At 41.8% G+C, this 70,540-nt stretch overlaps 8 protein-coding genes across 8 annotated transcripts; 6 read left to right on the top strand and 2 right to left on the bottom strand.

The window, feature by feature from the left end:
- Positions 1–2,428: 2,428 nt before the first annotated feature.
- LOC134181038 (uncharacterized) lies at positions 2,429–15,063 on the bottom strand. The gene is made up of 26 exons (XM_062648237.1): positions 14,277–15,063; positions 13,904–14,210; positions 13,122–13,675; positions 12,584–13,063; positions 12,163–12,429; positions 11,908–12,106; positions 11,510–11,844; positions 11,172–11,326; positions 10,996–11,113; positions 8,819–8,911; positions 8,659–8,748; positions 8,513–8,594; positions 5,633–5,787; positions 5,161–5,565; positions 4,905–5,090; positions 4,697–4,837; positions 4,498–4,635; positions 4,306–4,425; positions 4,110–4,247; positions 3,921–4,040; positions 3,725–3,847; positions 3,601–3,668; positions 3,432–3,538; positions 2,938–3,270; positions 2,853–2,880; positions 2,429–2,792 (listed from the first exon to the last, which is right to left on the bottom strand). The coding sequence occupies exons 1-26, from the start codon at positions 15,040–15,042 to the stop codon at positions 2,787–2,789; spliced, it is 5,514 nt and encodes a 1,837-aa protein (XP_062504221.1). The 5' UTR covers positions 15,043–15,063; the 3' UTR covers positions 2,429–2,786.
- Positions 8,837–10,894, bottom strand: LOC134181039 (uncharacterized). The gene has a single exon (XM_062648238.1). It carries the CDS (start codon positions 10,845–10,847, stop codon positions 9,033–9,035), a length of 1,815 nt encoding a protein of 604 aa, XP_062504222.1. The 5' UTR covers positions 10,848–10,894; the 3' UTR covers positions 8,837–9,032.
- Positions 15,064–16,848: 1,785 nt separating the features above from the next.
- LOC134181516 (tigger transposable element-derived protein 6-like) lies at positions 16,849–17,484 on the top strand. Its single transcript, XM_062648792.1, has one exon. The coding sequence runs from the start codon at positions 16,849–16,851 to the stop codon at positions 17,482–17,484; it is 636 nt and encodes a 211-aa protein (XP_062504776.1).
- A 131-nt stretch (positions 17,485–17,615) lies between these two features.
- Positions 17,616–18,425, top strand: LOC134181515 (tigger transposable element-derived protein 4-like). The gene has a single exon (XM_062648791.1). The coding sequence runs from the start codon at positions 17,616–17,618 to the stop codon at positions 18,423–18,425; it is 810 nt and encodes a 269-aa protein (XP_062504775.1).
- A 9,740-nt stretch (positions 18,426–28,165) lies between these two features.
- Positions 28,166–30,995, top strand: LOC134181588 (zinc finger MYM-type protein 1-like). The gene is made up of 2 exons (XM_062648858.1): positions 28,166–28,463; positions 28,523–30,995. Exons 1-2 carry the CDS (start codon positions 28,363–28,365, stop codon positions 30,879–30,881), a joined length of 2,460 nt encoding a protein of 819 aa, XP_062504842.1. The 5' UTR covers positions 28,166–28,362; the 3' UTR covers positions 30,882–30,995.
- A 3,614-nt stretch (positions 30,996–34,609) lies between these two features.
- On the top strand, positions 34,610–42,090 carry LOC134181024 (myeloid leukemia factor 2-like). Its single transcript, XM_062648222.1, has 7 exons — positions 34,610–34,741; positions 34,804–34,915; positions 34,981–35,082; positions 35,170–35,301; positions 38,800–38,872; positions 38,937–39,023; positions 41,659–42,090. Exons 1-7 carry the CDS (start codon positions 34,689–34,691, stop codon positions 41,952–41,954), a joined length of 855 nt encoding a protein of 284 aa, XP_062504206.1. The 5' UTR covers positions 34,610–34,688; the 3' UTR covers positions 41,955–42,090.
- Positions 42,091–46,981: 4,891 nt separating this feature from the next.
- Positions 46,982–50,858, top strand: LOC134181513 (uncharacterized). Its single transcript, XM_062648789.1, has 5 exons — positions 46,982–47,029; positions 48,166–48,273; positions 50,471–50,588; positions 50,644–50,723; positions 50,796–50,858. Exons 1-5 carry the CDS (start codon positions 46,982–46,984, stop codon positions 50,856–50,858), a joined length of 417 nt encoding a protein of 138 aa, XP_062504773.1.
- A 191-nt stretch (positions 50,859–51,049) lies between these two features.
- On the top strand, positions 51,050–69,072 carry LOC134181022 (serine/threonine-protein kinase Nek2-like). The gene is made up of 10 exons (XM_062648219.1): positions 51,050–51,186; positions 51,277–51,494; positions 55,896–56,133; positions 58,833–58,915; positions 61,670–61,796; positions 61,926–62,008; positions 62,072–62,151; positions 68,429–68,483; positions 68,543–68,595; positions 68,654–69,072. Exons 1-10 carry the CDS (start codon positions 51,091–51,093, stop codon positions 68,908–68,910), a joined length of 1,290 nt encoding a protein of 429 aa, XP_062504203.1. The 5' UTR covers positions 51,050–51,090; the 3' UTR covers positions 68,911–69,072.
- Positions 69,073–70,540: the final 1,468 nt, after the last annotated feature.

Raw genomic sequence — 70,540 nt, 5'->3', positions numbered from 1 at the left:
CTGTGGTCAAAGTCTACTGTAGAGTTGGTAGTATGTAAGACATTCGGCAGCGCATAAAACGCCATGAATGTAACACAGCGTAAGTGTTTATCGTTTTGCACTGTTGTATGCATTTTTGGGATAAATTTGTCCCGTGTGCATCTAGACGATCGCGACGGCCTCGTCATCCTAGGAATTCCAGATCCGTATGTCGCACCACGTTACCAACGCAGTACTCATCACAACATCCACCTCTTGATCATGAACAGGCAGTTGGTGATGAAGGTTTTGGAAACCTGCAGCTGTCGCCAATTGCAAGCTCGGAACTACGTATTTGTCGTGCAGGTGACAAATGTAGTCTATTATCACAATATTTAAATTCAATTTGTGGTAACAGGTGAAATAGATTTCCAAGCTGCAGGGCTAGCGACAGCTGCAGGTAGCGTACCCACTTCCAAGCAACAGGTGCATGCCTTTGAACAATCATGACAATGGGCTGCCCCGTGGCGCTGGGACTTCTAGCTAAACGACAGGTATTCTAAAAATAGCTATATATAGATACTCTGACTCACAATTAGACATCTTTTTGATACAGATTCTTTTTTTGATTGAAATAATTCAAATTATCGATGGGAAGACAATTCTACTTGAAAGCAGAAGAAGACAACTGCCATCAAGGGCACTAAATGTGGTAGCATTATCTACATGTGTACGTTCATGACATTATCATTGATCTCTTCATTCAGCAGGAAAAAATTACATGGAATCAAGAAAACTTCCAAATAATTTATCTTGTGATTTTGTAATTTGTATTATATCATTTTGTATTTAACTTAATTATTTTTATACTAGAGGAAATTTGCATATCGGTGTGGCAATTTGCACTCTCGCGTTGCTGCATGCATATATACGGAAACTCAGTCGTAAACGCTACGTAACTGCTACGTATATGACCGTAATTGAAAAGTAATTAGGCCGCAATTAGACGTAAATTTTACGTAAATGCCCAGTATATGAACCGTTTTCACAACGTAAATTGACGTAAGTTAGAGTAAATCGAGTCGTAAACCCTACGTAAAACAATCGTAAATAACTCGTAATTGCAACGTAAATGACCCGTAATTGCAACGTAAATGACCCGTAATTGCAACGTAAATGACCCGTAATTGCAACGTAAACAACTCGTAATTGCAACGTAAATGACCGTAAATAAATGTAAAGTGGCCATTTACGAACAAATACGTCTATGTACGAATGAATACGCCTATTTACGAGCACCATCGGCGTAATTTACGGTTTCAATACGATGATCGTAAATTCGATTTACGTGCTATTTACGTCGATTTACGAGCGTGCGGGCCAGTAGTGTACCCTTGGAGCGCCAATGTGGACAAAATTGATCTTTCGTTGCACCATCAAAGTCAACCATCGGTATTCGATGTCAATGTTCGATGTCGATCATCGATCTTTGATGTCGATCATCGATCTTTGATATCGATAGCCGATGTTTGATTTCGATAGCCGAAGTTCGATGTCGATCATCGATCTTTAATATCGATAGCTGATGTTTGATTTCGATAGCCGAAGTTCGATGTCGATCATCGATGTTCGATGTCGATGTCACCAATTTCACCTATCGATGTTTATAGTGATCAATGTCATTGATCGATGTCACCTACCGATATCACTTATCGATGTCGGCTACTACCTATCTATGACACTTACCACCCGTCCATGTCGGTTACTGTATGACGGTTACTTCCCATTTAGTCTAATTATTGATCGGAAGGTATATGTCAACGAAAGTGACGACGGTCTACATATTTATTCTAGGCGACTGAATAACTGCGGTGCAGTGATACTGAGCGTCTTTCGCATTAGTGTCATTACAATACCCTGCAATTCAGTATCGTAATGTCTTTGCTAGCAATAGTATAAATCACCCCTGACAACTACTTTTAGCAAGCTAGCTAATCTAGCTAGGGAATGTAGAGTCTCTAGGCCAGCTGGAAGGCCTAGGTTGATTTGACAACAGACGTTGCCTTTGACATCCGAGTTCATCATTGTTGGTTGAATGCGTGTAGATGCTGCTGTTTGCGATGCCGACGACGACGACGGCGGCGACGATGTTGTGACAATTGCTAGGGTGGGGCGTCGAAAACATGGTGCGGACTAAAAAAGAAAATAAGACCTATAGGTCTGATCTATCAGAGTGATCTAGTTGGCTGTTGGCAAGTACTATAAGCGGCAAAACGGAAGAAGGTAGGAAGTGCAATCGCCCCTAAAATATCGGGATTGGGGTATGGTTCTTCCAATCCTGGACGATGATGGAAGAAAATACTTTGGATGGAAGAAAATACTTTGGAAGTATTGTTCCGTGCAAGTAGAATTTACTAGAAATACTATTAAATGGTGTTGCAGTTGACTCGCTTGATACACATTGTCGTGATCATCTGTCTGCTTGCTACTCTGGCTACTTCTGTCACAGATTAATCAATGACAAACCAAACACATTCAGATAGAATCAAAATGGCGGCGGTCTATTACAAATTCCCCAATCCAAAGGAGTTTCCGCCGCTCCAGAGTCTAGTATAATAATAAATGTTAAAGTCTGACTAACTCTGTGTTGTATTTTGCATACCAGGTAAGACCAAGAACCACAGGTGACACTAAGATCAGCGCAACTCACAAATGAGTCAGTTTCCACATGTATAGTAAGCAGAATTATAAAAAAACACTAGGGATAGTATTCTGCATAAAATTACATATTGAATGAGGCCACGCGCATGTCAGCTTGTCCTCTGATCCTATAACTAACAACAAGACACAATCACTAGAAAATGAAATGTGACACTTGAGTTGCTTGATCTCACAACATATGCCTTTCTTGTTTTCTTGATGCTGTAACAAATACTACAGTTAATGTTTGCATGGAATGAGTAGTACAATTGAAAATACTTGCGGTAGATCCCATAACTGACCAAGAGAAGTATGGGCACTCCAACACCAACAATGCTTCCAACCACAGCAGCAACGGTGTTCAAGGAGCCACTGGATTTGGTACTCTCTGTAGGTGTTTCTGTTGATGGTGGAAAGAAGACAGCAGCTAATCTGACTACTACAAATCCAGCCATTTGTAGTGCATTGCTGTTGGTTAGAACAAAAACAACTTGATCGGGTGGAATTACGAAGATTGCATGTGTAGAAACGTCGACTGAGAAAACATGGAAAGTGACAGCAAGTGAATTGTTGTGAGAGACTGCTGATACAAACTGCAGATAGAGATTTGCCCTACACATTCAGCATCATCAACAAGAAAGATAAAAGTATGCATGCACAGAGTATTGTGGATACTACTTCATACAATACACATTGATTTAATACTATAAACGTGTGTTAGTACTTATATCTTAATAACATAAGTAACATATGTATTAGCATTTTTACTTTACTTTATGTTTTCAGTGACATTGCCACATCTGTTGTTTGCGGAAAGTTGACAATAACTTGACACTTCTTGAGTAACAATCTGGTAAAATACTGACTGTCGCTTCTCAAACTAGAAATCAATAGTACAAAATACACAGACAACAGAGTTACAAAGATAAGATAATTAAGAACCTCTTCACTAGAGATGTTTGAAAGTGTTGCTTGTGTTGCACTAACGATGAAATCTCTTGTCAGAAGGTCTGTATTAAATGCTGTTACAGCCAATCAAAGGACAAATTGATACATGATAAACAACCTATGCAGGTCTTGCCATTTCTTGCCAGTAGCTCATCATTTGTGCAGTCACACACGAATGAGCCAATTGTGTTGGAACAATAGTCTGAGCAGTCAGAACTGTTTTCCTTGCACTCATCAACGTCTGAAAACAAAATTGGAACAATTAAGACGACAGGCTACATTGAACATGACTTGCATGTACAAATCAGTTTTACCATCACAAGTCCTTTGATCATCACTGAGTCGATACCCACTTCTGCAACTGCATTTGTAAGAGCCAACCATGTTTGTGCACTGTTGATTGCAACGGTTACTTAGTTCACACTCATCGACATCTATAACACAGCGTTTAATTATAAATATGTCTTTCAGTTAAATTATGCTTGAATGAGAGTGAGTCATACCAACACAAGAACTTTTGTCATCTGAAAGTCGGTAACCAGCATTACAGGAGCAGTAGTAGGATCCTGGAACATTGATGCACAATTGTTCACAGTTGTTTGAGTGAATGTCGAAGGCAGTAGTGTCGCACTCATTGATGTCTGATATCAAATATGAAATAACCAAAATGACAGGCAAATACAAAGCATACTAGTTTACCATCACACATTACTTGGTCATCATCGAGTCGATAACCATTTCTACAGCTGCAGTTGTATGAGCCAACTATGTTTGTGCACTGCTGACTACAAAGGTCACTTACACCACACTCATCGACATCTGTAAAGCAGCATTGTTGGCATTTATTTATTTATCTTTAATAAAATTATGTTCGAACATTATCAGTCATACCAACACAAGAACCTTGATCATTTGAAAGCCTGTAACCGGCACTACAGTTGCAGTAGTAGGATCCTGGGATATTGAAGCACAACTGTTCACACTTGTTCAAGCGAATGGCCAAGGCAGTTGTATTGCACTCATCAATGTCTAAAGGCAGAATTTATCAAATAACCTAATCTTGCAACAACACTGGTGCGAGACAACTTGCCTTGACACGTTGTAAGGTCATCAGTCAAAATATAACCAGCTGAACAGGCACACTGATACGATTCACACGTATTAATGCAGATCTGATCACATGGATATATAGTGGTAGCATTATTCAAGAGGCCATCACACTCATTTATGACTGAACAACAATTGATAGCTGTATAACAATCAGTAATAATAGACACAACTTCATGTTACTGCTTTACTTAGGTATTGACAGTCATCTCCACAATAGCCAAAGTTGCAAGCACAAACTCCTGGTGTAGAACAGTTGCCATTAAAAGAGCAATTACCACTTCTGTTGCCAGAGCTACAGTCGAAATCAGTGCACAGCCATCCACCCCATCCATCATCACATTGACAAGTGTCAGGACCAACACATTTTCCATTACCTGTATGTTGCAAGTCACACAAGAGTCAAGTGAGGTGTGGTTTACATTGGTTAGAACTAATGATGTGTACCTGAGCAAAAGTGCAGTTGCTCGCATGATGGTATTGAACAATCTGATCCAGTCCAGCCAAGAATACAAGAGCAGATATCTGGTGCTTCACAAGTGCCTCGACCTGAGCATCCCTGACTGCATTCAAATGTCTCACATTCATCACCGAAGTATCCAGTGAAACAGAGACACGTGTCTGCATTTATACACACACCATTGTTATTGCAATTTCGTTTGGATGGACATGAAGTAGAGACGTTGCAAGCTACTCCAGTATAACCAACATAGCAGCTACATTTGTTTACTTCGATGCAATCTCCATGACCATAACAGTCACCAACACCATCACAACTGAACAGATCGCATGAACTTCCACGCCAGCCTGCACTGCAATGACATGTTCCATCAGAACGACAAGTGCCATGACCTGCAGGATACACAGATTGAACTGGTAATTAGATACGTTAGTGACAAGATAAAAGCAACGCTACTACCAGAACAGTATGCCAAGTTCTCGCATGTTCTCTTGTTGCAAGTGCTTCCTCCCCATCCGTAATAGCAAAGACATTTATTGTCTTCAATACAAGTGCCTTGATACGAACAGTTGTGACTACATATTGCTGGTGTTCTGCAATCATCACCCAGATAGCTAATAATAGCAGTACAGCTCATCAGTAAACATGTGCTTACAAAATTAAAAGTACACTAGAACCTTGCTAATCCAAACCTCGCTAATCCGAATTACCATTAGTGCCCTGCCTCATGTACAAAAATCAAAATCAGGGGTGTGTTTAGGACTGAGCTGAAGAGGGACACCAAGTGCTGAAAACCAATTTGTGGGCATGGTCATACTTGTAGCACCAAGCTCACAAAGCAGGAAGAAGAATACAAATCTAAAACTTCATACTGACACAAACCCAGATATAGCCTCACAGTACTGAACTGACAACAAGCAGACCTCTCAACTCTCACGATTTCATTGTGACACTCACAATTTACGAACATGTCTCACAATCTCGATTTGAGACCGATTGTCATGATTGCCAGACCGATTGTCATGATTGCCAGTCGTTTCTCCAAACAATATTACCGTGACTGTGAGACACTCTGACAGTCACTTTGCGCAGACCGGTTAGCCCCGTCTTTCCAGACATAGCGGATTCTTTGAAAGAGACTCTAGATACGGTTTTGCTTGCTTGTATCTGGTGTATCCAGGGTATCTACCTGCAGTAAAAGTAACGTTTGGAAGTTCGAAGCAAAGCCTTGGCACACAGAAATGTAATTAAAGCGAGGCCAACAAATAATCAGTTTCCAGCTGTTTCGCACTAAAATCTGCTAATGAGTGACGTAGAAGAAGAATCCATACCCTTGGCAGAACAAGGTATCCAACTACCAAGAAAGCTAGGAATCAGAGCAGAGTTTTCATATTAACCGAAAAAAGACTAAACATTGAGTATGGTAGGGGTGTGGTGTGATTGTTTGGATACGCCTACTTTGGATATGTTTAATGGGAGTGGTCATTTACAAACAGTCTCACAATTTGGTGGGGGAAAAGTTGAGAGGTCTGAACAAGTGTGCAATCAAAATTACTCCACTGTTTGCTCTGTGCAGCAAACATCACAGAGTACAATTCTACACTGTTGCATGCTATGGCTAAAAGGGACGTGTGTCCCTCATGCCCATGTCTAACCCCACCTCTGATAATAACAATTTTGAGACAGCCTGATCCAACTTGTTGCCGCACTAAAGCATTTATCTAGTCTTCAGCAAATGTGCCTATCTGAATATTTAAATCATGACTGTCACACTATTTAGAAGTATGTAGTCGTGGCAGCTGTGTCGTTTCCCACAAACATGACATATGAAGACATACATAAATGCATCAGTGGTCTGGCTGTCCGAGGTGAGGCCTGGACCTCTGCGGCTACGAGTGTTCATAATCTGAACAACTTCACTAATCCATACTACAGTTGCACTGATAATCAGATTGGATATCGGTTATTGGCCGATATAGGCATATTGGTTTTATATCGGAATAGGGAAATCTTGCGTAAGTGCGTTGTCTCAGATTTTTCCGAAGGCAGACACGGTACCTTACGAGAGAAGATGCATAGACAACACTAACGGCTTACTGTACCATATGAATATATTGATTCTTAGTAATAGACTCGTACCCAGTCCTCCTCACACGCGATCCACGTGTTTTGGCACGTGCTTTTTGTTCCACTTGCCAGGAGAAGGACTGGTAACATATTATGTCATGTGAACACTTATTTCATTAGTTTAATTAGAAACTGATCCTGTAAATTGTTGCCACTTGCACTGATAATATGGTTTGAGTAATTAGTCTCACAAGAGTACTATGCTAAACGTCGCCAGCCAACACAAAAAAAACACAAAGCTTTACGCTCTTTCTAGGGGCTGTTCAGAAATTAGAGTTACAAAGTAGATCGCTTTCGTTGCAACGAGCGAAATCCTCGCTTCATGAACATTGTAGCTTCACTATCTAGCAGTAGCGAATGCACCTTGTACGTGCTCCTGTCGCCTATTGGCTACCATTCACTTCTTACTGAGCAGCTACAGACATCTCTGTCAATTCTGGCTGGAGAAGACGTCGTTGGCATGATGTCCACAGCAGAGACACTAATGAGCTTGCACCTTGCGTGACAACAACAATTGCTAATAATCATCTAATTGTCAAGGTAATTGCTACTCAATTCATTCTACTAGGATCCTATGCGTGTCATTGTAACAAAATGTTTTCGTCTCGGTTGTAGTTTAGACCAATCAACACACCGAAAGCCTACCACGTGAAGAACTAGTCCACGTGACATAAAGTGTTACCAGTCCTTCTCCTGGCGAGTGGAACAAAAAGCACGTGCCAAAATACGTGGAGTGCGCGGTACGAGTCTACCTTAGTAATAGAATCTAGTAACGTAACGTCTACTCGCTGCCACTCCCCAGTCAAATCTAAACCAGTCAAACACAATACCGCCTCTTACCCTAACCTGGTTCAGTCAAACACAATACCAGTCTACTGACCAAGCACAGTTACATATGTCACATGTCTCTACGTCACATGTGCGCTGAAAAATTGTGCATGAGTCCATTAGGGCCAAGCAAGTTGCGTGCATGTCAGCAAAGAAACAGAAGTTCCTATTTGAGAGCAATTCGAGGTAGCCAAGGACACAAGATTCACGAGCTGCAAAGCTTGTAAAACATGAATATAAACAATTCTTTCTAGACTGTAATTATATCAGATATCGGCATCAGCATTTTTTACTTGGATATCGGTTATCGATAAGCCAGATACCCTTACCGGTGCAACACTAATCCATACAGGGCTTGGCATGAGACTGTTCGGATTATCTTACCCTGTGTTACATTGACAGATATTGGGAGCCTTGCATAGTCCATGTGTTGCATTGGTACAGTTATTGACCATCTCGCATGTAGCTACAATCAAACTTGATTTGTACACTAGAGAATGAATGTTTCATCTATACAACCTAAAACTCACCTTTTGAGCAATTTGTTCCAAAGTAGCCAAAATTACATCTACAGAAACCATTAACGCACTGACTGTTTGTGGAACAGTTGTCACAGCCACCTAAGCAATCAACAATCAACAGGTAAAGGTCAATTTAATCTGGTCTGCATGCTGTTCTAATGTGTAATACCCAGACTGCAGTCTTCGCCCATCCAGCTGTCAATACAAATGCATGATCTATTGCTGCATCGTCCTCGATTAGAGCAATCATTAGGACATTTTCCTGAAAGAGAGCAAACAGACTTAGTTATATATATATATATATATATATATTTTTTTTTTTTTTTTTATTTTTTTTTTTTTTTACTTTTACATTTAAACAGAACTAACTACCAAATTCTACACTACGCTACGGTGGGTATATCCCAACTATCAATGTCCTGTACTTCAAGTTGAATTCTTCTGAACAACATCCTTGCATTGTATTTCCACAACTGTACCGAAAGTTGTTGCGTCAAATTCTGGAAAGCTTGATGGAATCGAATTCCGCTGACAGCTGAAGTTTTAGATGCAATAGCTTTTAACGTTTTAATGCTGAACGGAGACCAGAAACCCAATGTTTCCAATACCAAGGGGTAAAAAAGACCACCTGTTGCCAGAACGTTTGCTTCGTGACGTGTGTCCTTCTGTTCTTCACCTGCTTCAGCTGCTGCCCCAGCCCTTACTGCTGCTTTTGTCACGTACAATGGCTGCAATGAGTTTCTGACTGTTATGTCGAAATAAGCTGGTTTGCCCTCTAAAAAGTCAGGATGAAAAACATCACCTGGACGACTTTCGTCACTACCACTGCATCTCACTTCCTTTACCACGTCTTTATTCTCAACTAATAACGCCTGGAAAATGACTTCTGCCAATGCGTTGTGTCTTCTGGTGCGTTCTGGACCTGTACCACAGCTGATGAGGTGATCTCCAAAAGGATCGATGTGTTGACGACAAGTGCACAGGATCGAAGTTGGAGGAGAGGGAAACATCTTAATCCCTAACCAGAGCCGTATAGAAATGACAAACTCATGAGAAAGCATGGAAAGGCCGAGATTAGGGTTTGGTATTGCCCTCAACCACGCTCCCGCATGGGGTGTACTGATGGAATTTAAACGAGCTCTGTCTCTCAAGCTGGCATTGTTCAATAAACAATTGAATAAATCAGCATCGAGTTTTGATTGAATTTGTCGTTGAGTCGAGTTGTTGAAATCTAGAAGCAAATGACTGTGTTCGTTTTTCAGAAAGGAACAACTCTGAAGATAACTTTCAGATTCTTCCAATAGCAGTGAAGTCGGAACGTGTACGTTTGTTGAGGCCAGAGAATTACAAGCTTTCCTAAGGAAATCTTGGACTAACAATTTTGTGGAATTACAACTCCCCACGTATGCAGCTGGTGCAGACTTGACTGCTTCTCTCAAACCGAGACCCCCAAGTCGTACAGGTAGTGTAGCCTGCAACCATGCTGTGTCTGTAATGGAGGATCGACAGATGATTTCCAAAGATCGACGTAAGCCGACATCGAAACGGCGTAATTGGTCTGTCAACAAAGCAGGAGTCACAGTACGTAACAAATGATTGATTTTACAGATACTCTGACAGCTCCGTAGCAAATGCAATTCAACTTGTGGATCCTCAAGGTTACTCAGAAGCGTTTGAGACTCCAAGACTTTATCAACACGTTTGGATATAGATGATCTGAAAAAGTCTACAGAGCCATGGACTGGTGATCCTAGCAACTCAACCCCTTCTGACAAACGTCTGACTTGACTGGGAAACAAGGGAAAAGCTTGGTCTCCAGACGGCCAGTATAGTTCACATTTATTTAAGTTGACATGTAAGCCATAACTGGGACCCTTTTCCGAAACACTTTGTAATAAAGAAGATACAGACTCTCTCGAGCCGAAAAATGTCCCATCATCCAAATACCAAATTTGAAGGTGTAGGTTCGAAATAGCGCCAATAGAATCCAATAATTCCAGAATCACAAGTGAGAACAGAAGAGGGCTCAAGGGATCTCCCTGTTGGACACCAGCTGTAGATAAGATTTGATGCCTACCGTAACGCATCTCACTAGGTACGTGGTAGGACCACTGAGCCCATGCAAATAATTCTGGAAATTCTCTCCGCAAACGTGAAAGAAAGGCTGGTCTGGAGCACTCATTAAAAGCATTAGTCATGTCAATTTTCAAGCAACAGAAGTCTTCTTTATCCCAGTTAGCATCAAGAAACGATTGTGTGGTGTGAATAGCTGATTCCATATATATATATATATATATATATATATATATATATATATATAACTTGTATGCCAATATTCTAACTCACCTTGTTGAAATGCCTTCTGGTGTATAATTGTTTTGTCTCCAGTTAATGCTCTATCCAAAATGCAATCATTAAGAAGCTTTCCTTGCAATACAATGGTAGCACACTCTCTTTCTGCTTCCTGCAGCAATATGTTTGCAACTGCATTTAGAATAGAAAGATGAAAGTCTGGCCCCTACCTTCCTTTCTGTGCCATTTAGCTGTTCTGTCCCATATATGGTCCTGTGATATGGATTTGTGTACGAAAAATCAAGTGGATCATCAGGATGAAAGTTAGAATACGTCCATGACCATACATTGTCATCTGTTTTGGTAACCCTCAGGTCAACACGCCCTGAAATAGATGACAGTGGATACAGGAGTGATGTGTGTGTGTGTGTGTGTGTGTGTGTGTGTGTGTGTGTGTGTGTGTGTGTGTGTGTGTGTGTGTGTGTGTGTGTGTGTGTGTGTGTGTGTGTGTATGCGTGCTTCCTGGCATCATTATGTGATGACAGTTTTTGATGTGATGGTAACTCACATGATTCTGCAAAGGTTGTTGTGTTGGTCAGCTGTTTTCCATCAGGTGTGACCAAATCGTTCTCCATATTATTATCCATGTACCCACACAGACCTTCTGTTTGACGTAGGAAGGAAGCAACCAGTCTTGTTTCCGTGTCAATATATTGTCTTTCCAGCATGCTGCTGTATCGAACATCTACCGTGTATGTGACACCAGAGTTGAACTGAAAGAGATACTGCACCACAGAACCTAGACCTCTAGTTGGTTGTACATAAAGTTTCACATAGTCTGGATCAATAGCATAAATGGTAGGATAATCGTCCCAGGTATCATTCAAAAGTGTTCCATTTATCCTGTTAACAATTTAACACACAATGTACTTTAGTTGCTCTTTTGAGCTACCAACAGTCTGATACCGTAGTTTAGGCAAATTGTTTTGTCCAGCAGAGTTGTTGAGTGTGTAGATGGTTGTTGTCATGTTTCCTGTCTTGATAGCAACTGCACCAGTGAAGGATGTTGTTTTGTAGCCAAAGAATCTTATCTGCACACCAAAGTCATTCTCTTTGCTTCTGCAGTCCCAAAACTCCCCAATTCCAAAATAATCAAATTCTCGTCCTGTAAATATAAGAATAAATTATACATGTAAATGATGTAATAAGAGATCACTCTACCATCAACTGTAGATAGATGTGGGTCACCTGCCCTTGTCACAGGTATTCTGGCATCACAGCAACGTCCTGTCCAGCCTTCACTGCAAATACAGGATGAATTACTGTCTCCTAGTGCTTGTCTACAAACACCATTTCCTGAACAGTCTTGATCATCAGCATTGTGACATGAACAGTCAGGTTGGTCACAGCATTGTCCTTGCCATTCAGGAAAACAGAGACAGACTGAGTCACGTCCCACACTTTCAATAACTCCGTTGCCAGAACATGCTAAGCAATCACAATATATCAAAATTCTAATAACTACATTACTTAATTGTTTTGATAATAAGTTCTATTTGCTACGTTGCATTTCTAAGTTTTCCAGTTGTACCCGAATAGCATACATAAAATTCGCTGTAACTGATGCATGTGTGCTCAATACCTGTTTTGCAGTCACATCCAGGAACTCTTCCACACCTCTGATTGCACTGGCTCTTTGTTGGATCTAACCAGTTGCGCCACAATTTGTCTGCCTTTGTGTTTCTAGTTTGTGCTAGACATTCAGCTCCAGCAAAATCACACTGGCAACAGTAATGTTTACATGCACCATTTTGACTAGTGAGAGACAGATCTCGGCAGAATCCTTTAGCCGACTTCCAGTTGTTACATCCTGCATTGAATGCAAGTGATTGTACTTTGTGACAATCACAACTGGATGGAGCAGCAGCATAACATTGATTGTGTGCTTTACAGCACTCGTCAGTTTCATCGACTGTTTGTCTTTCTGTTACCAAGCTTGCATTCTTGAATGAATCACAGAAACAGCCGTAGTCATTCCAATCTGACAAATCTTGGAAGGTAGCACAATAGACGTGAAACTTGAAGTCTATTTTTGTGTTTGCAATGCCACCATCTGCTGGAGCTGCAGAAAAACAAACAACTCCATAAAAATTATATGAGTACTCAATATTTCATCTTACAGATCACAAGTTTTCCAAAGACATCCTTTCCACCTCCTGTTATCATATTTGATTGATTTGTTGGGCTGACAATAAGTCTGTCAAATGGCGGTTGACCATTAGGACATTGTATCTCAGAGTGGACTCGACAGTTGAGGTTGTTGGTTATAGCACATGCTAAATCTGGCCGTTCTTTATAGCAGCTAGAGAAGCGTCTACATGCTCGTTTACGGCGATCACAGGACATTTGGCTTCCTGGAGTTGTAAGGCTGTTACCACGATTTGCCACAGAGGAGTCAATACAACTCTCATCACAGTCAATTACATGAATTCGGTCAGAGAAAGGGTTGAATGAAATGATGGTATTTCCGTCAACTAAGGTATCTTTCACCGTTACGCAACTGTAGAAGAACCATTCAGGGCATGAAGTGTCTTTGTCTGATGGTCCAAACCCTGTCCCTGTCATGCACTTCTGTTGTGAGTCACACCAGCCACAGTCGGGTACTTGAGAGCAAGCAGAACACGTAGTAAATTGTGGACAAGTACTGACAGCACAGGCAAAACTTGTCCAACCCCTGTGCAATATCATTCCAGTACTATTTCTATTAATGGTGTTCTTTTACATGAATGATTGCATGTGGTGGTGTGGTGATGGTGGTGGTGGTGGTGGTGGTGGTGGTGTGTGTGTGTGTGTGTGTGTGTGTGTGTGTGTGTGTGTGTGTGTGTGTGTGTGTGTGTGTGTGTGTGTGTGTGTGTGTGTGTGTGTGTGTGTGTGTGTGTGTGCAAATGTTATGTAAACCAACCTGTCGCACTCACACTTGTTAGGTCCAATGCAAATTCCTTTGCCAGAGCATTCATTGAGAAGATGACATTGCGGATCGCTGCACGTTATACCACCCCATCCTATTGTACATTCACATAAACCACCTCTTATACATATTCCATTGCCTTTGCTTGAACAAAGGCACTCCTGAGTAGATTGAAGGCACGAGACTCGATCAGCTTGTAAGAAGTAACCTTGTTGGCAAGAACACTGGAATGATCCAAATGTGTTAGTGCACAAGAATTGGCAAGGACCTCGACCATTGTTTGGAGCACATTCGTCTATATCTTTACAATCACAACAGAGGACACATTTAGTTATGAGAAATCAATTAGATCATAATGTGATCAAACCTGTAATTTGATCAGGCACCTTTACTACACACTGTGCCATTAATTGCAGTCCTCCAGGATATCCGTATGAATCGTCATCTTGAAAACCATAAATATTCAGTCCAAAGTTGCTCTTATCCACATGATGGACTATATGTGATCCTATAGATATTGGTACATTAGTTCCTGCAAGTGTCTGACCAGTAATGTTTCTCCACAAAACAGAAGAAGGTAACGGTTGATTATCAAGTCTCAGCCCATCCTTTTTATCGTATCTCACAATAATCGCTAAGTAGTTACTGAACGTTACTGGCCGAGCTGGTGGTGTACTGATGATATATCTTGATCTGTATTGCTCGATTGGAGGGATCATCAACATGAATGGGTCAGAATTCGTGCGGTCAACAGATGAGCCCTGTGAGTACTGCATTAGTAGTATTGGCCGAGTGGATTCAATTGACAGAAATGCCTTAGAAGAAGCCTGGAATTCGTTGAATTGTCCTGCTAACAAATTAGATGCCTGTAACCGCCCATTGATTGTAACATTAGTGCCATGTTGTGATGCTATTGCACGATATCTGTCTCCTCCTGTTCGCATTGCTAACGGTACAGTGGCAAAATGCTTACCAAGCGTTGTAATCGGAGGCACCTGCTCGACTAGATGATCACAATCACCTTTACCTACAGGTACGTCTGCACATTCATGTCCTCCAAACACTGCAACCATCTTGTTTGAAAAAACACGACTTCCTGTCAGGTCATCACCTCGAAGTTGCAATGTTTCCATCCAATTAATTGTGTACGTGGCATTAGCGCCGGCAGTATAGGATGTATTGCCATCACCGGCAGATGAAGTCAACATAACTGTGACTTGTGTATTGTTGTGAATGCCTACTATACCAATCAGGCTTTTACGTGATAATGATGCTTTAGTGTATGAGGGCACAACGTATTGCAGACCTTGTATATATGTAGGAAGAGCTAAGAAAGCATCGGTTGTCTGTTCTGCTTGGTTGAGGCCATACACAGTCATATCATCTGTTGATTGAACTGATACTCCTCGGTCACTGATGCCAAGAGGCATAATCAATGATGTAGGAAGTTGTACAGAGACAAGCGTGTTGGCCAACAGATATCCTGACTGTGAGAAATTGTGTCTTGGTGCCACAACAACATAATTGAGAGACTTCGGCGACGTTAGGAAAAGGTAAAGAGCTGCTTTTTGTGACTGCTCGTTTGCCATAAATCCAACGACAAATTCTTTCCCAGAATTGCTGTTTTGATCACCTGTAAATAACTAAGTTACTTAATAATCCATATATAAGCCTATCTTAGAATGTTGTTTTGGTCAGTTTTGCCATGTAAGAACTAACAACAGTGGGACAAAAACAAATTTCATTATTACTCATATTTTAAAAATTTAATAAAAATAAAAATTATATAATAATTATCATATGTATTATTATTATTAGCTACAAGCATACAAGAAGCCACAATGAGTAGTAAACTGCTTTGCGAGAAGCTTACTTTAAATGGGCTGAATTGACTTCTGGTCTCTCTGTCGGTATCTACGTATGTTTGTAAGCGTGTGTCACACTCAGGGATTTGCTGTTATTAGGTCAAACTGTCATCAAACCGAGAAGCGCAGAGTAAAGTTGGATGGGTCTGTTACTTTTCACAGAAGAAACGCAAAACAAACAAATTCATCGATCTTCAATAAGCCAAGCAAAGGTCCCATGGGATCACGCATGCACCGTTGCATGCTAACAACAAATATGCATCATCCGCGATCTTCAAGAGAGCAATATGTTTTATAGGCGTAAGTTAGTAGGACTGATAATGATTGATCGACGTCGTCTTGCAAAAATATTTGTACAAAATGTTCATTCTGCTTTGTTCTGGATCCGGTGGCTATACATGTCGCTTCACAGTTATTCCTCATGCAGGTAGGAGACGTACAAGAACAAAACAAAAGATGATAGCAACGACTCAACAAAAGAATAATAATCGCGTCCACCTCAATAGTTAACTTCAAGTGATGCAAGAGTGCACATACATACAGAATTCAGAAATAATGTGGTTAGCAAGCCTGCTCCGTGCAAGAGTTATGCAGCTGTCACGCATGTGCATGTGCTGAATTTAAAGTAGTGTGGGACATGATGATATTTAGTTAATAATTTTAATCACATAAATGCATCCCTGTGTTTGCAAACAATTGTATATTCTAGCAACAAGCTAATGATTAATTAATGATAATGGCAATAAATAAACAAAAATTTAATAAATTTACATTACTATTCACAATAAATACATTAATACATTTTACATTTGTTACAAACTTATTTCATATACAGTCAACCTTACATTTAGCGGCATTGGGTTTAGCGACACATCGGTATTAACGACCGAAACGTTTTACCCTATCAAGAAGGTAGTACAAAATATGTCTTCCTACCTCGGGTTTAGCGACAGCGGATATAGTGACAAATTGCATTTACCGACCTGTCTAAACTGTCCAGTGTAGTACTAATTTCCTCGTTTGTACCGACCAATGTAAATTTTGTAACGCATGCGCCGATCACGTGTCTTGAGCATGGCTTCCAGAAAGCGAAAACGGCTGTCATTCTCAGAAAAATACGCGATTTTGGCCGAACTCGACTCCGGCGTGTCACGGAATGCGTTGGAAAAGAAGTACGACGTCCCTCACGGTACTTTAGCTGGCATCATCAAAGACAGGCGTCGAATAGAAGAAGCAGTTGCCAGCGGAACGATCCTAGGTGCTAAGAGTTCAAAGTTATCGAGATATTCTCAGATCGACGCTGCACTGCTTGAGTGGTTTCGTCGAATTAGGGCCAATTGTCCAGAAACTCCGATAACTTGTCTGGAGATTCTAACAAAGGCAACCACAATAGGAAAAGAGCTGAAAAGAAGAGAAGTTGCTGCTTACGAGTTCTTTGACGAAAATTGCCTCGATCTCAATTGGGTGGATCGCTGGAAGAAGAGGAATGCAATAGCATCAAAGAAAATGCACGGCGAAAGTCAATCAGCTGACAAAAATGCTGCAGCTGATTGGGTGCAAAATCAGCTGGAATTGATTCGACAAGAATTCTCTGATGACAACATCTTTAATGCAGATGAAACTGCGCTATTTTGGAAACTCATGCCTGATAGAACCCTCGCATTCAAAGGTGAAAAGTGCCGAGGAGGAAACATTCTAAGGAACGCCTAACAATTCTTGTCGCCGCCAGTGCTACGGGAGAAAAATTGTCTCTATTTGCTATTGGCAAAAGCAAGAAACCACATTGCTTTCGCAGTGTGGCAAACATTCCCGTAGCTTACGATGCTAACAGAACTGCTTGGATGACGAAGCAGTTATTTGAGCCGTGGCTGAGAAAGTTAAACGCAAAAATGCTTGGCCAGAAAAGAAAAATTGCGTTGATTCTTGACAATTTTTCAGGCCACCCTCAGGTTGGCTTGTCAAACGTGAAAGTATTCTTTCTTCCTCCAAACACAACGTCTATAGTCCAGCCAATGGATGCAAGCATTATAAAGAACTTGAAGTTTCACTATAGGCGATTGTTGATGAAGAAGCGATTGCTCTGCTACGAAATGGAAACGCCATTTGCAATTAACGTTCTTCACGCTTTAGAGTGGCTAAAAATAGCACGAGAATTGGTTGATGCTCAAGTCATTCGCAATTGCTATTGCCACGCAGGATTTCGCCGCGTGGGTGAAGGAGTGGAAGAGCCGCGTCTTCCGCATTCCTTTCTGCTTTGGAGCAACGCAGAGGATGCTGGTCTCACACAAGGAATTGACTGGACCGAATTCGTTGACGTAGACCAATGTGTTGCTGTGGGGCCTAGCAGTGAGGGAGACTCCGTTAATGATATTTTAGACACAGTCTTTCCAGAAACAAGAGAACCACTCAATGAAAGCACTAGCTCTGACGAAGAAGATGTCGAAGAAATTGATAATTCTCCTCCACCATCGTCGTTCAAAGAGGCTATGACAAGCATTGGATCAGCATTGGACTATCTTCGGACAATTCAAGGGTCAGAGGCAGAGTGCCTGAAATTGGCAAATATTCGTGAGTATATGGTGGACCAATACTTCAAAAACCAAAAGCAACAGCGCATTGAACAGTACTTTAAACCCATAAATGAAAACTAGATTGCTCGCGAGTTGATATATTAAACTAAAATAAATGTCAAACCTGTTAGTAAGCCTCTACAAGGCATTTACTGTGCGTAAACGTGTACATTGGGTTCAACGACACATCGCAAATAACGACCTAAATATTATGCCCTTTCAGATGTCGCTAAATGTGAGGTTGACTGTATCATTAAATAACAATAATTAAACCATCCAATTCACTCACACACACACACACACACACACACACACACACACACACACACACACACACACAGACACACACAGACACACACACGGTGGAGTGAGTGGTCGACACGACCAAACTCATTTATGGATTTGCTTGTGTCTCCAAAGACCAATGCGTGGCGTGCAGGAGCATCCACAAACATCGCATGTGAAGTTCCCACTCTTAGAGATCGTCTTTCATTCCTGCCTTTTTGTTGGAGTGTTTTCAAACATTGGTCTTCAAAATGATCTAGAGATTTTTTGCAATAAGATCTCCACAGAGATCTGTCTGACGCATAGCTTTCCCAGTTGGATATATCAATATTACAAGATTTCAAATTGGATTTCAATGTGCCTTTAAAGCGCAATTTCTGACCACCTGCTGTTCTAGAACCTTCCTTCAGCTGACCATAAAACACTGCCCTTGGGATTCTATCATCCTTCATTCGTACAAGATGGCCACACCATCACAGTTGAGCTTGCAGTCGTAGAGCCTCAATTCCAGGCATGTTGCATTTCTTCAGAACCTAGGTATTGGGTATCATGTCTTGCCATTCTATATTTCCAATTTTGCAAAAACATCACATGTGAAATTGGTCAAGCTGTTTAATGTGTCTTCTATATAATGTCCAAGACTCACAACCATAAAGTAAAGTGGTGATCACAACAGCTTTGTAAACTTTGACCTTAGTGGCTGTGGTTATGGCATGTTCATTCCAAAGGTGTCTAGTCAGATTGCCAAAGGCAGCACCAGCTCTACTCAGTCGCACTGAAATATCATCATCGACAACAATGTTTTGAGAGAGTACTTTCTAAATAAGAAAACTTGTCAACCGGTGTCAAAGGAGTGTCATACACTTTTACAACAGGAGGTGTGTAAGAAGACCCAGATTTTGGTTGGTACAAGACTTCGGATTTATTGAGACTTAAGTGAGCCCAAAACGTTGTGCAGTGTTTGAAAAACAATCCACAATGAATTGAATATCCTACATGGTGTGCACGACAAGGGCACAATCAACTGCAAAGAGCAGGTCACGTATCAGAATGTCACTGACTTTAATTTTTTCATTGAAGCGACAAAGATTAAAAATGTTTCCATTAGAGTGCGTTTGAAGGTAAACACCTTTATCGCAATTCCTGAAGGCAACATGTAACATGACAGAGAAAAAGATGTTAAATAACAAAGGTGCAAGAACGCATCCTTGTTTAACGCCATTTGTGACTGCAAAGGACTTGGAAGAAGCTCCACTGTCAATGATGCTAGCTGACATATTGTTGTGAAATGATCTTATGATGTTGACTAGATTGCACAGACAGTCTATTCTACCGAGTACTCTCCATAAGAGATTTCTGTTGACAGAATCAAATACTTTTGTCAGATCTACAAAAACTATGTAGAGGTCTCTATGATGTTCACGACATTTTTCTTGAAGTTGTCTAGCAGGAAACATCACGTCGGTAGTTCCCGGACCTGAACGAAAACCACACTGAGCCTCTGGCAATACATTGTCAGAGACATGTTTGCTTAATCTATTCAAAATAATTCGAGCCATGATCTTCCCGGCAGTAGATAGAAGCGAAATGCCACGAAGATTGTCACAAATTGAGCGGGCTCACTTACGTTTGTATAAATGAATTATGGTAGCATCTTTGAAGTCTTTGGGAACCACTTCATGTTGCCAAATAAGACTGTAGAGTTGAGTTAGTTTTTCTACCAAAATTCTACCACCATGTTTAAATATTTCAGCTGGAAGGCCATCCAACCCACATGCCTTTCCAGATGACACTTGCTGAATTGAATCAGAAACCTCATGTACATGGGGAGACGCCGCTAAATGATCTTCACGTGCCAGCTGTGGAATATCATCTAACACCGTATCATCAACGACAGGACGATTTAGTACTAGATTAGAGTGATCAGCCCAATGCTGAAGAATGTCCTCGTGTTTAGTAAGCAGAGTTGAGCCATTATGAGAGAAAATAGGTGTTGTACTCCTAGACTGTGGACCAAGAACTGATTTTAAACCAGAATAAAATCGCTTCATGTCATGTTTGTCGGCTGTTGCTTGTAGATCTGCTTTCTTCATCCACCAGTTTTCTTTCAGTGAACATAGTTTAGCTTGCACACTCTGACGCAAGCTGGTATAAGCTATTTTCACACACACACACTCGTAGCTCTGAAGTGAGTAGAACACAGCTTCATTTACTAGTACAATATTATATAATGATATATTGTATAATATAGAGTTCTGGTTTTCTGACTATGATGGCCTGGGTTCCATCCCAGGTGGCAACAGCAATATAATGAAACAAGCCTGTTGGTTCTTCTCACTGTCTATTTGGCTATGTCTGTGAGAGTAGACTTGTTTCCATCGATGGGGAGTTCCTGTGATCTGGCGTGGAGACCGTTGGCAATGAGAATCAGTGCCTTCCTGGTAGTCATTGATATCTACTGGGTGTGTTGTTCAAAGCTGGCAAAATCCTCGTAGCGCACACAATCAATATCGATAAGCCAGTTATACGGAAACATGTACCTCTCAGAGACTTACCTGCCAGGTTTGTGGGCGCCCACTTGAGGGTAAAGACCCCACTTACCCTACTTAGAGGATGATGACGACATATTGTATAATATTATACAATATAATATAGTATTGTATAATATTATATAATATATAAAAATATATAATAATATAAGTATAATAATTTTTATGTATGGGAGTATTTCCAGTGTACACAATATCGATCGATGTCATTGCCACATGCAAAATGACCAAGACATTCCTAAACATATGCATTACATTATACGTAGTATGCATGTCTACGTTTTATGTACACATTAGTAGGACACTCGATACTTACAACAATTTTCGTCAGAGCGGTCGCTGCAATCCACGTTTCCGTCACATCTCTTCTCTGATGACACACACTGGCCATCGGTACAGATAAACTCGTCAGCTGTACACACCTTTCTGAATTGGGCTGACACTGCAAACATTGTATCTCATTCTATTAGTACTGCTGTAGGCAGAGCCAGAAATTTACCTTGATAGTGACACGTAACGAGTTGAAGAAGTAGAAGTATTATCTGTATAGAGTAGACATAAAGCCAATGCAGCTGTCTATGACAAGTGTATTAACAAAAAGAACTAAATTGTGGCAACAAGAGACGTTTGGAGTCACAACTGTTGATATTAATATTACTCAATAATTGATATTAAATGAAACAATTACTGATTACAGAATTGCAGAATATAACTTAATTAATATATCCAAATACTGTTATTATAATCTTAACACTACTCTGCTACAAACTGCATGGATCTCAAAACATGTTTGACTTTCTGTTCTTCTACTCTGATCTTCTAGCATCTACAGTACTACCATTTGTAGTACGTTCCTGACGTACTAAGTATGTTCCGAAACTTGGTCAGAATTTTTGGATACCCTAGTGTAAATACCATTGTCGTATCTAGTATATGTGTTATTTCGGACTAAGTAGTTTTGTCTTTATGGACATAAGTAATTATAAGTCGTATTATCATAACTAGTTCTTCTGCATCAAAGTTGCTCCCTCAGACCTGCCAACCTAGCAGTGTCAAAATGCGGGAGAATGCGGGAGTTTAAATTTTTGGACACAGCTACAATAGCCTTAATATCACTAAATTTATATCGTAATAAGTGTTAAATAATATATATAAATAATATCTAATTATCAAAATTTAAATATTTGCACGCCCGGTTGGAGTAGAAGCCATTAATTAATTAATTATAGTGCAACAAATGTATAACCAATTGATTAATGTGCCTAATTAGCGACACACAGTATCAACACCAATTACTAAACATAATAGTTAATTAATTACACACAGAACTTGTACTGTAAGTACTACTGCCTGCTTTAGAAATCTAAACAAAGTACATGCACATTCTCGTGGCTAGTTGGGATGTTCTGGATTCTATTTTCTTGTGGCCTTTCTCGATCGCTTTTCCAGCAATACATATGATAATCAGGTAGCCAGCCCCTCCCCCTTTCCCACTTCTGACCGACTCCTCCTATGTTGATCGGTATTTTGACCAAGTACGTCATGAAAGAGCCGGATGAAGAGGGGCTAGCACATAGAAATTGATATTGGAATATCAAGTATGTGCGTACACATGCATGGACTAAAACTTTAGGATACAGTTACACAGAACAGGCACGCCCATCATTTTGGTCACACCCACCAATGGTCAGAATGCGAGAGATTTGATGCCAAATGAGGGTAGACGGGAGAAGGGGAGTATCCCACTCAATGCGGGAGAGTTGGCAGCTCAGGTCCTTTGTTGACTGTCTATGTGTACATGCAGGCGCGGATCTAGGGAGTGGTCGGCCGGGCGCTGGTCTCCCCTTGCCAGCCAGCCAGGCCGTCCGTGATAGGGTATAAACACTACTACGTACTCAAGTTCCAAAAGCCTACCAGAGTCACTGTTAGTCACATCTGCATGCGAGGTTGTCTAAAGAATCATTCTCATGCATGCAAAGCAATTAATGATCGCGATGCCAAAAGATAGAGTTTTAATTAATGTTACAGACATTTTACCTAGATCTCCATTCCAGCGTCGCTGATGAATTGGGCGTGTCTGTAGCTGAAAGACTTTGAACCACCCCTACTGCAAAATTCTGGGGTGTATCAATTAATTAATCACCAAAAGAATAGAGTTCGGGTAATTCTAAACTGTTTTCTCAAGTTTCACAGCCGTACATAACGTACAAGAAAGAAGAACAAAATTACCGTATGGGCCTCCGAGGCTAGCAACTGTTTTCTATGTTGTTAGCTAAATTAGTGACTAAAGCAAAATAGGATATAGTACACAACGTGCAAACATTTCGATTCGTTGATTTCGAAAAAGTTTAGTCTTTCTTTACTATGTTTTCTAGCTAAGCGCGCAAATAGACGACCACGCCGCCACTACCATCCCTAACCGAATCCCTGCATACAAGGTACTACCATACCCTGTGATAATTATAGAACCGGATGAGGTGTAAATTTAGCTATAGTCATGTAAAATGTGTAAAACTTTGAAATGAAGAGTCTCGGAATATTCAATGTCATCCTAGCTTGGAACTTCTAGTCAAAAACTTTCTGGATCCGCCTCTGTCTAGCTAGAACGCCCTTAAGGGTACTAGCTGATAGACATCTCTAACCCTTTAGATAGTTGCGGTGTCTCTAACTTAATTTAATAACTATAGCATACTTTATTAATGCTCTACAAATTAAGATTTTACTTAACTTAATAAAGTGGAGCAAGAATTACGTACCCCAGAACTTAGCACAAAGCAGCTCTAACTGTGCCATGTACGTCACACATTAATTAATTTTCAAGAGAGCAACAAAGTCTTCCACAGTCGACCTGATGGTACTTAGCTAGGGGTTTTATTGAGTAAACTTAAGTGTCACGTACCGGCGTAGCTATAGTGTGGTCCTCAAGCTTGGCAGGGCTGATCAATCCCATTAAAAAGCCACGCCCTTTCACGTCCACATGCAGCAACAGACGTCCGCCATTGCTTTCGTCCAACGAAAGGTGTCTAAATAGCTAACCATGAAAGCATAGATAAAGTTTAAATTTACTCATGCTAACAACCTAGGAAAACATAGCGCTGCTGCTTGACACACTTACAAAAACTGGGGAGGCTAGCGTTTTAGCCTCCCCCAGCCTCCCTCGACGCCGGTGCACGTGTATCTTGTGATCAGCTGTCTTAATTTGGACCAACTCTTGATCAAATAACTTGTGTTGAAATTCGTCACATGTACATTTTGTCAAAATTCTTCAGCAAGATTTGATTCAGCATTATTTCTCAACAAAAAGTCGAGCTTTGAAAGAGTAGCAAACTCTGATAACCTATATTTTATTAGCAATTGCCATATGCATATTTTGTCTGGGCTGGACCACAATAGCCGGGGGCCACAAGTTGCTCCATTACCATGGAAATTAACTGACGGCAACTCTACTGCTGTATAGAGCCCGATCTAGACCGAGACGCGACTGTATACTATTCGAACGTAGCCTACAACAGTTTGTATTTAGCAATTGAAGTTGCAAAAACGCCTCAAAGGCAAATAGAATTAGGAAGGCGACGCCTGGCGCGGATACAGAATTTTTCGAAAGAGGGGTCCAGTTGTTTCATTAGCCACGCCCCATAGCAACTAGATCTGTATTTGACCTACAGAACCAGCAAACTCACTTCAATATGTACCACCGTAATAGAGTTAACTTTCTATCAAATATTCATTAGGTAATTATAGGCATATATGTTAGAATTAACCATCCATTAAAACATTAACTTACGTTCACTTTAATTTAATAACACAACAAACAAGATTTCAGCTGTGGTAAGCTTGTCGTTGAACAGGAGGAGTCCTGACTCCTCCCATCTATCCGCCAACGCATGGTCTGAGGTGTCTCACTTCTATGCAACCGCCGTTTGGGCGCTCGCTGCATGATTGACGACACCGTAAGGACAAGACTACTTTATAGCTATTGGTACACACAGTACATGCATCTCTAGTAAGATAATTGTCTTGCATGTTTGAGAAACTTGCAAAAGATCGATCGTGATCGAACTGTTGAAAACTTCACAAAAATGTGCACATGCATGCAGCCAAGACGGCTATCTTACTGATTTCGGCATCCAGATGCGCTTGCAGTTTTGCGCAGTCGTCAGAGAAGTGAGTTTCTCTAGCAGAGTCTTTATCGTAAACGCATGTGCAATTCTCCCACGCAACGAATAGCGTGCTATGTTCGTCTAGCCATTCTAGAGGTACCATTTCAGTAGACCGTCTGTATAGACATAAATTGTCAATGTAATCTACATAACGTTTAATTAACAGCACAAGTGCCACAACTGATATAAATTAAGTATAGTAAACGTACAACTGACGTACTGATCAACATTGTTGTTCTCTAGGGCATTGTCAAAAACATACGCTCACGTATACGAGCGTGCTTTCCTCCTGTATCGGCAGTGTACAAGCTATCTAACAAACTAGAAACAACGACATAATGTATTTTATACCGACATACTACAAATTAATTAAACTTCTTAGAATGAACAAACAACTGACTAGAGATGTTAGATAAATACGTCCACGGTTCTGAGATTATTCAATATTTATTCTTAAAGCCATAGAAAGACAGTGTCGCGTCTTGAAGTCGCGCAATAAAATGTTGTCCAATTTTAGTGGCACTGATTTCTTCTAGATAAACAATTTCGTTCAGAGCTAGACACCGTTAGGTGATATTGCGTTTTGAGATCGATTATCTCAAAGTAGAATATATCCTGTTACAGATTCCGTTCTTTGCCCGGGCTGATTGCATTATTGATTGTTAATTAACAAACCATGCAGAGACACTAAAAAGTGAAACACCCGGATATATGCAAAAAATGTGTTAATTGCCTTTTTCGAATTCCCGGCACTAAACGACACGTACCGCCCAATGTCAGAAACGGGCAGTCTAAATTAGGTGGAGATCTGATGTGCCGTCCCAGAGAAATTCGGGCGCGAGGGAAGTAGGTTCGATCGGCCGAGAAGTCACAGATCACGGAGTCTAGCGCACGTTCCCAATGACGCACTTCTGCTCTAGACGCCCGTGCACTGTTCTAGACATCGTACGGTTTCTAAGACATCGAGAAAACTTTATCCCGTTTTCAGTGCCGTTTTCAAGATTTCTAGCGATTCTCTTGTGACGTACGTCGTCGAATTGTGACGTACGACGCGTACGATCGACAAAAGGTCGAAACGTCTAGGTAACTGCATGTGTATGAACAAGTCGTATTGTCACTTCGAAGACGTTCCTGCCGTTGCGACAAGTTTAAATTCTGCCTTATTCGGTGGAGATCCGATACGCCGTTACGGAGATATAATATTATTAGCGCGCGAGCGGAGGCAGGTTCTATCGGCAGGAAATCGCGTCGTCGCAGGAGAAGTCTGGAAGACGACGACAGCTTCCCTTTTGACCTCTATGGTACGCAAGTACACACACACACACACACACACACACACACACACACACACACACACACACACACACACACACACACACACACACACACCTTGAAACCTTGATTCCACTATACCCACTATGGATTTTGGCAACGCAGCGTACTAGAGCGCTTCTCCAAGCAGCACGATTACCAGCAACACGAAGACTGTACGTAATGACCTGAGGTCTCTTGTGACAACATGTATCCAAATTTGTTTAGCTAGGCCCATGCATGTGTTGGCCTTGTTGCATTACTAAGTCTGCTGCGAAGTAGTTGTTTTTTTGGGACGATTGTCACTCATGCGCAGCAGATGGCCCAACCATTGCAATCGTTGTCTTTGTATTGTCATAGCAATAGGGTCTTCACACGCTCGTTCTAGATTGTCTGAATTCTTGATTTAGAAACTTTCAGAGTGGCATAGATTACTCTTTTATTATAGAACATACTAGAAATGACAGCTCTACCAGACAGAAAGTGCTCAGAGCAAACACACGAATGCTGCGACGGTTTCCAGTACTTTCTCTCTAGGCTGGAGATCCACGCTGCCCGTCGTCTGTTGCTCAGATGACGCGTTTCAGGTCTCTGTCTGGTTAGTATAGCTGGTCTAGATTCACACCGGCGTAGCGTCGGGGGTGGGGGTGGGGGTGGGGGTGGGGGTAGGGATGGGGGTGGGGGTAGGGATGGGGGTGGGGGTAGGGGGTAGGGATGGGGGTGGGGGTAGGGATGGGGGTGGGTGAGGTAGTGGGGTGTAAGGGCTGGGGGAGGCTATAGCCCCAAACATTTTGGGCGTGTCACTTCGCTTTAGGCAAAACTGTCATTTTAACTATGTTACTAAACAGTGACAGTCCTCTCTCAGAGTAGTATGTTGACGATCGACGACGACGCTAACTATATCTCTGTGACAATACACATCATCGTTTCAGTATGATAAAACCAGTGTCGAGAAGTCGTGGATACTTAGGGAGAATGGAATTTCCTGCGGCTCCGCTACCTAATGATTTGCTTGCACTCCACGGTACTTTCTCCACAGGTCTAGTCTATTTATTAATTAAAAAACTATAGCTAGACCTATATTGCTCCCTAGATTATGAAATGCTAAAATTGGTCAACGTCGTTTGCACTGAATTGGTCTTCTAGATTCTATTGTCATCGAAATGCCATTTAATTTTGACGACCGCAGCGAGCCATGAAAAACTTTTTGGCACGGACGGTAACAGTGTTTCCATTCCTTTAGACGCACGCTGACGGTACTCAGTCCCCCAGTTTAGTTGTAACCTGAAATTGATACTAATTTACTTAGATGTCTACAAACTGCGAGGTAGAAAAGTAGAAAATGGGCGTGGTTTTCAGCCTAATTTATCAGCCCCCTCAAACTTGAGGACCACGCTACGCCGGTGTGTAGAATAAAAACGTATGTTGCTGCCCTGGCTTCTACGTAGCCTCGGCCTCCCAGACCCGTGTAGCGCCGATACAAAATCGTCCTCCACGGGTCTGCAAGGGCGTCACGTCTTAGGGGCTAGAGAGGGCGCTAGCCCCCCCACTTTTTTAGGGCGTGGCTTGCTATATTTTGAGTCAATTCTATTTTCAACGTTAATTAAACAGAAGTGTAGCTTGTCTTTAGCTAAATTAGCTGATTCAGCATAGATGTAGTACTGCTATGAAGGACTGCCTGGAAATCGAGGCTAAAGCACCCGGATACGGAAAATGTCAGCGGGAGACAGCTGTCACAGCAGCAGCTCTGTCAGCCTCAGCAGCGACAAGAACACAAAGCGGAAAGGACAGAAACTCCTTACCACCTTTCTAAGGTCCACTAACAACGTATCGCGGATTGTTGAAATGGAAAAGTAACACGCCAATTTTTTAGATCAAGAACTTCCCTGCAGCCAGAGTCGTCTCACTCCAAGTCTTTGTCATCTTTTTGTACGTCAAGGTTCGACGATACAGCTAGTTCTATCGTGACTGTGACTGTCTCTACTAGTACTACTGCTAGTGAATCTGGCCCGAAAGATTCTGTGTGTCATGCGTTTGATCCTTGCCGAGGTCCAACTGCTTGTTCTGTGACCAATGGCCCGTATCAACCTTGTGCAAAAGAACTGCCGCATGGGAAATTTCCTCAGACGAAATCTGGCACTTGTAATAGGTCCTTTCAACCACACTGGTACACACAATTTTGCTGGCTTGAGTACAGCCCTGCAGCGGATTCCGCGTTCTGCTTTCCTTGTCGGCTGACAGTAAAGCATAACCTGGATAAACAAGGTTGTCCAGACCAAGCGTTCGTGAGTAGAGGTTTCAGGAAGTGGAAGTCAGCAGTAGCTGACATGAGGCGTCACGAGGAATCTTTGAGTCATATTTCAAATGTTGGAGTGTGGAAGAATAGCCAACAGCAGGATGCAACCAGAGGAAGTGTTATGCAACAGTTGAGTACAGCCTACCAGACACAAGTAGAGCTGAACAGACGCAATTTACGTAAAATTTTTGAAGTAATTTTTTTAATGGGAAGACAAAACATCCCATTGAGAGGCCACGATGAATCTAAAGATTCTCACAACAGAGGAAATCTGCTGGAATTTCTTGAATATCTGTCACGGTACTGCCCTGACTTAAAACGCCATTTGGAAGGAAACTTTCACTACGTAAGCCCCAAAAGCCAAAACGACATGTTGAAACTCATTGCATCTAACATTCAGAAGAGAATTACGACAGCTGTCAAACACTGCGGCTTCTTTGGACTAATATGTGACGAGTCACAAGACATATCAAGGGTAGAACAAATGTCTGTCAATGTAAGGTTTGTAACAGACAGCCTGAATGTAGAGGAGAGGTTTCTTGGATTTTGGCCTTTAAAAGGTACTGACGGAGAAAGTCTGTTTCAGCAACTGACGCAAGTTTTGCTTGAGACGGGCCTATCAATGTCTATGGTACGGGCACAGTGTTATGATGGAGCGTCAAGCATGTGCGGGAAGCACTCAGGTTTAGCTACCAGGCTTCAGGAGGTCGAGAAGAAAGCTGGATATGTGCATTGCCATGCCCACAGATTGAACCTCAGTCTTCAAAACAGCTGCGAGAACGTTACAGATGTGCGAAACGTTCTAGGTGCTGTTTCCAGTCTCTATAATTTACTTGAAGGATCAGCCAAGAGACATGAAAAGTTTCAAGATGTGCAACGAAGACAGAACGAAGGAAAGGGCCCGCAAGCAGTACTCCAACGACCATGTCATACTAGGTGGGGTTCCAGGCACGCAGCAGTCCATACTGTTAGGCAACAGTTTGCATCAATTCTGATTGCTCTGGACGAACTCTCTGACGATGCTGCGATCGGAAGTGAAGCTCACTGTTTACTGACTGTTGTATCTTCATTCAATTTTCTCTTCTATGTGTCCGTTCTAGACACTCTACTAGGATTAATCTCTCATCTATCCCAGTACCTGCAGGGAGAGAACGTAGATCTTCAGGCAGCAAAAAGATCAGCTGATAGCGTCATTGCTACTCTACAAAGTTTCAGAACAAATGAAAGTTTTGAGAATTTCTGGCAGTCATCGGAGAAAGAGAGTAAAGCAAAAAACCTGACTCCACCAGCTCTCCTTCGAGCTCGTCGACCTTCTCACCGAATTGACGAACGAAGCACGACCCAATATCAGCCACTGTCACCAAAAGAACGTTATCGACAAGCATATTATGAATTATTGGATATCATGGTATCAGACCTAACTCGACGCTTTTGTAGCAAAGATTACCGTGTGTTCTGTGGAATTGAGAAGTTGTTGTCCGAGTCAGTCTCGTTATCGGCGCCAGATCAGTCGCTTGTGAGTGAGATATTACACTTTTACACAGGTGACTTTGACAACACTCAGTTCACGTCTGAAATAAGAGTATTTTACAATTATTCTAAACTGCACTTTTCTAAAGACGTTGTGGAGACCGGCAACATAGGTGCTCTTGCTCGTCAGTTTGTTTCTCTCCGTTGCACAGAATTGTTTCCCCAAGTCTTCAAACTGTTCAAGTTGTTTCTCTGCATTCCTGCTACATCTTCAACTGCAGAGCGGTCGTTTTCTGCTCTAAGGCGACTAAAATCATGGCTGCGAACTAGGATGGCTGACGAGCGCCTCCGGTCCCTTGCTCTGATGTGCTTCGAATGCGACATTGCTAAGGAACTGGAGAGTAATATTGATGATCTTGTTTCACAATTTGGTGCTCTTTGTGACAGACGTCTTCCTCTACAATAGTTAGTAAACTTTTTGTAATGTTGATATTAAAAAGAATTTAATATATATGACGCCATGAATTACGTCACATATCTCAGCTTCAAATTTGCGCCCCCCCACTTTTGGGACCCATGTGACGCCCTTGGGGTCTGGGATGGTACCGCCTCTTCTCAATATATTGCGGTTGGTCCTAGGACCAGCATTAGTGTTCAGTTTCATAAATGCATACCTTTCCAATTACGGCCGTAATACAAGAACGACGAAGACATGTCGCGCTAGAACATCGTGTCACATCCTGCTGCACGGGTACCTTTGTGTTTACAGTAGCTACGGTTTTATCATTTGTGTGTTAGTAGGGAACGCGAACGAGACGTTAGGAAGCACTGTCTTTTACTACTGGTGCCGTGGACCCGATCGGCATCAGAGCTGCCAACTCTCCCGCATTGAGCGGGAGACTCCCGCATTTGGGACCTTTCTCCCGCCTACCCGCATTTGGCATCAAATCTCCCGCATTCTGACCATTGGTGGGCGTGCCTGTTCTGTGTAACCATACACTTACCCTTAATAATTAACGAAGTTACCGATCATGTGATCTAAATATCAATGTCTATGTGCAGCCCCTCTCTCCATCTGGCTCTTTCATACATACTTGGTCGCAATCAGAGTTTCCGGGTCACAATATTGACATAGGAGGCGTCGGTCAGACAAACTGTCCGGAAGTGGAAAGGGGGAGGGGCTAAATATCCTAGACTACCAAGGAGTTGTCTAGAGTTATCTAAGAAAGCCACGAAACAATAGAATCTAGAACATCCCAACTAGCAGTGGGAATGTATACACACCTCATTCTTATATTTAGCCTAGGCTTTAATTAATATATTTACTACCGAGCAGTAGAGCGATGCCCCTGTTTTCGGACACCATCAATCATCGGACAGCCGTGCAAGAAGTAAACGAAGTAAGACTGAGCTTTGCTAGAGGCCACAGTAAGAAGGATTAGCAAAGACTGTGATTCCAGACATGGGACTTCCAAAGGCTTGAAACGGTTATGCTAGGACGGTAAACATGATCCTTCTCTGCGACCGCGGTCATCGGACACCACCATCATTCACCGGACACGACCTCCGCATGAAAACGCAAAGGCCATTCTGCAACTTCGCACCTGAGATAGGTTTACAGGTGACTAGCTAACACAACAACACTATCACTGTCTCCGTTTGCTACTCTCCAGGAGGGATAGCGCGCGCTCATTGAGTCGAGGTAACGCCCCTTTCGTCGGACAGTCTTTTTTTCTTTGCAGCAGCAGTCTGCAGGTAATAATGTCATGAGAGAGAGAGAGTTGGAAGGAAATATCGTACGACCCCCAATTCGTTTGACCTTTATTTGACTCAGCAACGGTTAGTAACGGAAACTGCTGAATTTTCTCTGCTGACAAGCTCACTCTGTTGGCATCTACTAGCCCTCCGGTACTGTCTAGTCTTCCCAGCGTAAGAATTTGAACTCCTGAGTGTCTTGCAGCGCAACCGCACAGGCTTGATGCACACGGATGTAGCAGACGATCACGTCATCCATGTTCGAGCTTTGCGGTGAGCACATTCTCCCAACTCGCACAGGAACAGCCCGTGCTTTCCTTTCAAGGCCCCTAAATTGTTACTTGGCTCTGACTAAGACGTGTGCAGGTGTTTCTATCTCAGTTTGATATCTACCTTTGCCTAACCTTGAACCATCATGAAGTGCAGCACGTCATCGTTGTTACAACCAGCTGTACTGAATGCAGGAACTTTGTTTACTATCGGAGCAGCTAGAGTCTTCACCCCTGCTTCTTCTAGGTAAAGTTGAACTAGATAACGACAAGTCCTTGTCAACGCGCGCTACGCAGCGATCGACTTTCTTTGCAAAGGGTAAAAGAGCGTTTTAGCACTTTATTCCTGCTCTCTCATCGGTTTCGGTTGTCGTCTTCTTTGTTGAATGGCTAGTTCGTTCAAGCGACATCTTTTACACGTCCTAGTGGGGGCGTGGTTGTAGGAGAATGACTCAGAATTGCCATCAAGCACTCTAGGCAAGTGCTCTACGTTCTGCGGCGTTTCAGATAACTGAATTTAATCAACTGCAGTTATTTTAAACCTAGAGCTGTTGCTGAGAAGGTAGGAAGGCAAGAAAATGAGTGTCCGACGATTGGGGCCGTTACAACGGGCGTTTGACCGACTGTAACTCATACAGATCTTGTTTGACATGCAGGGTAACAACACGATTTGTAGGTAAAGAGTTGTTGATTAGCGATAAGTAACTAGGCGGAAGGATGCGTGTGTGCAATTTAGACGCTACTGTCCGGTGAACGATGCGTTTGTCCGATGAACGGGGTATGCAAGGCTCCACACAGTTTTCAATCTCACTCTAAGCAGAGAAGGAGTACAATGCTCTCTTTTGGTGTGCTCAATTACAACTTGGATACCTACATTTATGATGTGTTAGGGACTGCGTTCAAAAACGGATAACTGAGAACTCGCGTCCGGAATATGATGGTGTCCGAGGAACGGGGCCGCGCTCTAGTACGTACAAGTTCTGTGTATATTTTGTTGCACTTTGCTTATTCTTAGTGTACTATTTATATATTATTTAACACTTATTACAAAATAAAATTTATTGATATTAATGCTATTGTAGGCGTGTCAAAAAATTGTTAAGCCCTGTCCACACTGGCAAGTGGATCGCGATCGGTTGAATCCAATTAGAAATAGTGGGCGTTACCTTCACGTACGCTACGCGTGTAGTCGGAACATCTAGCACTCCTCACTCGTCTTTGTTCTCGCTCACCTTACGTCGCTGTATCAACGCTTTCTACAAGCAAAGAAACCACACATACACATCGGTCATCAGTCACGTGATAGCGAAATGAGGCGGAGGTATCGTTTTCAAAGTGCCGTGTGGACGCTCGCTATCCCGATCGGATCGCGATCCATTTTGGTCTAGTGTGGACAGGCCTTTATAGACTCCCGCATTTTTTCTTGCAAACTCACGCATTTTGATTCAGCTAGGTTGGCAGGTCTGCGGCATGTGTCTAATCGCCGTGAATCCGCTGCTAGTCGCGCGTGGAGCTTCGAATTCGCGATGAAAATTCGCGATGCGCGCATCCGCTGTGACTCGATCGTCCGGATTCGATGCGACTTGCGGCGAAATCGCGACAAACTTCGCCGTGAATTCTCCGCAAGACTCTGTGTAGTAGACGTGATCATGAAGTCGTTGAGAATGCAGCTGGCTGGCTAGTGTAGATGTCGGAGCATCGGTTCGAACAAACGGCTCTATCAGGTGTCGTTACTGCCGTTGACGGGCGCAGAATACAAACCAGGACGTGTACGGACGTGAGTTTGCGTGAAGAGCGCACTACAAGTCGTCGTTTGTGTACAGTGTAGTCTTTGGTAGACAGCAGATATGCATGAGATGTCTTCGTTGATTACAGCTGTAATTGGAAAGGTATGCATTATGAAACTGAACACTAATCTGGTCCTAGGACCAACCGCATTATATTGAGAAGAGGCGGTACCATCCCAGACCCGATTTGTATCGGCGCTACACAGGTCTGGGAGGCCGAGGCTAGCTTCTACGATTGTGGCAGCCAAAAACACAGCAGCTTTAAACCATGCTAATACGCTTGCCCCTAAGATGGCGACTTCATATCACGTGGATGTGACGTCAAATGCGCTATCTCGCTTCATGTAACTGTCCCGGTGTCACTAAAACGTCACACCACCAACAAAAATAACGTGATGACATCGCGGACTTCATGACGTCAGTAAGCGCCTCTAGATTGTTGCGTAGTCAACAGACATCAGGATGTCTCTGCGAAGGCCTTTCATGGACGACTTCGAGTCAGATTCTTTCTTTAAGTAAGCACGACCTCGTTATCTAACTACAAAACTTACCTAACCGTAGCCTACTCTTGTTGCAGCTCTCCACGCGGACTCAGATTTCCAACGTTTCCCTCGCTTCCCGATCCATTTGCTCATCCATTCTTTTTCAGCGACCGTAGAGCTGTAGAACATCGCCCAACCAACAATCACGTGAGACACGTCTCTCACCAGGTCTTCGTCCGACGCGTAATTACATCCTGCATTCTCTCTCACAGCGACAATCCAACAGGCACCTTGCGGAGAGACATGCATTTCACTCTATGAGTATGTGGCCTTTCGGAGGAGGCGACACGTTTAGAAGAATGTTCGACGATTTTGTGAGTGTGAGACGAGCTGCAAGCGCACACAATGTGAGTTCTTGTCGCGTGGGCGTGTGTGTTGATGTTGCGTCGTCCTGCTTGTAGGATGGAATGGCGAACGACCCGAATGCGCACACGTTCTCGTCGTCATCGGTGATGATGTATTCGTCGAACGGAACAGGCGAGCAACCGAGATATTACCAGGCGGCCAGCTCGTCGAACAAAGCACCGGGAGGGGTGAGAATTGCACAACTGTAAGAAGTATTATTAGCTAAGTCTATGCTCCTGGTTGTGAAAGAGTTGAAGATACTGGTTTTCTTCAGGATGGGGCAGGAGTAATTATTATTATTGTCGGTAATTACTTGTCGACATGTGCCAAGGCGTCATGCAAAACAACCTACAGTCACCGTACCTCTCTAACGATAACCTCTATAGCGATATTACCTTTATTACGATAGAAGCTGCTGAAACCAAAATTTCCCGATACCGTACAATACAAAAGTTTACCTCTATAACGATATTTTTATAACAATATTACCCCTATTTCGATTTCTGCTGCTGGAACGAAACGCGTTTGTACTGTAGTAGTTGTATAACGATATTTATTGATATTAATGCGTTTAAAGTGCGCACAGTACTGCAAGGCACTTAAAAATGCAAGCTGTGGATGTGCATTGCAACAAACATGGAGGCAAGTGCTGCTGCGGGGATGCGGAAGACCCAGTAGACAACATTGACCCTCCTGTAATCACTCTTCGAGATGCCCATTGCCATATTCGAGCCGTTTCCACTTTCCTATCTCACAACTTAACTATACTAAAGAACAAGGAACTTCTGCAGGCAACTGATGGAATCAAGTCTTCATTAGACAGAATGGTTACTTCTGTTCATCATCAACAAGCGACCTTGGACCAGTGGATTGATGACTAGTGTACTGTGATAAATTAGGGTAAACAGTTGGAACATGTCACTAAGTATAGTTTAAAGTAAGAACTTGTGCACAGACAGTGGTTCAGATTGCATTACCTCTATAACAATATTACCCTTATAGCGATATGTTAGGGTGAAACAGAGATATCGTTATAGGGGTAGGGTGACTGTACATTGTAGATAGGATCATGTAGACATAGCCTTATGGCTCGCGAGCCAAGCATTTCTCCGTGCTCACTGCGTGACCTCATGTGCTGTTCCCTGCTCGCACATGAGAGGAGGTGCTTGAGCCAGTACACTGCTCGCACTGAGGGAAGGCTTGGTTGCAAACCTTAATCCGTATGTCATGAGTGCAGCCGCATGTTCATGTCACAAACTTTACCTTTAACGTTTGACCTAACATGATTATAATGAGTGTGGGTTGACACAGTCAGCAAGGTTTGTATGCAATAACACACCAGACCAATCGGACAGATTGGATTTTCTTTGCAACCAAGTTACATGCAGTCTCACTCCGAGTCACTGAGGCAATCTCTAGTAGGGTTTTTCGAATTTGGATTTCAAACCCAGGTAACACCATCATCCCATCTTACATTCTGGAGCAGTGGGAAAACTACTCAGTAGGGACTGTGAAGTGAGTGAATGCTCTCTTCTCCACCTTACTGACTTCGATTGAAGTTGTTCAAGAATGTCCGACGTTCAGATGCAGCCTCACCAATTGGCATCAACCTAAGCAAGTGTGTAACCGTGCTACAAGGGCAACTGTACATATATGCATGTCTAGACTTCCTCACAGGGCAATTTTTGCAGCTTTGTAGTTTTGCTCTGTGCGTTGTTGAAACATCTCTGGAGGAATACACTACTAGACTGACAGGTGTAGGAAATTACCAGTGAGGGTAACTACAGCCTAGAGATCACTGCAGGTGCCTTGATCAGCATGTAAACTGTCAGTGATATGATCACCCTGTGGGGTGAGAACAAGGACTAAACCTGTGTCCAGTCTAGCTAAAAGGTTCCAGTAACTCTAATTGCATCAAGTCACCAACCAATGGAAACAATGTCTTTAGCTGAGTACAGATTTGCAACCAAGCCTTTCCCTCCTTGCGAGCAGTTCCAGCTCAAGCACCTCCGCTCGAGTGCAAGCAGGCGAACAGCACTTGAGGTCGCGCAGTGAGCAGAGGAATACTTGGCTCGCGAGGCTATGTAGACATAGGTGGCTTGACAGGAATCTGTGTATTGATTTTAATTAAAACAGTTTGCAACAGAAGTGAATTCCAATAGAAATCATTTTCGTAGATATTTGCTTGGAAAATTGTTACTGACTTTTGTTGGATGTCATTTGGTGGTTTTAAGAGGACAAAAAATGTTGGACAGATGGCCTTCACGTCGTTCGACGTCGACCATAAAGGGGAACTCGCATGCAAAAACAAGTTGCTCTTGAAAATAGCCTTGCGTTCAAGAAGTTCAATGGTACCCTAGTCACCAGCCATAACGACTCCGTAAAAGAGAAATCGTGTTTCGATTGTTCCCAAACAAAGAGGGTACACTAGGCATAATGTCACTGGAGCCGATCTGGATCGTTTGTATTGGAAAAAATCTCAATTAGTGCAATGCGACTTTCTACACCAAATCACCTAATTGGAGACAACACTTGAACATTCACCTTCACAGTGAGGTAGGTGCAGCTTCGTAGCGATGAGAGGAAACACTGGAGGCATTCGTTATGCCTTCTCATGACCGTGGTCTGGAACTTCGAGGATACATCGCATTAACTCCCGCCTTTGGCATGTAGTGCTTATGACCCTCATGTCTGAGCCATTTGAGTTGCTGTTCAACTGTTTATTGCCATTCTCTTGTGCAAAACATATGAACCAAATTTTGGTTTGCAAGACCAAAATTGGTGAATTACACACACACCACACACACACACACACACACACACTCACTCACACACACACACACACACACACACACACACACACACACACACCTCAGGGTTGTCCCCAGGATACGAAAGGCATGGCGTTCCACCATGCCTTTATTCCACTTTTTACTGGCCCACCTTGCTTTGCTGCATGCGTAGGCAGTGATTAGCTATGAAGACGATGGACTTGTACATTATTTGTATTCGGAAAAGTGGGAAGTTGTTTGAGACTAACAAGTAGTGCTTGGTTTGAAGATAAGACCAATTAGGACAAAGACTGCCTTGTGGTATGAAGTACTCAAAGATCAACAGTGGTTGTCAGCACCACCCACTATTTAGGTCAGTATCTGATGGTAACAAAAGAGTTCTGTAGATATCTGGCCCTTCCTATTCTATGTACTAAAATTATAGGTTCTCAGGTTCTTGAGATCTGGAAATTTTCCACTGACTATAAGGCTTAATATAGCTATCATGTGGTCAAGTACACTGAACTAAAAATATACCACTTTGTTCCTTTTGTGCCTGAGCATTCCATTAGGGCTACACCTTCGATGCATTCTTTTCTTTGCTCCCTTTGGTGTGTAGAACACATAGAAGGTTTCTGTAGTGTGCAGAAAACTATACGTGTACGTGACTGTAGTACGATAGAGAGTCATTACTAATAGTACGTCTTGTGCTGTTTTGAGTGTCACCACCTTCCAGTAATTGCTTGTTGTTGGTGTGAGCAAGGACTCTCTCATTTGTTGACTTCTTTCAGCTGATGTTATGTTCTTGGTGAACAGTTGTTTTTATTACAAAAAATTGTTGTACACCACGACTTGTTCACTTTCAGTCACTAATGCAGTTAATTGTTCATGTGAATTGAAATGCTACTTTTGTAGATAAGAGAAACACGCAAGGCTGTGCGAGACTCGGAAAGTGGTTTACAAAAAATGTCAGTCGGTCATCATATTGGTATGTTACAGTAACTTGGTAATCTTCAGTCAGCATGACAACTAACTTATGCTTATAACTGCAGGTGATAGAGGTCACATTTTGGAACACACAATTAATCATAAAACTGGAGACAGAGAAGATAGAAAAGATTTCTTAAACATGGATGAATGTAAGACACATGCATAATATGCATCTACAGTAACAGCTATTTGATAGTATATGTACATGCATAGGCATCTGAAAGGGAGGGCTAAGGGAATCTAAGCCCCTAAATTTAGACATTAATTGGCATCATGACTTTCTCAGGCCATAGTTGTTGCATACATTGATGACACACAACTCCATTATGGACTGCGTAAGTGATTTGTATAGTACAATTACATCATGGCGTTGACACCATCCGGATTGGAGCTTCGAGTTCCTGATCTTCACCAACTTGATTTTGGTGCACCGAAGTTAAGTTCCTTATCAACAAGAAAGCAAGACGAGTTGAGTTCTCTTCACAAGGCACAGTGCTTTGGTTATACCAAAACTAAAACTAAAATTCAGGAAACCAATTGTTTTATTAATTTATCCAAAACCAAAAACTAATACTAAAATCACACATAATTATACTGAAACTAAAACATCCTGATTTAATTTTAGTATTAGACTCATCTCTATTTTAATTCATGAGGTTAATCGTTTTGACAATTCTACAATATTACGTGACCCATGTGCCATTTGTGCAAGAATGCGTTTGTCTAGAGCTCCACCCACGACATCTCACAGCTGCTGTAGTCTTGGGAAGCCAGACCCTCCCCTTTTTCATGTCAGGACAGCAGGAAAAGGGGGACGAGCTGGCTGCACAATACTACAGCTGCTCGGGAGTCCAAGACAAAGAAACCACGTGGCGCAAAAAGGAGCTCATAATAGACTATCTGACTATTGTTTAGAGAGACAGTTGTTTTTACTCGGAACAGGTCCTATATCTGTCTGTGAATCTGACCTATATATGTCTGTTTTTGCCAATAAAATTAATTAAATGAATCAAAGTAGAAGTCACATTATAACCTGTCTGTGTCTTAAGCCGGGTTTACATTAAACATGTCAGACCTTACACGTGTCTGCATTCGCATCTTGCATCTCTTTGCACCATTTTTTGTTCACATTAAAACTAATGCGTTTGTGCGTCTTGCATCTCTTGGTTAGCGCATTTGCCTTTCGTGATTTGCAACGACGTAATTTAGCGCACGCTACACATTGCAATGTCTTACGAAGAAGCTGTTTACTGATTGCAACCCCGATTGTAGTGCTTGCGTTGTGTCGAAAACAATAACAGAGAAAAGGAAGAAAGAATGGGTCGCTCCAGTTCCTGCCAAAAGGCTTCACCAAGGAGCCGGCACAGGAAATGCGTCTTGGTGATGTAAAAATACAATGAGACAAAGGAATGCTCTCAATTAGACGTTCTTCCATCAGAAAATACCGGACTCATTACTCCACAAGCGAGGTTGATATAAAAACCGATGCAAGACACAAAAATAGAAACCGAGTCTATTTCATGCGTCTCTCTTATGTGTCCTCCATCTCTGCATTTTGCGTTCGTCGTTTTAATGTGAACAGACATGCAAGGAAGCAAGAAAACGCCAGAGCAGGTAACGAGCACTTAACACCTCCTAATGTCTTTAATGTAAACCCGCTTAAGGCAATGACCATTACAAAAAGCAAAACAATAGAGGTTGATCTTGACTTATTAAGTTAATGTACTTATTCAATTAGACCTCTACATGAAACATTTGGCATGAAGTACTTGTTAACACTCACACACACAGGGTCGTTCTTGCACTCACATCATTGTAATGATTGCATGCTTAATACCTACATGGTGCACCTGTTTTCATATTAGTAGCAACTACATGCAGAGTTTACACAGATATAACTAAATTTAAAACCAAAATTAAATGTACAAGTAATACCAAAACAACGGGGTTCGCAAGCAAAGTCTACTATGGTGAACTGTCATTCCATGGCCCAAAACTACAGTAAGGACAGTCTATTGTTGCTTGACTTCTCTTCAGTGAGACCACTGCACTTCTCTGTTTAGCCTTTCTATGTGTTGTAAATAGTCACAAAGTACCAAAACTCGATTTACATGCAAGGAGAGTACACTTTTAAAAGTTGGATTACTGGCTGTAACGATACCACCAGACATCTGTTGAATGTACCTGGAAAAGTGGGTATGGACAGTGTAATGGTTAATGAAATACCATTGGTAGTAGGGAAAAAGCCACAGAGGAGCTGTCAGCCTCGTGTGCAGAATCAAACTCTCAGATGGATTCAACTTTGAATTTCCCACATAATGTTATCAAGAGTGGTCAGACGAGTGTGCATGTAGTGGGCGTGTGTTGCATTCAAATTGTGACGGTAAGGAGTCTACCTGGTCGTTATGTAATGTGTAAGTACAAGTGGCTTGCCAAGTTGGCAACCTTGTTTCCTCCAAATATGTGGTCAGTTTTAGTGGCAATTCTTCATCTCAAAGGTTGCTGTAAGCTATCTCAGATACTTTATAAGCGTGCGTGCACACACACACACACACACACACACACACACACACACACACACACACACACACACACACACACACACCACACAAACACAAAGGCTGATACCACAGGTGCTTTTAGTCTCCTAGAGAAGGATACAGACACAATATTGATACAGAACAACAGGTGTAGTATTTGTGACAGCCAGCCCAATAATACTTGTAATGAATATACATTGTTTATCAGTACTGGGTAATTTGGTGACTTTGTTCATGTGTACAGCTGATGGCCACGCATTTGCGAAGGAATGGGAAAAGCGTGCTAAACCATATAATAGAGTTTATCAAGGACTGACATATAAGCCTAAGGCAAAAACTCACAGACAAGAGCGATCTGCTGTCGACTACTGTCCTCCCACACCACCAAACCATCTTAGAGTAAAAACTCCGGCTCATGGGATGACTAATAGAAATGTGCAGTTTGAAGAGTCCGTGGTCAGACCATCAGGCCCAACTCTAAATGGACAGAGAGCGAGAAAGAGCAAAAGCAAGAAGGCAACAATAGATATGGATCTTTAAACGGTTTGTGAAGGTCAATATACTACCTTTCTTCTAAGTAAATGTACCAACTCTAATAAGCTATTACCTCACATATGCACCAATTGATTTTGAGTGTTAACGAATGTTAGCAAATAGATGCCATTTCCATATTTAAGGTGTTGTCTATGTGATGCGAAGTATTGTAAATCCTGCAGACAAATTTCTATCGGTGTACATTGTATCTAACATAACTTCCAGTATCTTTCATGGTGTACAGATGATATTAGGACACACCTACTTTCATCAATCGTTGTGTGAGCTTCTCATGATGTAAATGTAGCAGCAAGCCATGGAACCATGTGCTAAATAACATGTATATTTTAATTGTTGATCAAATTCTTGTGAAAGTGGCAAATCGAGACTTACAGTACGAGAGGTCGTGTAGAGGCTACGAATTCGGAATGTGCTGCAAAGAAAGATATTGTGAAAAGGCCTTTTCTGTCTACTACATAGTTCTGAAAGGAAGTATGTCAATATCAGAGAGTGTGTAACAATAACATCTGTGTACAGTACCAGCACTCAGACAGTGTGAATACAAACGAGTGACATCATCTGCTGACAACAGCTCACGTGCACACACACACGGACACCACATACACTACATACACGGGCACACTACACGCACACAGACACACACGCATTAGATTATACTAGAAGAACGTAATGAAACAGAAGAGTACTAGCCTGCCAGACAGCAATTGCAAACTGACAACATCGTTGTGAAAAGTTGAAACATTTCTTGTTCTGCATCTTTGTTTCGCAATGGTCCTCCATTATTACACGCCTTTTCGCCGTGAAAGGGTTCACGCAGGTAGTAGCACGTGGTTTATCTCTTAGTGTCACGTGTCCAGACTATAGCGCAAAACAGTGCGAGGCAACATGTTGCGAAGTAATTGATATCAAAACTTTCTGGAAGAAAAAGATTTGCTATCAAATCCCAAATTGACTTACCGAAGTAAACTGGTTTACCGCAAGTTGTACACGTGTACGAGCTAGAGACACACATCAAATGTAATAGAAAATAAATATTAAGCATGCGCATTACTCATGTAAACTGTACACGTGAGAATGAGCGGACGGTTTGCGGGTTTCTAGCGGGTACGCAATGACTGAAAAATTTTGTTCTGTGACGTGCATTTGACAGAAAGATGAAGGCAAGAGGAATTTTTGTTGTTCGAGTTAATTTGTCCAGAGATCTGACTCCACCTAGTCGCGTGCTTTCGAATGATATGTTTATCAACGGCGTAGGGGGCGTACTTGCCCAGATACGGGAATTTTCCCACGGGCTCTCCATTCTTTGAACGGGCTTTAGTTCGCCCACTTCCTGGCAGCACAAGCACTCAGCTACGTTAGGCATTACAGAACACCTGTTGCACCAGCACAAAGCAGTGTTCCCAACTCGATTTTCGTTCTCATCAGACAGATGTTCACCGGTGATCTGTCTGCCGTCATGGCCGTCAATGTATTCAACTGCGTTGATGTCACGCTGAGTAGGTCCGTACTCTGGCTCGAAACTGTAAGGTCGAACACCAGACAGAAAAGAACAACGCGTACGCGTTCGAATCCGTCCGCAACTGCATCTAACCCGATGGCATGCGCGTGTGGCTTTGCACCAATGACGTCATGTACCTCGTTTACCCGACACGCCCCTTTCTTTCGACGTTTCTCCTGCCGTGAAGATGTCGCGCACAAAACCTATGTTCCTTCGAATTGTCGGTTTATGGAAGGGACTTGTATCTGACCCCAACTTGAAAATCGTGGGAGTTCTCCTTTACTTGGCAGCTAGTCTACTCAGTAACTGTACCTAGTGTGAGTGTGCAATCAGGTGGCAAGAAGGAGGCAAACACAATGGGCTAACACTACTGCAACATAGTTTTTGTATTATAGATTTATTTTATTCATGTAGGAAGAAAAGCTGAAAGATTTAATAATTGTTTCATAACTGATTGTATTACTGTTCATCTAGTAGTTGTGGCTTTCAGTACCCCCATGACCAAATCGTTTAGGACTAAACAGAGCACTATAGCATGGGAGCATGGGTTGATGCAGTATGGCTGGCCATCTTTCTACAGACCAAACATATAGCATGTTAGTAATTAACGCTTTCTTGTTTGCTAAGTAAGTTAAGTTAATTAAAAATAGTATTGACATAGCACATGCATGTTCGCTCCCTCCCTCCCTCCCTCCCTCCCTCCCTCCCTCCCTCCCTCCCTCCCTCCCTCCCTCCCTCTCTTCCCCCCTCTCTGTCTCCCCCTCTCTCTCTCTCTCTCTCACACACACACACACACACACCAGTGAGGATTATACCTTTTTCCATGTGATCAGATATTTGTTAGACCAACTGGGGATTTAAATGGACATTTGCAATTTGTTTGGAGATTGGACACCCAAATGTCAATAGACGTACATGCTAATATTCTTCTCACTTTAATAATATATACATATTAGTTCGTCAGAAGTCTGTAACTGTTAGTACAGTTACCAATATGCAATTCTCACAATCATTCTGGCTCATTTTCAGTAGCACCAAACCATGCACTCATCCCATAGGTCCAATGCACACCAGTTTGTCTCTCCATTGTTGTCGTCTTCACAAGAATCAGATATTGTTACTGGCTGGGTAGATACCAGTTTCCTATAAGTCTGTCTTGGTTGTTGATTTACCCTTTTGGTGGTCTTGCTGTCTCCCCACTGCAAATTAATATGGTCTTGGTAGCTGAGAACTTCTTCAGTGGTAGTCCAGCTGTTTTGATTTTCATTAAATTATTCACTGTCGATGTGTGTAGATTGGTTCTCCAATCAGTCTTGATTTGCTTTAGGGATCGAAGATAAGAGCTTTTCAATTTTTGCATTAGACAATGGCAAGCTAAATCCCGACTCACACACGCAAAGTGCATTAGGCCACTTTCTGGAATCTGGGCAAATGTGTAACTTGTACCAGCTAGATTCTGCTATGAGATTCTTCTTCCATTGGCAAGTATTTGTGTGCATATCTGACCATCTCTTTTATCTCATCATCAATTGCTTGAAGAGGTGCCTTTCCTCTCCGGTGGTTCGCGACACCAGTTCATTATATTGTCGGCAGCTTTCAAGATGTTTTGTAGAACAGTCTTCAGTATCCTCAGAATCGATATTACTGTTCTCTATGCCTGTGCCTACTTTATTGGACCAGCCTTGTGAGGCAAGATATGCAATCAAAGCCCACAACATCTTCATGTTGGACCATTCAAGGCGATCACGCATTGATTCATCAAGACGAGTCAGATCAGCTGATGCCTGGTCTGTGTAAAATTGAATTGCTGCCTCATTGTAGCAAAGAACCATTGGTCCTTGATAAATACCGCGTCATCCTCTAAACTTTGCAGCACTGCGCACTCGTGGCCATGCATTGCTGGGGATTTTCTTGACTGTCCTTTCTCGGGCACTTTCTCGCTTCTAGGATGCTTTGCAGTCCTGTGACTACATCAGTGTTGTCTTGCTGCAAGTTGAAACTAAGCAATGACGCTGGTTTTAGGGCATCAACATACAATGCTGCACCTATCAGCATCTTAGCTTGCTGCCACTTTGCCAGGCAGGTAGCCAGCCCTTCAGTCGAGCCCTATCGGTACTGGGTATGGTCTTGTCCTCGACAAGACCGTTAATTAAGATGGCTAACGTAAGCACCATATCTAGTGAAACATGTCTCCTTTGTAGATTGCATGTCTGTTACTGGTGAGGCCGTCTGCAATATGATCATGTGTCTGAGCTGAAGTGGATTGGTCTAGATCCCATTAACTGTCGCACACAGGCCTATGATGGAGCTGGATTTATGCGTGGCTACCTGAACATTTGCAGAGAGAAATTTAGTGAACAAGTGCCCACTGCAAGGTATTATCACTGCGCCAGACATCAACTTAACCTCGCGCTATCCAAGGCTTGTTCTCTCCAATCATTTCAATGCATGCTATCTGACTTGCAATCTATAGGAATATACATCAAGTATCCTCCAAAACGTCAAAGGTGCTTGGAAACATGCACAGCTCTGATCAATCACCGGCGCCAGCAAGACGGAAAGCCAGCTATTCAAAGCTGAAACTGAAGCTGCTGTCTAAACTAGATGGGTTGAGTGACATACAGCCATTACAGACTTGTCGTCGCCTATGAATCTGTGATCTATTGCCAGCAGGTCATTAGCAGGGAATCACCTGCTCCGTTGATAGCCATGCAGATTGAAGCTGATATTGCTGATTCCCCGTGATCTTCAAGTCTTTGATAGCAAATCGAGGACTGAAGCCAATGGTCTGCTTTGTGCGGCCTTTAGACAGCTTTGTTGTGGCTCTGCAGTGTAACGTCTTTGTGTCCAGTTATCTCAAGACTTTAAGTAAACTTCTGCAAGGATCACATCTGAACATACTTGAGGCATGTTCTGAAATCAATAACACAATTGAGACTCTGGAGAACAGGCCACTGAAAGCAGATGAGACCTTTGCCCAAATTTTCCAGTCTACTTTTGGTTTGACCTCATTGCATGGAAGAGAGACTCCTGTCATTCTTAGACTAGCTGGAAGACAAAAACACAGCGCAACAATTCACCTGCCGCTACTGCTGAAGAATATTGGTGCTTATCAGTTTTCATTCGGTTTCTGGATTCTCTGATCTTAGAACTGAAATGTCACTTTGTAGCTCTCTCAAAGAATACTGTGCAGCTTTGCTGCTTCTTCCATGCAACTTGCACAAGCTATTGCCATCAGATATAGGTGACATTCGCAGGGCTTACGAACCTGATCTACCGGAATCTATCACACTGGATGCAAGAGTTTAACGGTGGCAGAAAAAGTTGGTCAAAGCAGATGCTGAGAATCATCCCTTGACTCTCAATCAAACCATGCAAGATCTGAACGTGTGAAGCTATCCAAACATTCATCGCATTCTTAATTCATCTATTGACGGTAATACCAGTCACATCCGCTAATGTTGAAAGAGCCAACTCATCACTCAAATATATAAAGACAGAATTACGAAGCACAATGTGCCAAGCTCGTTTAGATGCTCCCGTTCTTCTCTATGTTCACAAGGTTTTGCCTCTTGATTTATGATCGGGTTTTGGATTGATTTGCCACAGCACATCCTCGGCACATGCTACTCGTTAGTCCTCTGCAAGATGAGTCTGTGGACAATTGCTGTGATCTGCAGTCATTAATTAAGACTCGGAAACATAGATATAGACTAAGAAGTCCAAAGACTACGTAGTTTCAGTATTGTACCGGTTCCTTAATTCTTTACACTGACAATCTCTGCATACGACGTTGATTTGTGCGTATTAATATGCCATTAGACTCGTTCAAAGTCAGAAGCGGTGTGATCTTGTTGTTTTATCTTGCATTCAATGATTGTCTATACTTACGTACATACAGTACGTGTACACACACACATACGGACATTTGCTTGCGTGCATGAGTGCACGTGTGTGTGTGTGTGTGTGTGTGTGTGTGTGTGTGTGTGTGTGTGTGTGTGTGTGTGTGTGTGTGTGTGTGTGTGTGTGTGTGTGTGTGTGTGTGTGTGTGTGTGTGTGTGTGTGTATGCATGTGTGTGTGTTCTTTATTTCTTCATGAGATGCAGCCTGACTGCCCTTCTTAAACTTCTGACCATACCCACAATTGGTTTCTAACCGTCGCGCTTTCCCTTTAGACAGATTCTAGATTCGCCCCTGGATGGTATAGTTGCAAGACACACCACACCCCTTACACCATATCTTGACGTGCCCTAGACCTTTACAATAGGATTCTAAACTGTACATACATCAACGTGCTCAATTGCACATCTGCACACAAACACCATCTACTTGCTGTATACGTGCCTGTATACGTGTCAGTACTGTACAGTGGACAGTACTGTACCCTGGGTAGAACACATGTTAAAGGCTTAGTTACGTGGCTAGGGTTGCTCAGCGTGGCGCTGCACCACACTGCCACGCTTTAGGGGGAACCCTGATGCATTTACGTGACAATAGGATGTTCTTTGTGAACTAATTGTTTAGTGGCCAGTACGTGAAAGACGGATCTATACCGGATGTGACAATCAATGAAGACAGTCAGGCAGCCACATGAGAAAATAGATCATTGAGGGTCTCTACCAACAATTAATTAATTAAGCAGCAATTATATTTATTGTATTGTATGTTATTGTACTAATAGTTGTATACTGATGTTAGGTTGAAATGGAAAAGGAAAATTGTTGTGGTACAAGTCCCAGTAAGATGAACAAGTCATTGAAAAGGAATTGTTCAGAATTATTGTTGCAAAGTTCATTTGTCTCAAAGGTGAGCTTTTGCTAAGCACAGCAATACAGTTATACAGTAGAGAACCTCACTGAGAACCAGGGACGTAGCCGCAGGTCTGGACAGGACCACTTTTAATATTTGTTCTTTCATTCTCGGCAACTTCCGGAATAGGGCATAACTGATTAAACAAGTTTTTATTTAATTACTCTGAGACAGTCTCATATCAAGTGCCTGAAGCCCAGCAAGAACGCATACAGCTCGGAGACCTGTTCATTCTGGTTTTAGAATAGCAGATATTTGCTTCTGTCGTGATCACATCTCTCTGATGCCTCATCACCCTATGAACTTTATGTTTCCTACGAGACCCTTCTGGTATTTCAGAATTAACCGTGTGCTGTGCATTGTACTCTGCACAGATCCAATGCATGAACTTTTTGTTTTGTGTGAGCTTAGTTAGACCCTTCTGGGAGTCTATAGGAACAATAGCTGTGTGTTGCATTGTACTCTGCACAGCTAGACTCATGCAGGGTTTTAGATCTAGACTTGGCCAACTTTTTACTGCGACATCGATGGCGCTCAAGATGTTCCATTCTGTCACTATGTTACTATCTAACACGAGAAAAGTGTGTCTCTGTGGGCATGCGCGTCTGTGTGTGCTTGCTAATTTTCAGCTGGACCACTTCTAAACTGCCGACGACATCCCTGAGAACAGCTAAACCAGTTGTATGTTGTTGGTCAAGCTATGCAGTAGAGATGCTTTGCATTTTTAGCTGAGTGAATAGCATTTAGGTACACTGTTAATTGCTTAGTGGATTGATATATTGTCATTATGTTGTGTGTACATCACAGCCTAGTATATATATTTATTGAGGTTTTTTGGGCTGCAAGCTATACGTAAGGCCAAACTGACTAAATATTTTGATGCTTGGATATTTGGACATGGAATCTAGACCGACTGATTAAAATAGAAATAAAAAGTAATGATCATGTCACAGTTTGAGCATGTGCAATTTTCATTGCCCTGCATGCAAATGTGAGAAAGAAAAGAAAAAAATTAAGAAAAAACAAAAATAAAAAATCAGGAGAAAAGTAAAGAAAAATAAGTGGACACTACTTGTAGTAAAACAAAAGATGCTGACACCGAGTGGAACACGGCCGTAACAATTGCTGGACTACTGCAGAGTCCCTGATACGTAGTCGTAGGATGTATATACTACCAAGTCATTTTACAGCAAGCATAATATCATTGCGCATGCTCATATTAAAGTTTATTTTTGTTTTGGTCAACTCAAGATTGGACTGGCGAATCTGAGGATTAAGAAATTTAACTAGTCTAGCTGGTCTAAGGGAATAATAATTCTCTGTTTCTTTTTGTGTATTTGTGTCTTTGAAATGGAATGGTTAACTATTTATATTAATTAACTAGCTAGGCATCTAAATCAGGATGTAGAATTCTCATGCAAAATTGGCTTCATGTAGTGACAAACCACATTGTGTGTGTACTTAATTAATTATGCCGCTGTATATTGTGTATCGATCTCTTCGAAAAGTGGCAATGGAACATTTACATACGTCTAGCTGTATACTGAGAAACTCTTCTTATCTGATAGACTGATGTACACTAGATGAAAGTTTATGCTGCCAAGTTTAATTTCTTGGTAGATATTTTGTACATCTCCAAGTTTAATTAACTGTATTTAGAGTAAAAGGAAGATGAAGCTTTCTGCACAATAAATCCCAGCAGTAACAAGCTGCACATTAATTAGCGTAATTGGTGTAGGTGTGTTATTGCAGCATAGTTACATCTGTATCTCAAAGTGATTATGTGCATCTAATGCCACTGCTATAATGGCATTTAATTACATCAACAGTCTTGTGACTGAGAGAGTAACATACTCAAATGTGTGTGTGTGTGTGTGTGTGTGTGTGTGTGTGTGTGTGTGTGTGTGTGTGTGTGTGTGCACGCGCGCACGCACACTTGCACATGACAGTGGTTAAATTCATAATTTATCAATTAGGTTAACTTAGATCCACATCTACATACTTAGAATTCCTCTAATGCAAATTTAGTGTTTATCTGAATCTCTTATTAAATAATGAAGCCTTGATCAACAAGTATGATAGATGAGGCTAATTAAATTAATTAATGTCATTTTATACTACCATTGAGTATATACTGTCCTTTAATTAAATTGATTAAATTAGCATGTGATTGTTTTGAGTTTTGTTGTTCAAGAGCAAAGTCGACTGTGAAGTGATGTTAACTATTGCCAAAACAAGGGGTGCCATTGCTAAAACTAGAGCAAGACTTTCGTCTCGTAAGAGATCAAGACAACACAAACATGAGATAGAAGGTTGTCATACAGATTTATTTGTATTTTCCTTATATAATCAGGCATGGCAATTTAGATGTAGAAAGTGAGAGGGGTAGCAGCAGGTGGTTAACTCAGGTGTGTACTGGAACTGCTTACATTGTGTCACAAGAAGAGGTCTCCAGTCGTACACTAAACCATTATGTGTATTATCTCTACTGGTGACGCTATAATTGGTTACTTCTATAGATGGAATCAACTGGCAATGGAAAGAAAATGGTTATTCGTCGCAAGACAAAAGTGAACAAATGAGTCTAACTATTTATCATAGTTTATCTAGTTTGGGTATTCAATTTATGTGTTTCATAAGTAGCAGTACTAATAATTCCTATTGCAGTGTTATTGTTTTTTATAGTAGGCCGCCCTAATTAAGTAAAAACTAACTAAGACTATTGTATCGCATACGGGTCTGTTGTCACGTGTCGAGTCAACGGCGAATCACGTACGTCTTAGTCAGATTCAAACGTCCCGTCGTGCTTCTAAAATGCCATCGAAACTCGAGGATTACGAAGTGATTAATACAATCGGGAGCGGTTCGTACGGCACTTGCAAGAAGATCAGACGTAAATCCGACGGCAAGGTTGGAACTTTCAACATCAATAATGTTACATGCTGATCTACTACATCAGTCGCATGAAATCTCATCGTGTGCAATGTATGTACATTGTAGGTATTGGTTTGGAAAGAATTGAACTATGGCGATATGACAGAAGACGAGAAGCAGATGCTCGTGTCGGAAGTCAACGTGTTGAGGGAGTTGAAACATGAACACATAGTGCGCTACTATGATCGCATTATCGATCGCAGAAACACTATTCTATATCTTGTCATGGAATATTGTGAAGGAGGCGATTTGTCCACACTGATTTCTAGGTGTCGCAGAGACAGGTAATCATGCAGTCATGCTTATTTGAATTTGAATACATGTACAGTATCAGTAATTTAATTGTTACAGTATAGTTGTCCTAGTAAATGATTTAATTATTTGATAATAATTACCCAAGGCCCGGATATTTGGGCTAAGGGTACAGTAGTCTTCTGGCGTCTGACCGATGGTATGACCGTATTTATACTCAATTAGCACAGATGCAGATGAAGCAATTCCGACCAATACACGAGAAGTGTCATTACCGACCAAGAATGAACATGATGTCATCATAAGACTCCAACTCTTTGTTTGGTAGCTGCTACGAGAATTTGGTCATCGGGCATCCATCGATCCTGTACATGACGTTTATAGTCCTTGGCTTTACATAAGGGTTAGAAACAACACCTAGTCTATATTTGCACTTGCATGTTTTCCTAACAACAACCAGGCATCTAGAGATTGAAGGTGCTGGATTCAGGCATCATGCGGTACGTGTAGCTGTACCTGACTTACATTTTGCTTGTGCCACGGTGTTTTTGCATAGTGGTACTGCAGTCTGACAGCTTGAATTTCGGTGTGCGTGCATGGCTGAGCGGTGTTGTTGCAAAAATCAATAGGGTCGTTGACATCTTGAACAGAAATTTGGTGCTTTATGGGAATATTGCGAAGGGGACGTGCATTGTTTATGACACTGCATCTGTCGGACAAAGCGACTGACCTGTAAGTACGCAAGTCTGGAGACGAGTTACACGTATGGCACGTGTACACACTTTGCATCTTTGTTTACACGAATGCATTGGAAAACTTGTAGCTGAGAGGGTTGGGCTAAACCTCAGTATGCAAAACATTATCACGTGACTATGTGATTACATACACCAGCAGAGGGTTTAGCACTGTAGTGCTTCTCTATTAATTTTTAATGTGAAAAGAAAAGCCACATTGAAGACATATATGGACTATTTGCCCATGGATTGCATGAGCACCTTTCATATATATTCTGCTGTATTCTGGCCATCTATCGCTGTCGTTGTATTAATTTCAAAATTAACAACAAAATAGTGTTTGTACTGTTGGAAAAATCCCCCATGCTCCAAAGTTTTGGAGGCCTACATATGGCTCGATCACCCATGGCACCAGCCATGACCTACAATACCAGTGATCCACTGATTTGTGCACGCAGTCATGAATTAAATTGACATATAATTTGAAATTAATGCAACGGCAGTTATAGGTGGTCGGAATACAGCAGAATATATGAAAGGCACTCATGCAATCCATGGGCAAATAGTCCATATCAGTCTTCGATGTGGCTGATCTATGTATAGTTGGTCTAGATTAATTCAGAGTTTCTGCTGGAAGTTTTGATTATAGTTGGCACCTGTCTAAATGCATGAGTTTGTTTGTTTGTAGCCAATCACTTTTTCAGAGCCAAGAATAAATTGCCCACTCGTCAAACAGCTTAACAATTACTCTAAAAGACAACAACAACTACTGGTATTGATTCAAGTGTAACCTTATCAGACAACCAGGCAGCATTTATTAATTGTCACAAATGTAGTAATAATCTGTCATTCTGACACATGTCATGCTCAAAGGAACGTGAAGTTGGAAAGACAAAGTCAACATACCAGTTTGGTTTCAAGCTTTCAGTGCCATCCTCTAACTTTTTTGCTAAAATTTAAAATTTTACTTGTCAAAAACTAAAGTCTTTCTGTCCTTCAATGCTCAGCATTATCAAAGTTCAGCATCATTCAGGGTTTGAAAAACCGGCCGCCAAGTTGCCAAATTGTCGATTTCTTTCGCAGGAATGGCGGCTAGTCAAGCCTAGGAAGTCGCCATGCCGTAGGAATGGTAAATCGTGACGAAGATAGACTTTCCAGATTTCCGAGTTTAGTAGGAGCTTCAAACTAGTACGGCGTAATCTGGGTACAGAAAAACCTCAACTATGCCGTCTACGTGAACGTAAACTGTCCACCCGTGTGTTCCATGATCCTAATGCGCTGAAGCATGTGCACAAGGAATGACACTTACCTGCACCTGGGAAACACTTAGGTAAATAGGTTCGATTTTGACTAGCTTCCCGTACAATGGCGTGCATTCAGCACTTATGAAACTTGAAATGTGCAACAGAAGTCAAAGCCAGAGCAATTCTAGCCGAGATCGACGAATACCAATATTCCCGGAAGCCAGCTACTAGTTTATTGTCTCGGTGCCAACTAGATTTGCTGGCTAGGGATCTGATACCAGATGATGCTCCTGCAAATCTGCTTCCAGTAGCTGTGGGTGCAAATGGAAACTGTCTCTATTGGGCCATTTCTTTGCATTTTGTGGGGTACGAAAATTGCCATCAAGAAAAACGGCTTCGCACTGTTCTTGAGCTCATGCTCAATTACATCAGTTGCTGCAAGGAACGCTCCGACAAGGTGTTAATTGAGTCTCACTTCTCTCTGCCTCATAATCTATTTGTTTAGTGTTACTTATGGTAAGAACTTCAAGTATGAGATAACGGAAATATGGCACGTGTGCATGACGTCTGCACAAAGAGACCGTGGCATTAGTGTAACAAACTGTTGGTCAGTTGGTCAGTTTATAAACTCTAGGATGTCCAAATCTTTGAACCTAGATATTAATGTAGAGAATGAAGCACCTTCTGTGCCTGCATGTGGTTACATTGCTGCGTCATACTATTGAAGTAGGATGAGTGTAACAAAAAGTAAGTAGCTATAAGACTGTTTGATTAATAACTTCTGAGCATCACAAGTAGGTGTGGCCTGCGTACATTTGTTGAGGGGCGTGGCATAATAAGAATTGCTTTGCCAACCAACATTTCTTAGGTTTTTCGAAGCCTAATCATTGAAGTTATCACCGTCATCATCTTCCTCATGGTTTCTACCATCGGTCTGCTTCCGTTTACTGCAGCATTCGTCTTCTGAAGTATTGAAGCTGTGTGCAAAGAGTGCCTGCTATGCCAGGACATGAAGAGAGCATGCATGATAGATCGGCGTTCTAGTCACTGGAGCTCCAATGCGTTGCACTAATTGCCATTTTAGCACACTATAGTGACAGGTGCTTGCTAGATCTGATCCAGAGGAGGGTGTACATGTTACACTCTAACAGCTAGCGAAATTGGTGAGGAGACATTACCATTTTTATTGCCAGTGACATCTATTTGTAGCATTTGGCTATTTCACGATTATGCAGCGGAAGCACTGATTAATTCATTGATTGAGTTTGATGTCAACTGGCAGTCAGCATACACGTACCCCAACCATGTTAACTTAAAGCTGGCGGCACTGCTACACATGCACACACACACACACACACACACACACACACACACGCACACACACACGCACAAACAGGATGAATGGATGCCTATGAAATAGTCTTGCATAGCCAGACCCTTATCCCACCCTCATGCCTCGTGGGGAGAAGGGTCTGATGAGGTTCCTTTGATCTTGCCATGTTGCCGCATCACTGAATTTCGGTGAACTAAGACCCTATAAATGTTGCAAAGAGGCAAGATAATAGTACTGCTTCTCATGCCAGTGGTTGCATGCTGGGTGTCTACAGGATGTAATCATTGATGCTATCTTCGACTCTAGGCAAGCCACAAATAACGTTTCATGGTCTTACCGTTGAACAGCCATCGCGAGGTGAGTTGTTGTCGCGAAATGTCGTCGGAATGGTGTGTGTGTGTGCTCTTTGCAGTCATTGATTTCACTTTGCAATGCCAGTGCATGCATGTGGTGACGGCCATGTACGTGTTCGGCTTGTAAGTAGGCTAGTCCAGTGAGAAGCTACAGATGGTATAGGCTGTGTGGCGACGTACTAGTGCTCTGCATGTTTCTTGCAGCGAGGCGATATCATGCAGTGCACAGTCGCAGTCAGTTGTTGTGGTGGACGTGTTTCTGGTGAACTCTTGACTAGGTGAATTTCCTGAGAATATAGGAGATGATCGCCTCGCCAGCCTAGCATCTAGCTTCTCACTGGACTAGCCTACTTACTAGCCGAACGCGTACGTGCTCGCCACATGCACAGGCATCGCAAAGTGAAAATCAATGACTGCAAAGGGTGTGCGAACACCCATTTTGATGACATTTTGCGACAAGAACTCACCTTGCGATGGCTGTTCAATGGTAAGGCCATAAAACGTTATTCGTGGCTTGCCTAGAGTCGAAGATAGCATCGATGATTAGATCCTGTAGACACCCAGCATGCAACCACTGGCTTGCGAAGCAGTACAAGGTTTTCTTTATTAAACACAAATATGCTAGGTATGCATTTGGCAAACTTATTTGTTCATACAATATCTTGTCAATCAGACAAAGTGGACTGCTATTGATTGTTTTGTTATATTTTCTGTTAATATTGTCTAAGCACCTTGAAATCAGCTAAATTCTTGTGTTTGCTCATTTTAGGAAATATTTGGAAGAAGATTTTGTGTGGAGAGTGTTTTTCCAATTGTCATTAGCACTGAAGGAGTGTCATAAGCGTCGATCACGCGGTTCCATTCTTCATCGAGATCTGAAGCCAGCGAATGTGTTTCTTGATGACAAACACAATGTGAAGCTTGGTGACTTTGGGTTAGCCAGGGTTTTGGCTCACAGCAACAGTTTTGCCAGAACATTTGTTGGAACACCATACTACATGTCACCAGTAAGATGCCGCAATTCCTAGAAGTTTGTCATGCACTGTAATATTCTTTGCTACAGGTTTCTACTTTTTAAAAATTTTGTAGTAGTTGAGTTTGTGATCGACATAGTTTGACTTTGCTTACAAGATAGGCTTGAGATCAGATGATCAATTAACTAAAGTCCGTTTCAGAATTAACGTTACCTCTGCAGTCACAACCGAAAGTGGGCTGCTGACGCGTAACCTTAGGACAGACTGACCTCACACAGGTATCATTGGGAAGCTCTATATTTGCTTTATTCAAGTAGCATGCCTCTCATTTGTTGGATGCATTACACCGGAGATAGGTCTAGTTATGTGATGCTTCTGGTAAAATAAGGAAAACGTAGATCCATGCGATTCCACGTCCAATATAAATTTGGGCATCTCGGATTTAGACTGCCCTGCTACTGTCTTCACTTTCTGCTGTGATTATCTTTCGTTTATTATTATGCACCTCTAGATATAAGCTAAGTTAGCAGTAGAGCTTAGTAGCACCGTACGTTATTGTTGTATAGGTATCACTAGTTGCTTCAGTCTTTCTATCAGCACTCCAACTCAACAAACCGGTGTTCCGAAAGGTGTACGGTCTAGACGTTTACTAAGCTCACCATGCTTTCAGTGTTCCTGGATACTTAATAATCCTCAGCATGGTGATGGGTGACGAGGAGCCTTAGACTTTAGCTATGGGCGTCGTCTGTCAAGTTTTTATGTGTCTTACAACCATGGAAACGCCCTACCGTGTGCCTAGCTAGAGTTATTACACCATACAGCAGTTGGCTCTAGCAAGTCTATCTACACTCGACGTTCCCTTTCACAGCTTTCTCTGTTTGCCGCTGCGACAGGGTGAGGGGCAGTACAGGCGCTAGATGGCTATAGAACATGAGAAACTCGATCTGCATTCAGAAAAGTCTTTAGAAGCTTTGTAGACGCATGCACAATTTTGTTACTTGTATCTGTGTTACTACATGTACTCACTGTAGAAAATATCGAACGACAAATTTCAATCAACAGTTACTGACACGAGAATCAGTCATTTGACTTTGACTCTCTACCCCAGCCATTACAAGTAGCCTAGTGATATACGCATCAGCTAGAGATCTCCCATCTCAGTAGATGGTTTTTGTGAAAGAAAATGAGACCAGTCGTTGCAGTCTATTTGACCCATGCCCAATATATTGAACGTGACTCCATGGATTTGTGGATCCGTGTTTACCACTCACCAGATAGACCATGGAGTCTTGTCAATCATGTATCGTTCTAATTGCATACCTACTGTAATTAGATTGGCATGTTGTCCTAAACTAGAACAGCTAGAGAATGTAATCTGCACTTTAGTACATGCAGCCAATATGACTCTCTATCACTTTCTACAGCACAGTCGGCTTTGTTCTGCTTAGTTTACTGGCAAGTTATTGGAACAGCAGTAATGAGACACCGCTACAGCAATATGGCATTCGGTACATTATAGGGTGGTATCCTAAGCCCAAAGCCAGAGGTGACTTTAATTCTGAAACGGACTTTAGTTGCTCAAGTTAGTGCACACAGAGTGTTGTCTAGCTTGTTTTTATTGTAATATGTGCTATTTGGCATCAGTATCTATAGTGTTTGCATGTGTTAATAATTTTCAAACTTGTTTGGTTATTGAACAAAGGTAGTGATTAGGGAATATGGGGCAAGCATATATGTATTTCTATTGTTATCTGTGTAATAGTTTATAGAATGTATTTCTGAGCTGGTTGTCGTTTTTGTTTGGCTCACAGGCTTCATTTCTGACTTGCAGTTGTGTAAACGTTTAAATGTCTTCTTTGTGAATGTATATTGTCTCTTGTTACTTTGGCTTAGACGTCGTTCACGACAATTTCATGAGTGTAGAAAGTGCACACTAAGGGGAGGAAGTTGTGACCTCAACATGCTTTAGAAATGTTGATTGATAGCAAATAGCTTGTGCTAATTCTCTGTTTTCCATAATCGGTATTAATCATACGTTGTTCCTGTGCTAGGCACCCGTATGTATGGGATTGGCAAACATGTATGACAGTGGCAGCCTAGCTAGAACAACATCAGCCGTCCAGAAATACAGAGCCCAGCTGTATGTACCCCAAATTTTTTAATGTTTTTGTCTTCGTCTACTTAAATGATTGGATACCTCGAGCTGACATCTTTTGAGCAGGTCAGCATGAATGGAAGAAGAACTTTATTAATGCAGAAATGTTGAAGATCACACGTCAACAGTCTCAACACTCTAATAGATGGAATCATGGTCAAGCTATGTGCATCAACAATATTACATAGGCATGCATTGGGGAGGGGAGGGACTTCAGAAAAGTGTTGATAAATTTGAACAATCATTTAGTGTATATCAAGAGACCAACCAAAGCAAGTAATGAAAAAGTCATACATTGATTAATTAGTTTAGAAACCTTTTGTTGAGGGTTATGGGTAATAATGCCAATTAGCTGTTCTAGGAGTGTTATATTATACATACTTGGGCAAAGTTAATTAAGTTTATGGGACCGAATGAGTGGCTTATGTTTTGTTTAGCAAATATGATGGTAACTTTTGCTGGCACATTTTCTTTTGTGCAAAGTGCTACTGAATTAACAAATTATCTTAATAGTATTATTATGATTAGCCATGGTGGATGTACATTCTTATATGTTTATCTTTGTTGTTATTGTTAGGAACAGATCAGCGAGCTTGCCTACAATGAAAAATCCGATATTTGGTCTCTTGGGTGTTTGTTGTATGAACTCTGCACTCTTGTGTAAGAATGAGTAATTGATTTTAATTGTAATTAATAAAGTGCATGTATTGTGCACACTGCGACATTTGGAGTCCTAGTTGTTTCAAGGTTTTTGTTTTTAGAGGGACAAGAGGCAGTCCAGAATGATAACTTAACGGTACATTGAAAATTTGATGAGTATGAAAATTTCTGGATTATGCGGCTTTATAATATCTTATGAAAATGCACAGACATGTTTTGTATGAATTCCATAGTGCAGGAAATGAAATGAAAGTTAAGTCAAATACAACCTACTTTCGAAGTATTAAAATAAATATCCATTTTGTTTTAATTTTTTTATTCATTGGAACAGCAAAGTCTAATGTCAGTTGCGTGTTATGTGATTTATTAACAAACACAAAGAAGAGTTTGTTATCCGTATGTATAGACAACGAAAAGAGGTCGTAATACCGTTTGCCTGTAATAACGCTCATACCGAAATAATGCTCATGCCCATATATATGCCCATGTGCGACAGGTCAGAACTTTAACCCCAAAGAACTCCCATGCTCAACTATACATTTACGTAGACTCGACCCAGTCTCTCTCCGCCCTCGTCATTCCCCGGATTGTTATTCAGTCCGGCCATGCCCAAGTATACGCATGCGCAGACAAACAAAATGGGAAGTCATTGACATTCATCTCTGTCTGTATGCGTTTGAAGAGCTGGTGTCAGTGTTGAGTGAACGTTCTTACCGCTAGACTCATGTTTTTGTTGCAATTACCGCCCCTGATGCTTTTGACGGGCTTCAGACCGACCACTCTGGTTTGTATGTGTATACATATAGTGTTTAGTTTCTGCATGTATGCTGATGCTGTACGGATGCCAGTACCTTTGATCTTGCAAATGGATAATTGCAAGCATTTGGTGTATTTCTGTCTTAAAGTAGTTAGATGATGACTGGCCAAACGACAGCATTTTGCAACCATGCATACGCCTGGGACCAAAATAACGCCCAGGGCATTATTATGAGCAAATATGGTATATATTCAACTCTGGTGCTGACTCCAGCATTGACCTAGACATTGTTGCACTTTCACACTCTTACAGCCAAGAAGCAATGAAAGGATCTGCAACAACTGATGACTATGCAGCAACTTTAAGAGAGGATTGAAAACGTGCAAAATACCAACACAAAAGGATACATGGCAATTTTAATAGCCCTGTATTTACTCCTAGTTTTGAACATTTGAAGCTGAGGAGACAGCGCAGTAGAATATCTCAATACTTTATCAAAGAGATCTAGAGACATCGAAGGTCGCTGCAAGGAAGCTGAGCTTTGTTGTTACTCATGGAGGAAGCGATTCTTTGTTTTGCTACAGAAATCTAATGCAAGTGTCATTTTACACAAGTTGTCACGTCTTCTCCTGACAGAAGAGAAAGGATCAATTTATGCTGGACAGTGCCATTCAAGGCGCTGTTCATTAGAATTGATCTAGAATTAATAGTTATAACATGGGTGGTAGGGATGTTGGCGTGTTATAAGACCCGAAGCCTTGACAATTGACAGAGTCGCAGGTGAGGTCCAATTATTGAGTTGCTAAGCCCTCACAGCTGAGGTGTCTTATTATGCCAACATCCCAACCACCCATGTTATAATAGATTTATAACATATCAACATGACCATTTAGTTCAGCCTTAATTGAATAAATGGTTATTGTTTATTAATCCTGGGAAGTGGTGTTATATTGTTGACCTTAGGTGTTATATCGGTGATATATATATATATATATATATATATATATATATATATATATATACACATATATATATAATATATAAAGCTCAAATTGTCTGTCTGTGTGTGTGTGTATGTATGTTCGCGTTTGGCGGCCACGTCTTTTGTCCGTTTGCAACCGAAATTGGCACGCACACTCGGCACGCACAGAGGAAGGTTTGCGTAAAAACATAAAAAATACTGCACTGGGTTCCCTCTCGAGGGATCGACCCACGCGTAAAATTTCTCGACGACGCAAACGCTACACATTGCAGTTCATTCGAACACACGCCCGCACCAGTCCCGTGTAGACTCTATGCATCGCCGCCCTTTGCAAAGCTTCGAGCAATCGAATATCTCTTGCCGACGAAACTTACTCTTCTATCGCTTGCGTTTCTCTCCAAATTCTCATTGCATTTGCACCGAATCCAACATACACGTTTTCTGCAGCAAGCGCTACACGGGGAGTGTGTCGATTTCGATCGAAACAAGCGCGAAGAGCAAGATTTGAATTCATTCAGCATATCCGGGACCTCGCAACAAAGATTGCACGTGACGTGTCCACAGACCTATCTTTACACTACAGTATCTTGCCCGTACGAAGGACGGGCCATGGATACTAGTATATATATATATATATATATATATATATATATATATATATATATATGTATATATACAACACCTGCAATGGACCGTGACCGATGATAAAGGTCACGTGATATGTTATAAAAATTATTTGTGCATAGTTTTAACTACTTTTTGCTGGGACCGTAATAGCATGACCTATAAGGTGCATTAGATCAACTTCATCAAGACCTTACAGATGTCATGTCAGTTGTGATTATAACTGTACCCTTAAGTCAACTACATAAACTATAAATTGGCAGTGGATGTACAGGGTAGTACAAGTTGGGATTTAAAAATGGTTTTGGCAAGGCAGTACAGTTACGTGATGTTGGTCTAATAAGAAGCAAAAGTAATGATTTTGTTATTTTGATGTATGTTATTGTTTTAGACCACCATTTAATGCAGTCAACCAGAAGGCTCTTGCTGTGAAAATACGTGATGGACAATTCAGACGATTGCCATCTCACTTTTCAAATGAGCTAAGTCATTGTATTACTAACATGCTTCAAGTGCAGGTCAGACATCAGCTAGTGAATAGATTACCTTAATTAATTAATTAAGTAGAAATAACTGAATTCCAGAGTCACATACATGCAGTACGGTACATTGATTTGATTTTTGCACTTTGTTTCTGTTGATGGTAGCGTGAGAAACGCCCTAGTATTGAGGACTTATTGAAGACAGCAAGCTTATCAAGTAGACTGTTTAGTCTGGAACACAGCAAAGAGTATAAAGCAACTGAGAGACTTACTTTATGATTGCATTTCAATTTGTTGTCGTTTGCTAATAGACAGGAGTTGCTGCAGAGGAAGAAAGAGCAGTTGACAGAATGGGAAACAGCTCTCAAGCAAAGAGAAGAACTTCTAAATAGTAATGTTGTTATATTATAGGATTACTTTCTGTTTCTACTTAATTGTCAACATGTCACAAACATGATTCAGTGGTTAGTGCATGTGATGAAGTTAATACATACTATATTATTATAGATCTGCTGAATGTTCATGTCTGTTTGCCTTTCTTTTTCTGTTTCTATATTTGTTTGTTTGTTTGTTTGTTTGTCTATCTGTCTGTCTATCTGTCTCTCTTGGTGTGTGCAGGGTACGTATAGTAAAGTCTTGCGTAGCCAAACCCCTTCCCTTTTTATATCTACGTACTACTGGCGGGGAAGGGTTTGGTGAAATTGCACACAAGCAGTGCAGTGATGCCAGCCGCCACCAACGTCCGGGTGGCAGATAATTACATTAACGTAAACATGTAATCAACCCCACGCAAGTTGGTTGTTAGTTATACAATGGATCCAGACTGTTGCGCTTTGTGCTTGGAGTCTCTTTCCAGCAAAACACACAAAAAAGAAAAGAAATGGCTCTCGCAATGCTCAAGCGATGTAGACATCTTGGCAAGTGTAGCCGAACATTCTTTTGTGGCCCAGCTGATTAGACAGAAGCGGCTGCGTCGAGCCTGTTTGTGATACATTTGCAGAACAAAGCTTGCTTTGTTTCATAGGCTAGATCAGCAAATTCAAGGGTTGCGGGAAGAGATTGAGGCGATCGTACAGCAGGGCCTCGGTCGAAACAATTCATTAAGCGCAGTTTCCGTGAATTTGTAGCTAATTAAACGCCCTATACCAACAACAATACCACACTATCCTAAAGTCTGTTCATTGATTGTTGTAAGCCTTCCAACAAGTGATTTCTCGTCGACAACAGAGAGAAGAGTACGTGTTTCCAGTAATTATCACCTGTCAGGTTAACCTTAATCTAATTACTAGTTGGAAAGACATAGGCGTATGCCTGGCACCAGTGCTCGTGTGCAATTTCACCAAACCCTTTTCTTGTCGATAGATATCAAAAAAGGGAGGGGTTCGGCTAAATGAGACTACATGTATGTGCAGGGTTCCCTAAAGTGTGAGCATTGTTGCAACCCAAGGCACTGTACACTACACGCCTGGCCGCAAGACTACTGTACACTGTACAGTACTTGCATGCAAGCATACAGCAAGCAGATGGCGTTAGTGTGCTCTTATGTAATTGAACGCACAAGACGTCTGACGCTGATGAAACAGAAGGCGTCAATGACTTTATTCTTCCGTCTTGAGGTGGAAGGCTTTTGATCAGTACAGTGTAATATGCAGTTTGACATACGGTTGAGAATCTTATTGCAAATGTCTGGGTATTTGAGGGCACATCACAGTACCTGTAAAGGGATGTTATGCAATTATATCATCCTGCCACACTATTCTGAAATCCTGGGGAGACCCTGGTGTGTGTGTCTGTCTATATCTGTCTATCTGACAAGCTGTTCGATTATAATATGCATGCAAATGCGAGTCCATTCTACCCATATTTGCAGAGTTGGACTGGTTTTAGTATAAGCTCAAATTGTGCATGTGTACCAAAGCAACTTATGAAAATTGAACAATCTCTGTCTCTCTCTCTCTCTCTCTCTCTCTCTCTCTCTCTCTCTGTCTGTCTTTCTCTCTGCCTGTCTGTCTCTCTGTCTGTCTGTCTGTTTGTCTGCATGTCAAAATAATATATTTTCAAACATGCACAAACTCATATCATCACGAAAAGCTATGAGTTAGATATAAAGGAGCATGCGCAGCCGAAATAACGAGGTCCGGTGATCGAGGGAGTTCGCGAAAGTGTTCCTGCGTACGGATGAGTGTTTCGTAAACTGTTAGAACACAGCGTCCACTGCCTGTAACGCCAAAGAATCTCACAAACGCTCGAATGTTGCCGGACAGAAATAAATCGCACGAAAAGAAGGTCAGTCTGTAAACAGTCTGAAAGTAGCACGACGGTTTCCACCGTTCTTAGAGCGACGGAAACAACAGAGCGACCATTTTCAGGAACGTGATGACGTCAGCAAGGCTCATGTGATCTGATGACGCGCAGAAAACCGTTCACTTGGCGGATGAAGTTCTTAAAACGGCCCCCGTCAGTTTTTGTTTTTAAACGTTCTGAACGTACATCTGTCGGGTTTGCTCTGAGATAGCGCCCAGATACCCAACAGCGGCAACTGGGTTAGTATCTAAATATTTTCCACTAGCGAAGCGAAGGCGAAGCCAGCAGCTAGCGCATATCACCGGAATGCTCCTTAAAGGGCAACTCCAACGGAAATACAACCTGATCTCAAAATGTAGGCTTTATCGTGAAACTTCGTGGGGCGCTACTTTCAGGCAGACAGTCGCTTCGGTAGCAGAGAAAACGCAGGTTATGTACGGAGCATGCGCTAAGCTCCGTTACACCAGCTTGCGTAGCTCAGTTATCTTGCCAACTACACGAAAACTACCTAAATTTGACGCGGCCGTAGGACTAGAGAACAACAAGCAGGGGCGTGTCCGCTTACGCAGTTTTCTCGAAGAGAACGTCTACTGCGCTTCCTTGACATACTTGAACCTTGTGCGTGTTTCTCCTCGTAGATCAATAGAGCGAAGGCTAACGCTAATTATAATTGTTAAGAGTATGACGTAGTATATACGGAACTACTCAGCTCATTCTAACAGAGTGCCGGTAGCGTGTAGCCCACTTAATCTTGTGTTCTGTACATTGCGTTCTAAGGTTGTGTTTATGATTTCATTGACTTGATACATGGCGTTAGGAGTCTAGAAACCCACTAATGATGTCTAGTGATGAATATATTCGTAAGCCGGCGTCTGTGAAGGCCACAGACACTGCCGTCAATAGATGCGAGTCAACCGGCGATGAGAAGCGGTTTTATGCGAAACGTCGTACCTTTGCCCCGGCCTTTAGTTAGCAAAGAAGGAGACATGAAGGAAAGCTGGCGGCGATGGCGACAAATTTGGGATTCATACGAAACTATATCGAGATTAAAAGAGCAGCCTCACAACCTTAGATTAGCAACATTCATTGAAGAAGACGCTCTAGAGATTTTCAATAGCTTATTTGGTGATGCTGAAGCAACTCATGCCGACATGGACTTTGTTCTTCGAACATTGGAGACTCATTTTATGGGATGAGATACCGAAACTGCCATGGGCTAAGGTAGGCATAGACCTGATGAGCTTCCATGAGAGAAACTATCTTATTGTGGTAGATTACTTTAGCAGCTTCATAGAAGTGGATCCGCTAATTGACACAACGTCAAAGACGGTTATATCAAAATTAAAGGCTTAGTTTGCCCGTCGTGGAATTCCCCAGACGGTAGTGACAGATAACGGTCCACAGTTCGTCGCTAGTGAATTTCAGCAATGCGCTAAAAAGTGGGAATTCGATCATATAGCAACAAGTCCGTATCATTCCCAAAGCAACGGAAAAGTGGAAAGTGCAGTGAAATATGTCAGCATCTGATGGTGAAAGCCCTAGAGGCACGGGAAGACCCGTGGATGGCTTTGTTGGATCAACGAAATACACCACCGCAAGGAACAACAAGTCCAGCTCAACGTCTTTTAGTAGAAGAACTAACGGGCTGTTGCTTATGAAGCACGATCTACTTAAACCTCAAGTGGTCGATGGGATCTCCCAACAATTAGTCAACAGAAAGAAACTCAAGCAAAATATTACAATCAAGGTGCTAAAAACCTCCCTCTTATCCTACCGGGAACTGTCGTTCGCATGGAACCATTGAAAGGAAAGAAACATAGTTGGAAGAAAGCTGTGGTAATAGAGCAAACTAGAGAATGATCGTAGATAGTTCGAACAGAGGATGGTGGAATATATAAGCGGAATCGACGACAAATGAAAATTACGAATGAGGCAATACTGAATATCCCGACAACGCTAGTGAATAATGACGACGTTGGCTTAGAGCAAGTAGCAGCGGAATCCAGTGTTAACCTGCCACCGCAAGACTGCCAACTTCAGGCAGAGTCTCAGGTCACTTTGAAGAGTCATACAACTAGCGACCAACAAGAAGAGGAGAAGCAGGATCTATCAGAACAGACAAGTTCTCAACCTAGCAGAGAAACAGAGGGCAGTTCTGAGAGACTACAGAGGTGAGGCAACTAGAAGTGGCCGCGTGGTGAAGAAACCAAATTACCTGCGAGACTATATACAGGACTACTCGCCTCATTCCAACTGAGTGCCAGTAGCGTGCAGTCCACTTAATTTTGGGTTCTGTACATTGCGTTCTAAGGTTGTTTTTATGATTTCATTGACTTGATGCAATAGTTACCTTTGAGTTTTATTGCGCTAGCTTTATCTTCTGTGAGCGGAGAGGGTTAAGTCTCCTGGAGAAAACCGCCTGTAGCATCCTACTTTCATTACATAGAGCTTTTCTAACGCCTAAAACACAAGATTATTTCATAATTACCATTCCCGTTTAGTTTTCATGTAGTTACTGGCAAGATAACTGAGATACGCAGGCAATTCATTTGCTGTACGCAAGGCTTAGCGTCAATGATGTACGAGCCTGGCGCATGCTCCGTATCTAACCCGCGTTTTCTCGCTACCAAAGGCTCTGTTTGCCTGAAAGTAGCGCAGCAGGAAGAAAGTCTACATTTTGAGATCAGGTTCTATTTCCGTTGGAGTTCCCCGTTAGAGTAACCATCTACTTTTCAGTGATTTTCCTAACCCCCTTCAAACATGCGTCCTCATCTTGCGCATATTTGATCCCGCCTATAAAGAGGCGTGGCCTAAGTAGGTAATGTGGTACAGTAGTAACGTTTTCTAAGGTGAATGTAATTGTAATGTATGTATATCAATCAAACTTGTAGACAGGTTTCATTATTAAACCAAAATTCAAACAAAGGTCTATACTAATATAACACTTTGTGACTATGCTCATCATGTTATAATATAGGCAAATACTTTGTACTATAGTCTATAATAACAGTTTGTAATTATGTTTATCATGTTATGTGGCAGTGAGTGCCTATAACACTTTGCACCCAGGTTGCTGTCCAAGTAACCTTCCAGTAAAATGCGCATCATCAAGCAGTCAATTTTCTCTTCAGACAAACAGTTCCATAGTTTTGTCATAATAGGATTGCTGACAAGAGAATCCTCTTTCACAGCCAGCATTTGTTCCTGGTATGACAAGTACATCTGTCAACAGTTACTGGGGCAAGCGCTAGACGCAAAGTCAGTTTAGCAGTACTTAAACAGAACACGCCTGCTAGTAACCTACAGTCTACCCCTTAAGGAAGTGATCATGAGTTATGAGATGGAGGTCACACCAGGTGTGCTCATTAGAGCTTGGACATGTTACATCATTTAACCTAAATGGTTGCAGTTGCTTTCTGTACGTCTTACAAGATAATTGGATAATGATCATAGCTCCACCCCTTGTATCTGAATCCTCTGTTCCCTTTGTAGGAAGGGCTTAGTTAGCATAGTAAACGAAAATGCCAGGCTCTGCTATACCAAGATCATCGGGAAGGTCCAAAAGGCAGCAGAAATATTGCAGATTTCAAAGTTCAACCCTAAGGGGAATAGTCTAAACCTGCTGGTGTAATGGGTTTTAGTAGACAAGAATGCACTTAATAGGATGCGTCGAGCTGTCTGAAATCTGCGTCCCAACCTCCTCAAATGCGTCCCAGGACGCATCAAATGTATTGTAAGAAAATCACTGACTTTTATACAACAGTTGTGTGTGTGTGTGTGTGTGTGTGTGTGTGTGTGTGTGTGTGTGTGTGTGTGTGTGTGTGTGTGTGTGTGTGTGTGTGTGTGTGTGTGTGTGTGTGTGTGTGTGTGTGTGTGTGTGTGTGTGTGTGTGTGTGTGTGTGTGTGTGTGTGTGTGTGTGTGTGTGTGTGTGTGTGTGTGTGTGTGTGTGTGTGTGTGTGTGTGTGTGTGTGTGTGTGTGTGTGTGTGTGTGTGTGTGTGTGTGTGTGTGTGTGTGTGTGTGTGTGTGTGTGTGTGTGTGTGTGTGTGTGTGTGTGTGTGTGTGTGTGTGTGTGTGTGTGTGTGTGTGTGTGTGTGTGTGTGTGTGTGTGTGTGTGTGTGTGTGTGTGTGTGTGTGTGTGTGTGTGTGTGTGTGTGTGTGTGTGTGTGTGTGTGTGTGTGTGTGTGTGTGTGTGTGTGTGTGTGTGTGTGTGTGTGTGTGTGTGTGTGTGTGTGTGTGTGTGTGTGTGTGTGTGTGTGTGTGTGTGTGTGTGTGTGTGTGTGTGTGTGTGTGTTTCTAGTAATAATTAGTTAGAGTTGTAAAGCTGTTGTGTGCATTTTTGAAGTAACTGGCAGTGTCTTCTAGTCAGGGAAGCTGCATTAGTAGAGAGAGAGCAATTGCTGAAACTGACAGAAGAGAGGTTTATCATGTTTATCATTAATATGCATAAAGCAATTTTTACCAACAATTGTTTTCTAGACTACAACGACCAGCAGAACTTGCAAAGCCAAAGCCAGCATTTGAAATCTATGGTATTGACTTGGATTTTCACTTCCTATAGTTGCTTTCAATAGAATTTGTGCATGTCAGTCAAAGCTGCTACTGATTCAAGGGCATCACCTACGGTTTTGAAGGAGGTCAATATACCTAAAATGAAAGAAAATGATACAAATCAAGCAAACAAGAAAAAAGTTACTTTTTGTGTTGGACCTACTAAACACAGCAGATTGTCAGAGAATCAAGTCTTACCAGTTGCTAATCAAGATCAAGCTAGTGTGAAATCTTTGGCGCCACTGAATGTTCCAGTTGTTGCTCCGATTAGAGAAAGAAAGGGTCTAAGATGCTAGACTAGCTCACTTGCTTCTCAGAATCTGTATGATACAGGTAATAATTAAAGACCGAGTTAAATATATATAGACACATATGACAGAACAGTGTAATTATAGTTGCAACAGTTGGATTGACATGTAATAATGCATCTAACTTCCCCTTTTCTTGGGACAATGTCAGCTCTCACGTTGCTGTAAAACGTTTATAAGATAGATGTTATTATCCCACTATGCAGTGTCGTGTAGCTCTGCTGATCAGCTGTATTTGTAAATTATTGAAACAACAGCTTTGATGTGTAAGAGTGTATTGAAGTTTGTAAAGTTATGTCACTTTTCAATATACAAATTATATAACTGGCCAATTAAAACATTTTGTAGACTAGCTTATATGGTGTCATGCATGCACTATTCATTTTACAAGGGCTACATGCAGATTTTGTGGTTAATTAATTAACCTTACAGGAGAATATAGGTCTGAAGATGCGCTAACTTTAAAAAAGAACTTGACAAGTTAAGTTAACTTAATTAAACAGTACAAGCATGCAGCCACTATAGCTTTCGCTGGGAGTTCTTCTTCCTCAAATACGTTGTGATTAAAGCGGCAAAGAATACCCTAGGCTTGGCGGAATCGCCATAACAGAAGGATATATAAAGGAACAACATTGTCTCATGTAAATGCATACATATACTTCCGAATACCTAAATAGGTAGTTAAGTAGCTACCAGCAGTCAAACTCAAGGTAATTCCCCCCCCCCCCCCAATCACGGAATGCTGGCTACGCCGCTGCCTCCAGGCAAAAGCAACGCCCAAATATATGCTGGACAAGATATTTGAAATTCAGCTGTTGATCCAGTTACCATCCTGATTGGATCAAACGCAATTAATCACAATGATTACATGACAAAGCACTGCATGCATTTAGACGTACCAGGAGGAGGAAATACAGATGACGAGATGGTCAGTGGATGGTCCGGCCATTTAATTTTCTACATTTTAATTTTCATGTTTTCATTTTTTAATTTTCAATTTTTAGTTAATTTTTAATTTTTTGCTTGCATTCTTATTTAAAAAAATTTTGTTTATTTTTTATTTTCCTTTCTATTTTTTTGTAAAATGGTTTTTCATCTTTGATGTTTGATTCTTGTGATCTTTAGATTTATCTTTTAAAGTTTGATTTTTAGGCAAGTATGTGCTCAAAACTAGAAACTTGAACGCGCAGTTCGCTTTTCTATTTCCAACATGAATCGAAAATAGAAAATTGAAATGACTCAAGACACTAGCCACAGCAGGGGTTTCAGCGGGGGTTTCAGCGGGGCTTCCATTCGTACGCGTGTCTTAGGAGATCACATTTCCAACACACAAGCAGGTGTTGGTTTTACTTTACTTTCCGTCACGTGCCAAACCACGTTGGCAGCTCTTGACAACTCCACTCTGACACACAACGCTGTGCCAGTGAATACTGCGGTCCCTAGCTATGTAGGTACGTGCATTGTACACAACACACTACCTTTACCGTAATGAACCGATTGGAGAGGAAATGCTACGAATATATATTACATATGTATTTAGCTAATTAGCTAGGCTTCGCACTAGTGGATCGCCGAGTTGGCAACTGTGGTGACGAAGTCTACAGACTCGTTCGTTGTC

The sequence above is a fragment of the Corticium candelabrum genome, chromosome 6 (genome assembly GCF_963422355.1).
Source record: "Corticium candelabrum chromosome 6, ooCorCand1.1, whole genome shotgun sequence".
Taxonomy (NCBI): Eukaryota; Metazoa; Porifera; class Homoscleromorpha; order Homosclerophorida; family Plakinidae; genus Corticium; species Corticium candelabrum.
The sequence above is the reverse complement of the archived record's forward strand: the minus strand, read 5'-3'. Positions and strand labels throughout refer to the sequence as shown.

What these genes read in the sequence shown, in the direction of transcription:
- LOC134181039 (XM_062648238.1), bottom strand. Translation starts at nt 10,847, where the DNA reads ATGACTAATGCTTTTAATGAGTGCTCCAGACCAGCCTTTCTTTCACGT.
- LOC134181038 (XM_062648237.1), bottom strand. Translation starts at nt 15,042, where the DNA reads ATGGAAACATTGCAACTTCGAGGTGATGACCTGACAGGAAGTCGTGTT. An exon ending in TGACCAAGTAATGTGTGATG is followed by an intron (nt 4,248 to 4,305) that starts GTAAACTAGTAT and finishes ATTTGATATCAG; the next exon opens with ACATCAATGAGTGCGACACT. An exon ending in AATGTCACTGAAAACATAAA is followed by an intron (nt 3,271 to 3,431) that starts GTAAAGTAAAAA and finishes CTGAATGTGTAG; the next exon opens with GGCAAATCTCTATCTGCAGT.
- LOC134181516 (XM_062648792.1), top strand. Translation starts at nt 16,849, where the DNA reads ATGGCTTCCAGAAAGCGAAAACGGCTGTCATTCTCAGAAAAATACGCG.
- LOC134181515 (XM_062648791.1), top strand. Translation starts at nt 17,616, where the DNA reads ATGACGAAGCAGTTATTTGAGCCGTGGCTGAGAAAGTTAAACGCAAAA.
- LOC134181588 (XM_062648858.1), top strand. Translation starts at nt 28,363, where the DNA reads ATGTCAGCGGGAGACAGCTGTCACAGCAGCAGCTCTGTCAGCCTCAGC. An exon ending in CTCCTTACCACCTTTCTAAG is followed by an intron (nt 28,464 to 28,522) that starts GTCCACTAACAA and finishes CCAATTTTTTAG; the next exon opens with ATCAAGAACTTCCCTGCAGC.
- LOC134181024 (XM_062648222.1), top strand. Translation starts at nt 34,689, where the DNA reads ATGTCTCTGCGAAGGCCTTTCATGGACGACTTCGAGTCAGATTCTTTC. An exon ending in GTCAGTCGGTCATCATATTG is followed by an intron (nt 38,873 to 38,936) that starts GTATGTTACAGT and finishes TTATAACTGCAG; the next exon opens with GTGATAGAGGTCACATTTTG. An exon ending in TTTCTTAAACATGGATGAAT is followed by an intron (nt 39,024 to 41,658) that starts GTAAGACACATG and finishes TCATGTGTACAG; the next exon opens with CTGATGGCCACGCATTTGCG.
- LOC134181513 (XM_062648789.1), top strand. Translation starts at nt 46,982, where the DNA reads ATGTGCCAAGCTCGTTTAGATGCTCCCGTTCTTCTCTATGTTCACAAG. An exon ending in TTCTTCTCTATGTTCACAAG is followed by an intron (nt 47,030 to 48,165) that starts GTTTTGCCTCTT and finishes TACTGATGTTAG; the next exon opens with GTTGAAATGGAAAAGGAAAA. An exon ending in ACATTGTGTCACAAGAAGAG is followed by an intron (nt 50,724 to 50,795) that starts GTCTCCAGTCGT and finishes TTACTTCTATAG; the next exon opens with ATGGAATCAACTGGCAATGG.
- LOC134181022 (XM_062648219.1), top strand. Translation starts at nt 51,091, where the DNA reads ATGCCATCGAAACTCGAGGATTACGAAGTGATTAATACAATCGGGAGC. An exon ending in GACGTAAATCCGACGGCAAG is followed by an intron (nt 51,187 to 51,276) that starts GTTGGAACTTTC and finishes TGTACATTGTAG; the next exon opens with GTATTGGTTTGGAAAGAATT. An exon ending in GCCAGCATTTGAAATCTATG is followed by an intron (nt 68,596 to 68,653) that starts GTATTGACTTGG and finishes TGTGCATGTCAG; the next exon opens with TCAAAGCTGCTACTGATTCA.